This window comes from Lithobates pipiens, unplaced genomic scaffold, assembly GCF_037356315.1.
Source record: "Lithobates pipiens isolate NorthernLeopardFrog02 unplaced genomic scaffold, aLitPip1_a1.2 Scaffold_19, whole genome shotgun sequence".
In the NCBI taxonomy this organism is placed as follows: domain Eukaryota; kingdom Metazoa; phylum Chordata; class Amphibia; order Anura; family Ranidae; genus Lithobates; species Lithobates pipiens.
In genome coordinates, this window is record NW_027507764.1 from 228,382,465 (window position 1) to 228,454,553 (window position 72,089).

Below are 72,089 nucleotides of genomic sequence, written 5' to 3' on the forward strand. Positions count from 1 at the left end.
AGGCCTGGAAGTGCTGCATTCTGACAGCCCTCTGCGACGGCGGTAACATTTCCGCCATTTTGTGTTTGTACCGGGGGTCTAAGTACGTTGCCACCCAGTACTGGTCCTTGACCCTCATGCTTTTTATACGGGGGTCCCTATTAAAACACTGGAGCATGAAGGCCCCCATTTGCACTAAAGTGGAAGCGGTGTGGTGGCCTGGCTCCTGCTCATCATCCAGGATAATGTCGTCCTCTTCATTCTCCTCTCCCCATCCTCGCACAACAGGGATCCCAGAAAGGTTTAAAGCATGCTCTTCTTGCTCCTGCTCATCCGCCCCGGCACCATCCTCCTCTGACTCCTCATCAGACTCCTGTTGTTGACTTGTCTCAGATAGAGTAGCCCCCCCCTGGGAATTCATCCAGCATTGCGACTTCCTCATCTTCCCGCTCCTGCTCCTCCACAGCCTGATCAATGACACGACGCAATGCACGCTCCAGAAAGAAGGCATAAGGTACCATGTCACTGATGGCGCCATGGCTGCGACTGACCAGTTTGGTGATCTCCTCAAATGGCCGCAGAAGTCTGCATGTGTCGCGCATGAGCAGCCACTGGCGCGGTGAAAAAAAACCCAGCTCCCCAGAACCGTTTCTTTCGCAGAGTTCATACAGGTAGACGTTAACTGCACGTTTCTGCTGGAGCAGCCTATCAAGCATATAGAAGGTTGAGTTCCATCGCGTCGGGCAATCGCAAATAAGACGTCTGACCGGCAGATGGTGTCGCCGCTGAATGTCAGCAAGGCGAGCCATGGCCGTGTAAGATCTTCTGAAATGGGCCGAGATTTTCCTTGCCTGCCGCAAGATGTCCTGGACCCCAGGGTATTTGACAAGGAATCGCTGCACGACCAAGTTTAAGACGTGTGCCATGCACGGCACGTGCGTGATTTTGCCCTGTTTCAATGCGCTAAGCAGATTGGCACCGTTGTCACACACCACTTTACCAACTGTCAAATTGAGCGGTGTTAGCCACTCATCTGCCTGTGAACGCAAAGCTGAAAGGAGTGCCGGGCCAGTGTGGCTCTTTGCTTCCAGGCACAACAGACGCAGCACGGCATGGCAACGTCTCACCTGGCATGTGGAATAGGTTCTGGGGAGCTTGGGCGGTGCAGTGGAAGAGACGCTAGCAGCGGAAAAGGAGGAGGCAGCTGAGGAGGAGAGGGAGGAGGATGGAGTAGGAGGAGGAGAAGAAGAGTCAGGCCTGCATGCAATCCGTGGCGGTAAAACCAAATCTACACGGGTGCCACGGGTTACATGCTTGACGGCCGTCAGAAGGTTCACCCAGTGGGCAGTAAAACTGATATACCTTCCCTGCCCGTGTTTGCTAGACCACGTGTCTGTGGTCAGATGTATCTTGGCACCGACACTGTGTGCCAGAGATACATTCACTTGCCGCTGAACATGGCCATATAGCTCTGGGATGCCCTTCTCTGAGAAATACTTCCTTCCTGGGACCTTCCATTGTGGTGTTCCAATGGCCACAAATTTGCGAAAGGCCTCCGAGTCCACCAGTTTATATGGCAGTAGTTGGCGGGCTATGAGTTCTGACAAGCCAGCCGCCAACCGTTGGGCAAGAGGGTTATCCGGCGTCATCATTTTTTTACGCTCAAACATTAGGCCCACGGAAGCCTGCCTTTTTGCAGAAAAATGTGAGCTTGGCGTGATGGAAGGTGGAGTGGAGGACAATTGTGAGGAGAGAGGAGAAGGAGAAGTAGAAGACGAGGCTGGACGGTGAGAGCCTGCAGTGTGGCTTTGTGTGTTCCGTTGCTCCCACTGGGCTCGGTGATGGCTGCTCATGTGCCTTCTTAAGGCGGTCGTCCCTAGGTGAGTATTGGGCTTACCGCGACTAACGCGTTGACTGCAAAGATTGCAGATGGCAACGCTATTGTCAGCAGCGGACACGTTAAAAAAAGCCCACACTGCGGAGCCATGTGCCGGTGTCCTGGGAGCGCCAGATGTGACCGTACATGGTCGATGACTCGCTCCTGATACATTTGCAGTCTGCTTTGTCCCTGCTGTGCAATGTAAGTCATTGCTGCTTCTCCTCCCTATCTGCTGGTCCATATCTCCCTCTGAACTCCCCTCCTCTTCCTCTCTTGTGGGCACCCACGTGACATCACTAGACACGTCATCATCAACGTCACCTTCCCCACCGCTATAAGTAGAGATCTCGGAGTAGGCAGCAACACCGGGGACCAACCTCCTCCTTGGGCTGATCTGGGTACTGGCGTCAGACTGCTGAGTAGCGCTTGTTGCTACCTCCTCTTCCTGATCCAATACCAAGAGTGGCTGCGCATCAGAAATGTCCTCTTGATATGGATCGGAAAATAATTCCAGTGACTCAAGCGGAAGGTATGTGGTGGTGGTGGTGGTGGTCGTGTTGTTGGTGGTAGTGTCTTTGGGGGTGCACATAGCAGAGAGTGAAGAAGAGGGTGCAGATCGAGAGGATGAGGAGGGTGCAGAAGAGTAAGGCTGAGCGAGCCACTCAACCAAGTCTGGTGCATCCTTTAAAGTAATTGAACGCACCTTCTGCAACTTCCCACTTTGGCTCAAGCCTGTTGCTCCTGCCCTACCCCTACCACCCCTGCGGAAGGGCCTGCCTCTTCCTCTGCCTGTCATTTTTTAAATGACCCTGTGACAAAACTCTTAGTCCCTATACCGATGAAGGACTGCTGCAGTATAGGGCAGCGGTCAGCAGTGGTGCACGTCAACCCTATCTATTGTGGACCGATAGCGGTCCTTACAGAACAGCAGACTGTACCGCACTCAAGCCTATGTACCGTAGCACCCTATACCAAGTTACCAGTCCTTATAAGAACTTTTGTGGAACAAGCAGGTTGTGTGTTAGTGATTAGCAGACTGTACGTCAGTCCCTATACCGCTGAAGGACTGCTGCAGTATAGGTGAGCGGTCAGCAGTGGTGCACGTCAACCCTATCTATTGTGGACCTATAGCGGTCCTTACAGAACAGCAGACTGTACCGCACTCAAGCCTATGTACCGTAGCACCCTATACCAAGTTACCAGTCCTTATAAGAACTTTTGTGGACCAAGCAGGTTGTGTATTAGTGTTTAGCAGACTGTACGTCAGTCCCTATACCGCTGAAGGACTGCTGCAGTATAGGGCAGCGGTCAGCAGTGGTGCACGTCAACCCTATCTATTGTGGACCGATAGCGGTCCTTACAGAACAGCAGACTGTACCGCACTCAAGCCTATGTACCGTAGCACCCTATACCAAGTTACCAGTCCTTATAAGAACTTTTGTGGAACAAGCAGGTTGTGTGTTAGTGATTAGCAGACTGTACGTCAGTCCCTATACCGCTGAAGGACTGCTGCAGTATAGGTGAGCGGTCAGCAGTGGTGCACGTCAACCCTATCTATTGTGGACCTATAGCGGTCCTTACAGAACAGCAGACTGTACCGCACTCAAGCCTATGTACCGTAGCACCCTATACCAAGTTACCAGTCCTTATAAGAACTTTTGTGGACCAAGCAGGTTGTGTATTAGTGTTTAGCAGACTGTACGTCAGTCCCTATACCGCTGAAGGACTGCTGCAGTATAGGGCAGCGGTCAGCAGTGGTGCACGTCAACCCTATCTATTGTGGACCGATAGCGGTCCTTACAGAACAGCAGACTGTACCGCACTCAAGCCTATGTACCGTAGCACCCTATACCAAGTTACCAGTCCTTATAAGAACTTTTGTGGAACAAGCAGGTTGTGTGTTAGTGATTAGCAGACTGTACGTCAGTCCCTATACCGCTGAAGGACTGCTGCAGTATAGGTGAGCGGTCAGCAGTGGTGCACGTCAACCCTATCTATTGTGGACCTATAGCGGTCCTTACAGAACAGCAGACTGTACCGCACTCAAGCCTATGTACCGTAGCACCCTATACCAAGTTACCAGTCCTTATAAGAACTTTTGTGGACCAAGCAGGTTGTGTATTAGTGTTTAGCAGACTGTACGTCAGTCCCTATACCGCTGAAGGACTGCTGCAGTATAGGGCAGCGGTCAGCAGTGGTGCACGTCAACCCTATCTATTGTGGACCGATAGCGGTCCTTACAGAACAGCAGACTGTACCGCACTCAAGCCTATGTACCGTAGCACCCTATACCAAGTTACCAGTCCTTATAAGAACTTTTGTGGAACAAGCAGGTTGTGTGTTAGTGATTAGCAGACTGTACGTCAGTCCCTATACCGCTGAAGGACTGCTGCAGTATAGGTGAGCGGTCAGCAGTGGTGCACGTCAACCCTATCTATTGTGGACCGATAGCGGTCCTTACAGAACAGCAGACTGTACCGCACTCAAGCCTATGTACCGTAGCACCCTATACCAAGTTACCAGTCCTTATAAGAACTTTTGTGGAACAAGCAGGTTGTGTGTTAGTGATTAGCAGACTGTACGTCAGTCCCTATACCGCTGAAGGACTGCTGCAGTATAGGTGAGCGGTCAGCAGTGGTGCACGTCAACCCTATCTATTGTGGACCTATAGCGGTCCTTACAGAACAGCAGACTGTACCGCACTCAAGCCTATGTACCGTAGCACCCTATACCAAGTTACCAGTCCTTATAAGAACTTTTGTGGACCAAGCAGGTTGTGTATTAGTGTTTAGCAGACTGTACGTCAGTCCCTATACCGCTGAAGGACTGCTGCAGTATAGGGCAGCGGTCAGCAGTGGTGCACGTCAACCCTATCTATTGTGGACCGATAGCGGTCCTTACAGAACAGCAGACTGTACCGCACTCAAGCCTATGTACCGTAGCACCCTATACCAAGTTACCAGTCCTTATAAGAACTTTTGTGGACCAAGCAGGTTGTGTATTAGTGTTTAGCAGACTGTACGTCAGTCCCTATACCGCTGAAGGACTGCTGCAGTATAGGGCAGCGGTCAGCAGTGGTGCACGTCAACCCTATCTATTGTGGACCGATAGCGGTCCTTACAGAACAGCAGACTGTACCGCACTCAAGCCTATGTACCGTAGCACCCTATACCAAGTTACCAGTCCTTATAAGAACTTTTGTGGAACAAGCAGGTTGTGTGTTAGTGATTAGCAGACTGTACGTCAGTCCCTATACCGCTGAAGGACTGCTGCAGTATAGGTGAGCGGTCAGCAGTGGTGCACGTCAACCCTATCTATTGTGGACCTATAGCGGTCCTTACAGAACAGCAGACTGTACCGCACTCAAGCCTATGTACCGTAGCACCCTATACCAAGTTACCAGTCCTTATAAGAACTTTTGTGGACCAAGCAGGTTGTGTATTAGTGTTTAGCAGACTGTACGTCAGTCCCTATACCGCTGAAGGACTGCTGCAGTATAGGGCAGCGGTCAGCAGTGGTGCACGTCAACCCTATCTATTGTGGACCGATAGCGGTCCTTACAGAACAGCAGACTGTACCGCACTCAAGCCTATGTACCGTAGCACCCTATACCAAGTTACCAGTCCTTATAAGAACTTTTGTGGAACAAGCAGGTTGTGTGTTAGTGATTAGCAGACTGTACGTCAGTCCCTATACCGCTGAAGGACTGCTGCAGTATAGGGCAGCGGTCAGCAGTGGTGCACGTCAACCCTATCTATTGTGGACCGATAGCGGTCCTTACAGAACAGCAGACTGTACCGCACTCAAGCCTATGTACCGTAGCACCCTATACCAAGTTACCAGTCCTTATAAGAACTTTTGTGGAACAAGTGAGTTGTGAATGTTTAGCAGACTGCAGCAGAAGGGCAGCAGTCAAGTATAATATCCTTTCTATATTTGGAAGAAAGAATATTATACATGTACAAGCCTATTACTGTACCACTGATACCAGTCCTGAAAAGAACCTTTGTGGAACTAATAATAACAGCAAGTCTTTAAAATTACCCTCACTGCCTGACAACACTGCTTCCTTCCTGTCCCTATACAAATTGGCAAAAAAAGAGAACGATTAGTGGTTACTGGAACAGCTCTTTTGTGGACCTTGATAGTAACAGCTAATGATGATGATGATGATGATGATGATGAAAGACTAATCTGGCTGTCCCTGTAGCATACACCGTCCTTTCCCTTTCTCTAAACTAACAAAAGACACTCAGGCTGCTGCAAGAATCAGCAGCACAGCAAACCTATCAACACCTAACACCTATACCAGTCCTGAAAAGAACTTTTGTGTACCAAATAGCTAGTGGTTTATCTCTCCCTACTCCACACAGGAACCTGTCCCTATCGTAACAGAAGAAAGAATGTAAAATGGCCACCGGATCGGGTGTATTTATAGGTTAGGGGGAATGTCCAAGTGTCCATGTGCTGTCATGTCTCAATTGGCTGTCCTGTATCACATGATAAACGTGTCACCAAAGGTTAAAGTTCTTGTATACATTAAACACGTAAGTCCGCCGCGGCGAACGACGGAAAAAGGCGTTCGAACGTGCGGACCGCGAATGTCGGAAATTCGCCGCGAAACGACCGCCGGGCGAAACGTTCGTCCATCACTACCCACTGACAGCTGACAAATCATCAGTTGTTAAGGACACAATGCCCTGTTCCTTAACAACCCACTATTGATGTGAGAGGAGATATGGAGGGAAAAAGAAAGAACAGCTAGATTCGCATTGATGTAAACACAGGTCTGCAATTTCAAGCTGGACCTATAAAGTCTATGGCGTGAATTTGCACCGCACTGGATTAAACTCGTACATGACCCTTTTTTTAGCCACAACAGAATAACGCTGCATTGATGTGAACACTCTTCATTGAAAACAATTTTTTTTCAGATGACAAATGCGAATCTAAGCATTCAGAACAGATCAAAATCACATCAAAATTCTTGTAAACTGGGCCTTAATCAAAGACAGAGTTAATGTGTACTGCTCTGGCAGCTGCTGCAGTCAAACAAAAGTATGTTGATAGAGGAAAGCTACAAAAATAGTAATTTTTCTTTTGCATCTATTCTTTTGCATTCATCTGCAGATCAAGGGAATGATCTGTAGATGCCAGTTAAATCAACCTGACAAGTTAAAAAAAAAAAAAAGTTTAAATGTTCCTCTGTTTAGCTTCTTATTAACCATTAGTTTTTTCTAATCCGTCCTAATAACTAATTTTCTCCTTCACCATTCAAGTATTATTTGTTTCTACTTTATTTATTTATTTATATCAAAAATGTACAACAATACAAACGCACCTAGTCTGCCCGCACAGAGGCTACGACTGGCAACATAGAGAACATAAATGTACATACACAGCATAAGCAAAGTAGGATGGACCTCTTTTTGAAACAGGCATATCCAACTTAAAAAATATATATATAATTACCAAGTTGTTCAGGACCATTATGTCAAAACCTGCTTAATGGGCAGTCCTGACACCAATAGGCAGCCAAAGAGGGCTGAAAAATCCATCAAAAGAAGAAAACCAGAGCAGAGAGCAAGACAAGGGAGAGAGGGAAAAATAAAGAAGAAAAGAGAGAAGAGGGATAGAGACTGGGGGTCACCTGAGACATCAATTAGAGCTGACCAAATTTGTGCACATTTCAACTTTAAAAAAGTGCAAAAGAAAGAAACAAAACAATTATTTGTAAATACATTTGTGATTCATTGTACAACAATCATAATTTTAGCATCATTTTAAACAGGACATATTACAGAACAAAATGTACACTATATCTATAATAACGCTATTATTTTTAAACTAACACTGACCAAAAATAAAAATAATAAATAACAGAATAAATAAATTGCAGAATAAATGAGTCCATATCAGAATTTAAAAAATTGCTCTGGTCCATATGGGGAGAACTTTCTCTGCAATGATTTGGGGTGGGGGTTGGGCACCTACCAACGGTAATAGTCCTGAAACATAATTAAGGGAAATAGAAAACCCTCATTCACTCTTATGTTTATTCTACTCCTCTTCATGTTCAGCTGGTACCTACAGTATTTCCTGTCTTCATCCCCTGGCTCATACTCAAAGGATAGATTTGCTATCAACTTCTCCTTGCCTACCCTCAGTGCACATTAAGTTTCCCAAATGCAACACATTCTCCACCACCTGCAATGCCAAAAATGCCAGTTCTTTCAGTTTCATTGCTAATTTTTTTAATATTAACCTTCAGCCACACCTGCAAGTCACATCACTTTTGTAAGTGTTCACATATTATGCATTAACTTTGGAATCAGAAGGAAATATCCCTTAACAGCTCTGTAATGTTTGTATTCAAATTATTTTTGTTTTCTTGAGGGGTTATTTGAATGTAACTATCACATTAAATGCGATCGGTAAATTTAACATTATAAATAAATGTATATAGGCATCCGTTTTACGCTTTTCCTTATCTATACTATTTATTTTGAGCAATATATGCTATAAAAGTAATTACATCTTCAGACTTCTGCAAGTTGTTTAAAGAAATAGCAATAAAACAGCAATACAATTTATTCACATAGTTACCCAAAGAAAGTAGGATAAACAGAAATAACGTCATTACTAGTTTATGATAGTGGCAGCACCATTTCAAATTGTTTCCTCTAGTAGACTTTTATTCTTCAGATCAGTCAGTAAATGGCAAGATAAAAAGCAGGGTATGTATAAAGTTTTCAAAAACTTTATTTTGAAGTTAATGATAACTTTTTGGTAAACATGAAAGCACAATAAAGTAATGCTCTGAGCGATATATTAGAAAAGACACATTTCTTCAAACTAGAAAATGCAGAATTCAGATCCAGAAATAAAATCTTTAGTTCAGCAAAATGTTTTGATCATCAAACACAAGCCAGAAGGCAAGATCCAACTGCTCAATAATAACAATCTAAACTTGTTAACTGTCACTGCAATCAACTGTTTAAAGTATTCTACTAAAAACATCAGTAGGCAATGCACAGGGAAAAAAAATCCTTTAAAAAAATACAAAACAGATACAATCTATTTGAAAATAATTATATTTTTAATCTACCTGAAACTTGCAGTTTGAGTTACAACATTTTCAACTACACAATTCTGCAAAATTAAGCTCAAGTTTTCTTCTGGGATAGCATTTATTCACCCTACATTGTATTTCAAGCATATAACATGTACCAGTGTAGAATTTTAACAAGCCATTTGTTCATGTTAGGTGACCTACAAGCTGCATCAGTATGACAGGAGTTTAAATTGACTCCGACACTCTTATGGGACTTGACAGAATAAGCAGCCATCTGACAAATTATAAAATAATAAACATTGTCAGTTTGGCAAAGCTTAGGTACATTAGCACATTGACTCAAGGGCCATGTAGTTTTGTAATAAACATGGGTTCTACACAGTATTGAGAACAAGATTCAAGTGTACATTGGGTAGCTAAGAATGGTCACCCCTTCTAGCTATTTGCAATCAAGTTTAATATGTACTAGAGAAAGCAGCATTTGCCAGTAAATTAGTCTCCCTTCTAGAACTGATCAAAGCTAGTTGAGTTGACAAGAATGCACACTGTAGAGCTATTCTAATAAGTCAAACATTGCAGTTCACCTACTGCTTTACAAACTGAACATTTTTTATGAATATTTAAATTATTTATACGTTTATGTAAAAAAAAAGGTATTGCAAACAGAGACCCTTCCAGTTCACCTTTAATAAATGTAATACATTTAAAGCAATTTGACTAGTTACTATGCATTAATGCATACTGCTCTTTGCCCTCTTTAATAAAGCCCCTAATCTTTGTATAGTTATTGTGTAACTGTCATTTGACTAAGAGAATAAAGTGTATTTAAAGCCAAAACTTGGTTTCATTTTAGATAGAATAGGGAAGGGATACAACTCATTTCATATTATTTTTTCCCACCTGTGTCCCCTGGGAAATGTCCTGTCCTGGAGATGGAACAAAACAGGAAAAGATAGTCTCTCCAAAGTAAATGCAATTCCCATCTTAGAATGTTGTCACAGGAACATGCAACCCTATTTGAGAATTTTGCCTCACTCGCTCTAATGACAATTTTGGATTCCCCCTCAATTCGATTAGTTAATAATGTTGGATTAAGAGCCACATCCAGGTAGGACCTTAACCACTTGACCTCCAGAAGATTTACCAACTTCATGACCAGGCCACTTTGTGCGTTATGGCACTGCATTACTTTACCTGACAAATGCACGGTCATGCAACACTTTACCCAAATAAAATGTATGTAATTTTCCCACCCCACAAATAGAGCTTTCTTTTGGTGGTATTTGATCACCACTGTGGTTTTTTATTTTTTGCTCTATAAACAAAAAAAAACAACAACTTTGAAAAAAAAATGATATTTATTACTTTCTGCTAAACACATTCAATAAAAAAAATCAAATTTCTTCATAAATTTAGGCAATTATGTATTCTGCTACATGTTTTTTGGTAAAACAAAATCCCAATAAGCGTATATTGATTGGTTTACGCAAATGTTATAGCATCTACAAATGATGGGATATATACTGGATTTTTTATATACTAGTAATGACAGTGATCAGTGACTTATAGCAGGACTGCAATATTGCGGACATTAACTGACACTTTTGACACTTTGCAGGAACTAGTGACACTAAAACAGTGATCAGTGCTAAAAATATGCACTGTCACTGTACTAATGACACTGGCTGGGAAGGGGTTAAACATCTAGAGTGATCAAAGGGTTAACTGTGTGCCTATCCAGTGATTGTGTTTACTATTTGTACTGCTTTTACTATGGGAAGAGATGGATTTGATTCAGAAACACAGAATGCATCCATTTTCCCCTGTCAGACCGGTACTCTGCCTTGTTTACAATGATTGGCGGGTGCATGCAGACTTTGAGTGACCGGCATTCACAGATCGGCTTCTGCTGTAAATAATTACAGCAAAAGCGGTGCACCAGTGCGGGATGGTGTGTGTATATATGTGTGTAATTGTGTGTGTGTATATACCACCCTGTAGAAGTAAAACTGCTCTAGTTGGTCAGTAAGTGATTTAAAGAGATCGATTGACCTTCTCAGACAAAGAGATCGAGCAGTATGAGAGCATGCTGATGAGAATAAAAAATGACTCCAATGCTGAACTGATGATGAGGATTCTGTCTTACTCTGAGCTTTCTCTTTTATTCCTCAAAAAACTGCCTTAATCTAGGGTAGGGACCTTTACAGAGAGTGCAGTTTGTAATATTTACCCCTTGATTGGAGGGTAATATTACCGATTATCTATTTGTTTGCACAGTCAATAACTTAACTTGACCACCAGAGGGCCCTCTAAGACTATACATGCTTGTATTAGGTTTTCTGGGACTAAAAGGTGGATTTCTTTGATTCAATGTTATAGCGGATACAATTTTTTTTATCCCTAGATTGATATAAATGTCATTTTATTTAGAGGGTTTAGATATATTCCTGGTGTTTGTGGCATTATTTATGATTTTTTTTATCTTTGGTATAATAGGAACCTAAGCATGAAACCCTGGCTAAAAGAGGGGCAATGTTATCCAGCGATCCATGTTAAAATATTAATTATACTCCTTAACTGGTTCGGGACCAGCCGCCGTAGTTTTACTGTGGCAGGTTGGCCCAGCTGCGCGAAGCGTTGTAGCTATACATTGCGTCTGGGGCGAGCATGCCCCCTCGGCAGCCGTGAGGATTGGATTTGATTCAGAACCAATCAATCCCCAGGCCCAGGCCAATGGTACCCCCCAACAAAGGTTAAACCCATTGATCAGCCCCTGTCACCAGTGATCACTGTATTGGTGTCACCAGTGACGCTGGTTAGTTTTTTTTTTTTATAGCTTCAAGGCACCCACCGTATATTACTTAAATAAAGGTTTAACCCCCTGATCACCTGGCTGGTGATATCAGTTACGTTTTAGTGTCAGATAGGGTCTATGTCGCTTCAGGCAGCGTCAGATTAGTGCCAATAGCAATAACACCCACGCACGCACCATACACCTCTCTTATTAGTATAGTATCTGAACGGATCAATATCTGATCAGATCTAGACTAGTGTTCCTAGCAGTTTAGGGTTCCCAAAAATGCAGTGTTCATGGGATCTGCCCAGATACCTGCTAGCACCTGTATTTAGCCCCTCTGCCAAGCCCAGCCCAGCCCAGCCCACCCAAGTGCAGTATTAATCGATCATTGTCACTTACAAAAACACATAACTGCAGCGTTCGAGTCATGCCTGATCCCTTCGAACGCTAACAGTTTTTTGGTAGTGTTTGAAGCAGTCACTTACAGTCAGGAGCTCTTTTTTCTGTGTATCTCACTACTGTACCAGTCAATTTCAAATCGAAAGGTAAAGTAGTGAAGAGGCCTACACATTTCTGAGCATGACAGATAGTGAAGAGGAAGCCACTCATCTTTCAGATTCAGTCTCAGAATGCAAACCGGTAGACAGCAGTGGCACCCTGACAGATAGCTCTGACAACGTATTAGTGGTCCCTGCCAAGTTCAGGCATAACCGACCCTGTTCTTCTGCTGTCGTTGAGGTGCAAGAACTGCAGGGCTCTCATATGGAGCAGAGAACCAGTACTAGTGCCGCTCATCCTTCTGGTGAACTGGCAAGCACCAGTGGCCTAGTACTTCCTGGTGGTACATCCAGCACTGCAGTAACACTTGGTGATGTGGCGAGTCCTATAAGTGCAGTTCATGCTGGTGAGGTGGCTAGCACAAGTAGGGTCCTGCTGCCACCAAGAAGAAGACAAACACAGGCCCGTCAAGTCCATAGTGTCCTTCCTGCTGCATTTTCCAATCCTAATTGGGAGCCCACTACTTCTACAGCACCCGCATTTCCCCCTATTCACTGGCCAACCTGGAATTCAGGTGGAAACAGTTGATGTTACGTCACTTGATTTGTATTCGTTGTTTTTCACGGAAGATCTCTATAGATCTATTGTGGACCAAAGCAATTTGGATGTTGGTCAATTCATCATCGCTAATCCCCAGTTGACCCTTGCCAGAAATTGGAGATCTATTATGGTATCTGAATTTAAGAACTTCCTGGTCCTTTCCCTCGTCATGGGCATAACTAAAAAGAGTGACTTGCGGTCATATTGGTCCACTGACCAAATTCACCATATGCCAAGGTTCTCTGCCTCCATGACCAGGACACGATACAAGCAGATCTCACGGTTCATGCATTTCAATGACAATGAACTCTGTCATCCTCAGGGTGACCCTGGATTTGATCGGCTCTACAAAATTCGGCCCCTAGTAAACCACTTCAACCAACAGTTTGCCTTGGTTATGCCCGAGCAAGTTGTCTGCGTTGATGAGTCCCTGATGAAGTTTTATGGCCTCTTGTCTATCAAACAGTATCTTCCCAGCAAGCGTGCCATATACTGTATGGGGTCAAGATGTATAAGCTCTGTGACAGGGCAACAGGCTATACATATAGTTTTACAGTTTACAAGGGAAAAGATAGTCAGGCAGAGCCGGAGAACTGCCCAGATTACATAGGGAGTGCTGGTAAGATTGTGTGGGAAAGGGGTACCACTTGTACGTGGACAAATATTACAGGAGCGTGACACTTTTTAGTCACCTTTTTGATTAGGGAATTGGCGCATGTGGCATTGTGTGATCTAATCACTGGGGCTTCCCCCAATGGCTTGTAGAATCCCAACTTAGATGGGGAGAGAGCCTGCTTGCAGTGTAATAATTTGTTAGCAGTGAAGTGGAGGGATTCAAAGAATGTTTCTGTTTTGTCCTCCCTTCATGCAGATATGATAGTCCAAATTTCTACGGTGACTGGTGTTGTGGAGAAACCCCTCTGTGTCCATGAATACAAGCCTTCTGTTTCCAGATGGTGCTATGGCCCACCTTCCCAACGCAAATGCAGTGAGTCGGCTGCATGAGAGGCATTTTTCATATGTCCTCACTCCAAAGAAGATGTTGTGTCTGCAGAAAACGCAGATTTAGGCGTGACACCCACTCTTATTGTCCTTCCTGTCCTGACCAACCTGGTCTCTGCATTTGTGACTGTTTCAAATGCTACCACACACTAGTGGAGTATACGCATAGGGTACAGCACTACAGCACTACACAGTCCTAGGGCACACTAGAACACATGGTCTCGAAAGATGTGATGGCCATCACATTTTGAGACACCCTAATCTGCAACATTCAGTTTATAGTTTTTATAAAAGTGGAAAAATAAACACACACAAAAACACAAAAAAAACGAATAAAATAAAAAAGCCAAAAACAGTTGTCGTTTTATCTTTCTTCTCTTTCACTCTTATGGTTCGCTCTCTACTGTCCGCTCTATTGATCACTCACTATCGTTCTATATCTATTTGTTCTCTCTCTTTTATTTTTACTATGTTTTATTGTATTTGCTTTACATGTATGGTATGTCTTACTGTTACACTGTAATGTTACTTTGTTTTATTGTTAACCATCATTTGCTTAGCAGGTACGCCATTCAGCTGCAGCACAGGTTTATTTATCTTGACAGCAACAGCATTAGCTCCCACAATACGTAAAGCCGAGATTCTGTCAGAGCTGATTTCACCATCACTGGTAAAAAAAATATAAAATGGTGCATGTATTTCCATCATTAGAAGTGGGTGAATGAAGGGTGGTATTCTAATAGTGGGCATACCCTCCCTCGCATGAAAAAAAGAACATTACAATGTATGACCAACAAGGACCAGCGACATACTGGTATGTTGCTGGAATTTGAGTGGTTATGCCAGAATGATGCCTGCAGGTTTAGGTATCATCTTTTCAGCCAGTGGTCAGCTTTCATGTAAAAGCAATCCTAGCACCTAATTAGCCTCTAGACTGCTTTTACAAGCAGTGGGAGGTAACAACCCCCCCCCCCCCCCCACTGTCTTCTATGGTTTTCTCTGGCTCTTCTGTCCCAACAGGGAACCTGAGAATGCAGCCGGTGGTTCCGCCAGCTGACCATAGGGTTGATCAGAGACCAGAACGACTCCAATCATCTGTATGGCCTAAGAAACCGGAAGTTACGAGCATTTCCTGACTTAGGAACGAAAAAAAGGGAAAAAACTGCGCTACGGAATACAAATGGTATTGAACGGAAGCTGCAATTCAAAATGTACACCAAGAATACACCAAACAGAAATAGAAAAAAGAAGAAAGAACTGCGCTAACCACGAATACCCAAATGTGAGTAGGGTATGTATATGTGCCAGACCCACGATAAGGGTCTTAGTATCTTAATGTCTCCAAGTCCACCTCCAAAGTATAATGCAAACCATATACAAATAAGTGCAATTTAAATGCAAAAACAAACCATGAATACGTGTCAGGAGTGTGAGTTCCCCAAACACAATATGAGTAAATCAAACTCAGTGCATATACCTCTAAACAATAAAAAAATAGAATAGAATATGAAAAAAATATTTGCAATTTTTTACATAAATGAAATATCAAGAAAAAAGATTATATTTAGAGACACCCTATATAATGTCCATATAGTCATATGTCAAAAAATAATAAAATGTCCATATAGTAAACAAACACCAGTGAAGTAAAGCTTCAAGTGGAGTGCAGCAGTGAAGGACAAACTTCAAACAGCTGAATCATAAGTACACAAAATAAAATCTTCTCCAAAGATGTACTGTGCTTTTCCCAACACCGAATGAGTGAATTGGCTTCTTACCAGATCCAAGCGACCCCCCGTTACAGAGGGTCACCACAGGCGACAATAGTCAAAGGATATCCGGATAGCGATTCCTCCTCAAGCGATCCTGAATCTTTCACGCGATAGGGTTATGGCTGTTATTCCACATATCACTCCCAACTCAACGTGGTATCACATAGGGAAAAACATAGGCTCCAGATAGTGTAAAACCAAATGACTTTAATTTGCAAAAACGAACGTATACACTTACATAAAAGACTTTAAAAGCAGGTTCAAAACAGAAGCGTGCACCGGCCGGATGCAACGCAGAGACCGACCCGTCCTTCCTGGTCCAAAAAGCACGAACACGACTGGGGTGACGTCGACACGACTTAGGTTTTGCCAGATATAAACAGCGCCATTGGGAAATTGAGAAAGTATTTTATCACACTGATCTTGGTGTGGTCAGATGATTTAAGGTCAGAGGAGAGATCTAAGGTCTACTAGACCCAATTTTTTTTTTTTTAAAAGAGTACCTGTCACTAACTATTGCTATCAGAGGGGATATTTACATTCGCTGAGAAACCAATAAAAATGATTTAAAAAAAATGAAAGGAACAGTTTAAAAACTAAACACCATGCATGTTATCACTGCAAGGTCAGATTGAGGCAGTCATTTTTACAGTAGACCTCCTCTGTAAATCTAAAGTGGTAACCTGTAAAGGCTTTTAAAAATGTATGTACAGTAGTTTGCTGCTGCTGAACATTTGTGTGCAATTTTAAAGCATGTCGTGTTTGGCATCCATGTACTCGGCATAAGATCATCTTTTTTATTTCATCAAACATTTGGGCAATATAGTCCATTTTAGTACATTCAAATAAAATAAAAAAGTGTGTTTTTTCCCAAAAATAAAAATAAAATAAAAAATTGCTGCACAAATACTGTGAAAAAAAAATTGCAGCACCCATCATTTTAATCTGTAGGGCCTTTGCTTTAAAAAAATATATAATTTTTGGGGGTTCAAAGTAATTTTCTTGCAAAAAAAATAAAGAATTCATGTAAACAAAAAGTGTCAGAAGAAAGGGCTTTGTCTTCAAGTGGTTAAAATAATGGGTGATGTGTGACATAAGCTTCTAAATGTTGTGCATAAAATGCCAGGACAGTTTAATACCCCCCAAATGACCCCCTTTTGGAAAGTAGACACCCCAAGCTATTTGCTGATAGGCATGTTGAATCCATGGAATATATTATATTTTACCAGAATTTGTGGGAAAATTATTATTATTATTTTTTTTTTTTTTTGGAACAAAGTCGTCACTAAATGATATATTGCTCAAACATGCCATAGGCATATGTGAAATTACACCCCAAAATACATTCTGATGCTTCTCCTGAGTACAGGGATACCACATGTGTGAGACTTTTTGGGAGCCTAGCCATGCACAGGACCCCAAAATCCAAGCATCACCTCCAGGCTTTCTAAGGGTGTAAGATGGTGATTTCACTTCCTCCCATGAAATTTCAAGATAGCACAAACCCCCCTCCAAATGACCTCATTTTGGAAAGTAGAGATCCCCAAGCTATTTGCCGAGAGGCATATTTTGCAAATCTTGATTTTTGTCACAAAGTTTTGAAAATTTTAAAAAGAAAAAAAAATTAATTATTTTCTTTCTTCATTTCCAAAAGCAAATGAGAGCTGCAAAATACTCACCATGCCTCTTAGCAAATACCTTGGGGTATCTACTTTCCAAAATGGGGTCATGTTGGTGGTTTTGTGCTATCTGGACATTTCAGGAGCTCTGAAACTGTGATAGGTATTGAGAAGTAAAATCAAAATTTTATGCCCTTAGAAAGCCTGAAGGCGGTGATTGGATTTCAGGGTTCTGTATATAATTTAGTGACAACTTTTTGCAAAAAAAAAAAAAAGTTTGTCATATTCCCACAACCTGTGGCAAAATATAAAATATTCCATGGACTCAACATGCCTCTCAACAAATAGCTTGGGGTGTCTACTTTCCAAAATGGGGTCATTTGGGGTGGGGGGTTGTGCTATCTTGGGATTTTATGGCCTTCAAAACTGTGATAGGTAGTGAGAAGTGAAATAAAAAATTGACGCCCTTAGAAATCCTGAAGGCAGTGATTGGTTTTTAGGGTCCTGTACGCAGCTAGGCTCCCATCACTGTTAAAAAAAATATAAAATGGTGCATGTATTTCCATCATTAGAAGTGGGTGAATGAAGGGGGGGCAACAGTGGAACAGTGGAACATGGATCCTCAGGAACATGGAGGTGTTAGCCACCATAGTGAATTTGGGAGAGCTGCACCTGAACAGAAAACCAGATTAGTTCCAAAGTTGAAAGATAGTTTCCCCACATGTCCCAATGGAGGAAGAGGGGAGAGACAGGGAAAATTGGGTGGTCAACACCAACATAAGGGAAACCAGAGGAAGGGACATAAAGTGCAATACTCCTCTCCCTATAGAACATACATCAGCAGAACTATCAGTCACCTGGAAGAGGCCAAGTTGATTATACTGGGATTATTTCCGGAAGAGGCCCGGAAGTGATGTTGCATACACACAGTCGGACTAAGTTGTCGGAAAATCCGATTGTACATAACGTGATGACGTTATTTCATTACAACGGGACTAGGTTCAGGCTAGTAGCCAATAGCTTTGGTCTAGGAATTTGATCTGAGCATGCGTGGCACTTTGTCTGTTGGAGTAGGCTACACATGATCGGAGTATGTCCGATCGGAGCATTTTGTCGGAAAATTTTACCGGCAAGTTGGAAAAGTTGGTCCGTCGGATATTCCGACGGAAACAATCCAATGCAGACCACACACGGTCGGAATATCCGACAAAACGGTCTGATAGGACATATTCCGTCGGAATCACTGACCGTGTGTACAAGGGCTAAGAGCCAACAGGTGTTCACCAGAGCCTCTAGTGGTGAGGATGGACTGCGCTGCAGTCTGGCTCCAAGTCACGGCCCCCAGGGTCTCCCAGCTCACAGTAGACTACAGGAGAAGGAAGTAGCAGGCTGGAACAGCAAGGATAGTAAGAGATAAGGCAGAGGTCAGGGTGACTAGCAGACAGGAACAACAGAGTACACACCAAAGGTTCGGGGACACGCCAAAAGGTCAGGGTCAAAAGCAGACAGGAATAGTCGAGAACACACCAAGGTCTGTAAGGCCGCGTACACACGGGCGGACTGTTCGCCCAACCTTGTCCGCTGAACAGTGTTTGGGCGGACAGTCCGCTCGTGTGTGGGCTTTCAGCGGACAGTTTCAGCGGACAGTTGGACGGACAAAGTCTTTCGGAAATTCCGAAAAACTGTCCGCTGAAACTGTGTTTGAGCGAACAGTCCGCCCGTGTGTGGGCCTGTCCGCTGTACTTTCGAAATGAGCGGACTGTTCCCGCTCGGAAAGTCCGCCCATTTCGAGCGCGTGTACAGGTAGGCGGGGCCCGCGAAGGAGACGTCGCGGGCTCCGCCGCCTGGAATGGGCTTAAAGGGGAACCCCAACGCCGAAAAAAATCGGCGTGGGGGTTCCCCCAAAGTCCACACCAGACCCTTGTCCGAGCACGCTACCCGGCCGGCCAGGAAAGGGGTGCGAGCGAGCGCGCCCCCCCTCCTGAGCCGTACCAGGCCGCGTGCCCTCAACATGGGGGGGTGCCTTGGGGAAGGGGGGGCCGCGCGGCCCCCCCACCCCAAAGCACTTTGTCCCCATGTTGATGAGGACAAGGGCCTCTTCCCGACAACCCTGGCCGTTGGTTGTCGGGGTCTGCGGGCGGGGGGCTTATCGGAATCCGGGAGCCCCCTTTAAGAAGGGGGCCCCCGGATACCGGCCCCCCACCCTATGTGAATGAGTATGGGGTACAATGTACCCCTACCCATTCACCTGTGAAATAAAGTACAAAAAAAAAACACAACACAGGGGAAAAAATATTTTATTGCACAGCTCCGGGGGTCTTCCGTCTTCGGGGGTCTTCTCGCCGGACTCCTCCGCTATCTGTGTGTAGCTCTTTTACTAGCGGAGGAGTCCGGCTTTCTTCCTCCCCGCCGCCGGCCTCTTCTCCCGACTTCGGGGGTCTTGTCCCCCTCTTCGGTTCTTCTGCCGGGCCACCGAGCCTTCTTGTAGCTCTTTTGCAGGCGGTGGCCCGGTCTTCTGTCGCCGCTGCCTTCCGTTCTTCTGTCGCCGCCTTCGGTTCTTCTGCCGGGCCACCGCGCCTTCTTGTAGCTCTTTTACAGGCGGTGGCCCGGTCTTCTGTCGCCGCTGTCGCCGCCGACTTCCGTTCGTGTTCTTCTTCTTGTTCTTCTTGTTCTTCTCCAGGAGATGTTGACACGTCGCTCCCTCCGGCCGGAATGCCAGAGCCGCGCTGTGCGGTCACTTATATAGTGACAATGGGGCGGGGTCACATGGTATATGTCACATGGGTTGGTCACATGGTGACCCCGCCCCCTTACGATGTCATAGTCCCCATGTGACATCAACCCATGTGACCAACCCCCCGCCCGCAGACCCCGACAACCAACGGCCAGGGTTGTCGGGAAGAGGCCCTTGTCCTCATCAACATGGGGACAAGGTGCTTTGGGGTGGGGGCCTGGTACGGCTCAGGAGGGGGGGCGCGCTCGCTCGCCCCCCTTTCCTGGCCGGCCGGGTAGCGTGCTCGGACAAGGGTCTGGTGTGGACTTTGGGGGAACCCCCACGCCGATTTTTTTCGGCGTTGGGGTTCCCCTTTAAGCCCATTCCAGGCGGCGGAGCCCGCGACGTCTCCTTCGCGGGCCCCGCCTACCTGTACACGCGCTCGAAATGGGCGGATTTGCCTCCTCCTTACGTGGGCGAGTCCGTTCATTTCAAAAGTTGAGCCAACTGTTTGGCAAACAGTTCGCTGAAACAGTCCGCTCGTGTGTGGGCAAGTCCGCTCATGCAAATTTTGAGCGGACTGTTTGCCGAAACTGTTTGACGAACAAGGTTGGGCAAACAGTCCGCGCGTGTGTACGCGGCCTAACAGAGACAAACGAAGAGCACATGGCAAGCAGGAAACAGGAAGCCAAACACACAATGAATACACAATTAGAGATGGACGAACTTCCGACGGGACGTCTCATGAATGCCAACCGCGAACGCGGCCAAGAGTTTGCGAGCCGCAAAGTTCGCAGCGTGCCCCATTGACTTCAATGGCAGGCGAATTTTAAAAACCTACAGGTCATATTTTCAGCCACAAAATACTTACTAGCTGTGCACACATAGTCCCACCACATGGCCACTGACATAACAAATGTATGAAGTGAATCTGGGATCGACACGACAAGCATTCTTTTTTTATCTGTGAAATTTTGACAATTCAGGACTCAGGAGCGCATGAAGGCAATGGAGGAGAGGAAAGGTCAGGGTAGGTTATGAAGAGGGTGCAGGAGATGATCACCAGCACCGTGATAGAGAGCACTGACACCAGCACCGTGATAGAGAGCACTCCAGCACCGTGATAGAGAGCACTGACACCAGCACCGTGATAGAGTGCACTTACACCAGCACCGTGATAGAGAGCACTGACACCAGCACCGTGATATAGAGCACTGACACCAGCACTGTGATAGAGTGCACTGACACCAGCACCGTGATATAGAGCACTGGCACCAGCACCGAGATAGAGAGCACTGACACCAGCACCGTGATATAGAGCACTGACACCAGCACCGTGATATAGAGCACTGACACCAGCACCGTGATATAGAGCACTGACACCAGCACTGTGATAGAGTGCACTGACACCAGCACCGTGATATAGAGCACTGACACCAGCACTGTGATATAGAGCACTGACACCAGCACCGTGATATAGACCACTGGCACCAGCACCGTGATAAAGAGCACTGGCACCAGCACCGTGATAAAGAGCACTGACACCACACCAGCACCATGATAGAGAGCACTGAGACCACACCAGCACCGGGATAGAGAGCACTGACACCAGCACTGTGATATAGAGCACTGACACCAGCACCGTGATATAGAGCACTGACACCAGCACTGTGATAGAGTGCACTGACACCAGAACCGTGATATAGAGCACTGACACCAGCACCATGATAGAGAGCACTGACACTAGCACCGTGATAGAGTGCACTGACACCAGCACCATGATAGAGAGCACTGACACCACACCAGCACCGAGATAGAGAGCACTGACACCACACCAGCACTGTGATAGAGAGCACTGACACCACACCAGCACCGCGATAGAGAGCACTGACACCAGCACTGAGATCGAGAGCACTGACACCACACCAGCACCGAGATAGAGAGCACTGACACCAGCACCGAGATAGAGAGCACTGAAAGCAGCACTGATACCAGCAACTCACTGCTGGGCCCCAAAAATATGACACGGCTCAACCTCTTCAAACAGGAGGGTACGGGCATATAGTACGGTGTGCTTTTTTTGTACAAGTAAGTGAGCCAAAGGTAGAGATCCATGCCTCATTCATTTTTAGAAATATGAGGTAGTCAACACTATCATGAGCTAGGCGGGTGCGCTTATCAGTCATGATCCCCCCTGCTGCGCTGAACGTCCTTTTGGACAGGACACTGGACGAGGGGCAAGCCAACTGTTCCATTGCAAATTGGCAAAAAGATCGTCCACATCGGTCGTTAACCCGATGTAGTCAGACACCTGTCGGTCTAGGCTTTCCCTGATGCTGGATCCGGATAAGACCGGTCGGCTGAAAGAATGACCTCATATCAGAAGTCACCAACACATCTTCAAACCTCCCCCTTCTTACAGGTGCTGTTGGATTGGTACCCGCAACTCTTTCTCTGGGAGTGGTAATTCCTCCTCTGCCAGTGCACGCAAAAGCAGAATGCAGCATTTCTCGAAGCAAGGCCTGGAATTGCTCCATTCTGACAGCCCTCTGTGACGGTGGTAACATTTCTGCCATTTTGTGTTTGTAGCGGGGTCTAAGTACGTTGCCACCCAGTACTGTTCCTTGACCCTTATGCTTTTTATACGGGGGTCCCTGTTAAAACACTGGAGCATAAAGGCCCCCATTTTCACTAAACTGGAAGCGGTGTGGCGGCCTGGCTCCTGCTCATCATCCAGGATAATGTTGTCCTCCTCGTTCTCCTCTCCCCATCCACGCAGAACAACAGGGATCCCAGAAAGGTTTAAAGCATGCTCTTCTTGGTCCTCCTCATTGGCCCGGCACCATCCTCCTCTGACTCCTCTTCAGACTCCTGTTGTTGACTAGTCTCAGATAGAGTAGCCCTCCTGGGAATTCATCCAGCATTGCGACTTCCTCATCTTCCTGCTCCTGCTCCTCAACGGCTTGATTAATAACACGACGCAATGCACGCTCCATAAAGAAGGCATAAGATACCATGTCACTGATGGCGCCATGGCTGCGACTGACCAGTTTGGTGATCTCATCAAATGGCCGCAGAAGTCTGCATGCATCGCGCATGAGCAGCCACTCAAAAAAGTACAGGTAGACATTAGCTGCACGTTTCTGCTGGAGCAGCCTATCAAGCATATAGAAGGTTGAGTTTCATCGCATCGGGCAATTGCAAATAAGACGTCTGACCGGCAGATTGTGTCGCCACTGAATGTCAGCAAGGCGAGCCATGGCCGTGTAAGATCTTCTGAAATGGGCCGAGATTTTCCTTGCCTGCCGCAAGATGTCCTGGACTCCAGGGTATTGGACAACGAATCGCTGCACGACCAAGTTTAAGATGTGTGCCATGCATGGCACGTGCGTAATTTTGCCCCTTTTCAATGTGCTAAGCAGATTGGCACCATTATCACACACCACTTTACCAACTGTCAAATTAAGCAGTGTTAGCCACTGATCTGCCTGTTAACGCAAAGCTGAAAGGATTGCAGGGCCAGTGTGGCTCTTGGCTTCCAGGCACAACAGACGCAGCACAGCATGGCAACGTCTCACCTGGCATGTCGAATAGGTTCTGGGAAGCTTGGGCAACGCAGCGGAAAAGATGCTAGCAGCGGAAAAGAAGGAGTCAGCTGAGGAGGAGAGGGAGGAGGAGGGAGTAGGAGGAGGAGAAGAAGAGCCAGGCCTGCATGCAAGCCATGGCGGTAAAACCAAATCTACACGGGTGCCACGGGTTACATGCTTGACAGCCATCAGAAGGTTCACCCAGTGGGCAGGAAAAGTGATATACCTTCCCTGCCCGTGTTTGCTAGACCACGTGTCTATGGTCAGATGTATCTTGGCACCGACACTGTGTGCCAGAGATACATTCACTTGCTGAACATGGCCATATAGTTCTGGGATGCTCTTCTGTGAGAAATACTTCCTTCCTGGGACCTTCCATTGTGGTGTTCCATTGGCCACAAATTTTCGAAAGGCCTCCGAGTCCACCAGTTTATATGGTAGTAGTTGTCGGGCTATCAGTTCTGACAAGCCAGCCATCAACCGTTGGGCAAGAGGGTTATCCGGCGTCATCATTTTTTTACGCTCGAACATTTTGCCCACGGAAGCCTGCCTTTTTCCAGAAAAACGTGAGGATGGCATGATGATAGGTGGAGTGGAGGACAATTGTGAGGAGAGAGAGAAGGAGAAGTAGAAGACGAGGCTCAACGATGAGAGCCTGGAGTGTGGCTTTGTGTGTTCCGTTGCTCCCACTGGGCTCGGTGATGGCAGCTCATGTGCCTTCTTAAGGCGGTCGTCCCTAGGTGAGTGTTGGGCTTACCGCGACTTATGCGTTGACTGCAAAGATTGCAGATGGCAATACTATTGTCAGCAGCGGACACGTTAAAAAAAGCCCACACTGCGGAGCCATGTTCCAGCGTCCTGGAAGCGTCAGATGTGACCGTACATGGTTGATCACTCGCTCCTGATACATTAGCAGTCTGCTTTGTCCCTCCTGTGCAATGTAAGTTCTTTATGCTTCTCCTCCCTATCTGCTGGTCCATATCTCCCTCTGAACTCCCCTCCTCATCCTCTCTTTTGGGCACCCACGTGACATCACTAGACATGTCATCATCAATGTCACCTTCCCCACCGCTATAATTAGAGATCTTGGAGTAGGCAGCAACAGGGGGCTGATCTGGGTACTGTCGTCAGACTGCTGAGTGGCAGTTGTTGCTACCTCCTCTTCCTGATCCAATGCCAAGAGTGGCTGTGCATCGGAAATGTCTTCATATGGATTGGAAAATAATTCCTGTGACTCAAGTGGAAGGTATATGGTGGTGGTGGTGTTGGTGGTATTGTCTTTGGGGGTGCACATAGCAGAGAGTGAAGAAGAGTGTGCAGATCGAGAGGAGGAGGAGGGTGCAGAAGAGTAAGGCTGAGTGAGCCACTCAACCAAGTCTGGTGCGTCCTTTGACGTAATCGCACGCACCTTCTGCAATTTGTCACTTTGGCTCAAGCCTGTTGCTCCTGCCCTACCCCTACCACCCCTGCGGAAGGGCCTGCCTCTTCCTCTGCCTGTCATTTTTTAAATGACCCTGTGACAAAAGTCTCTAGAGAAGTGCAGTATGTATTTGGAAGAAGGTATATAACACCCTGCTTCAATCTGTCGTTTTTGGGGGCCACTGGTCTATCACACCAGTTATAATACTTTTTTTTATTGCGTTTTTCACTCTTTATAGTATCACTGCAGAACCGCTCAGCAGTCACAATTAGGGATGAGCCGAACACCCCCCGGTTCAGTTCGCACCAGAACTTTCGAACGGACCCCAAATTCGTATGAACTTTAGAACCCCATTGAAGTTTATGGGACTCGAACGTTCGAAATTAAAAGTGCTAATTTTAACAGCTAATATGCAAGATACTGTCCTAAAAAGGGTTTGGGGACCTGGCTCCTGCCCCAGGGGACATGGGTCAATGCCTAAAATGTTTTAAAAAATGGCCGTTTTGGCGGGAGCACTGATTTTAATGACGATTAAAGTGAAAAAAAAGTGAATTTTTCCTTTAAATATGGTGCCTGGGGGGTGTCTGTAGTATGCCTGTGAAGTGCCACGTGTTTCCTGTGTTTAGAACAGTCCCGGCACAAAATGACATTAAATGGAAATAACATCATTTAAAACTGCTTGTGGTTTTAATGTTATATCTGGTTCCTGCAATATGGTTGAAAATCATTGAGAAAAATGGCATGGGTAGCCCTCCCTGCCCATTACCAGCCCCTTTGGGTCTTGTACGCATATTAAGGGGAACCCAGTACCCATATTAAAAAAAGGAAATGCGTGTGGCCCCCAGGCCCTATATACTCAGAACAGCAGTATACAGGCGGTGCAAACAAGACAGGGACTGTGTAGGTTTGTTGTGTTAAGTTGAATCTGTTTGTAATTTTCAACTGGTACATTTTTAAAGTGTAGCTCCAGTCAAAAAAACTATTTTTAATCTTTTTGGAAAACATAGGGAAGGGTTATCACCCCTGTATAATTTGTTTTGTCGTACATCTTTTTTCATCTCACTTGCTGTTGTCTCCTTCCGTTTGCAAGTAGGAGATGTTTGTAAGTTGGATGTTTGAAAGTAGGGGCCTGCCCTATATGCTCTGCAGAAATGGCGGAACAAGGTGTTGGTTTTGCCACAACATTGTAAGCCCTGAAAGTGACTCTTGGTGGGCGCTGGAGCGCCCTGCTGTGAACGATTATATCAAGAATTGTAATTACATGCCATTGTTGAACAGTGGTAGAAAAATTGACCTTTGGTGGTTGTGGTGCTGGTGCCACAACACTATAAGTCCTCACAGTTACTCTGGGTGGGCACAGGAACGGGCCCTCCTGTGAAATATTATATCAAGAATTGTAATTACATGTCCCTGTTAAACAGGGGCAGAAAAATTGGGCCTTAGGCACTGTTGCTGGTGCCACCACACTGCAACATCTCCCATATACTCTTGTTTTATTGCAGGAATTAGCCCTGCTGCAAAGCATTGCATAAAAAATTGTAATTAAACGCCCCTGTTAAACAGGGGCAGAAAAATGGGGCCTTAGGCACTGGTGCTGGTGCCACCACACTGCAACCTCTCCCATATACTCTTGTTTTACTGCAGGAATTAGCCCTGCTGCAAAGCATTGCATCAAAAATTGTACTTAAACGCCCCTGTTAAACAGGGGCAGAAAAATTGGGCCTTAGGCACTGGTGCTGGTGCCACCACACTGCAACCTCTCCCATATACTCTAGTTTTATTGCAGGAATTAGCTTTGCTGCAAAGCATTGCATCAAAAATTGTAATTAAACGCCCCTGTTAAACAGGGGCAGAAAAATTGGGCTGATGGCATCACCCAGAACCAGAAATGTTCTTCCAACATATCAGCGGAGGAGGAAGAGGATAGACAATCAACATAACAGGACAGTCACTCAGCATCAGCATAGGCAGTCTTGAAGGGATGTGATATTTAAAAAAAAATTATTAGGTTACATCAGCTTCAGGTGCTTGGTAGCTGTGGGTGATCCAAGACTGATTCATCTTGATGAAGGTCAGTCGATCAACTGATTCGGTGGACAGGCACACCCTGTGATCGGTAACAAAGCCACCAGCAGCACTGAAGGTGCGTCCTGAAAGAACACTGGATGCAGGACAGGCCAGTAGCTCAATTGCATACTGTGCAAGCTCTGGCCAGTGATCCATCCTCAAGACCCAGTAAGCCAGAGGATTTTCGGTGGGAAAGGTGTCCAAGTCTGACCTTGCCCCTAGGTATTCATGCACCATGTAAATCAGACGCTGGTGATGGTTGCTGGAACCGATCATACCTTGGGGCTGCGGACTAAAAAATTGTCTGAAAGCATCAGTCAGACGGCCACCTTCTCCACCGCTCCTTCTGACCGATGCCTCAGCAACACGTTGTCCAGGACCAGGAGTTTGTAACCTCCCAGTCTCTGGGAACACGTTGCACAGACCTTTCTGCAAGGCCTCCCGGAGATGTCTCATCCTCTGCTCCCTCTGCGATGGCAAGATAAGGTCGGCAACCTTACCCTTGTACCGTGGATCAAGGAGAGTGGCTAGCCAGTAATGGTCCCTCTCCTTGATCTGAAGAATACGAGGATCCTTCCGCAGGCTTTGCAGGATCAGGGAGGCCATGCAGCGTAGGTTAGCTGAGGCATTCGGTCCAGAGTCCTCTGGGTCACTAAGGACAACATGATCCGCAGCTACCTCCTCCCAGCCACGTACAAGTCCACGTGTTTCTTGGGACTGTAAATCATCCCTACAAGACTGCTGCTGCTGATGCTGAGTGCCAGCATCCACCTCCATGCTGACACAATCATCCTCCTCCTCCTCTTCCTCCTCCTCATCCTCTTCCTGTGTGATGGGTGGCAGCAGGAACACTGTCTGGATAAAGGGAGCCTTGAGAGGCAAGGAAGTCCTCCTCTTTCTGCCTCTGTTCTGCCTTAAGTGCCCTGTCCATTATTCCACGCAGCGTATGCTCCAAGAGGTGGACAAGAGGTACAGTGTCACTGATGCATGCACTGTCACTGCTCACCATCCTTGTGGCCTCCTCAAACGGTGACAGGACAGTGCATGCATCCCTGATCATGCCCCACTGGCGTGGTGAGAAAAACCCGAGCTCCCCTGACCCTGTCCTGGTGCCGTAGTCGCACAGGTACTCATTGATGGCCCTCTGCTGCGTGTGCAGCCGCTGCAGCATGGCCAACGTTGAGTTCCACCTGGTGGGCATGTCACATATAAGGCGGTTCTTGGGCAGGTTCAACTCCTTTTGGAGCTCAGCCAGCCAAGCACAGGCATTAAATGATGGGCGGAAATGCACACAGACTTTCCTGGCCTGCTTCAGGACATCCTGTAAGCCCGGGTACCTGCCCAAGAACCGCTGCACCACCAGGTTAAGGACGTGAGCTACACAGGGCACATGGGTCAGTTGTCCCTGTCGGAGGGCTGAGAGGAGGTTGGTGCCATTGTCGCAAACCACCATTCCTGGCTTAAGCTGGCGTGGCGTCAACCACCTCTCGATCTGCCCCTGCAGAGCTGACAAAACATCCACCCCAGTGTGGCTCCTGTCCCCCAAACAAACCAGCGCAAGCATGGCATGGCATCGTTTTGCCTGCGTACTTGCGTAGCCCCTGGAACGCCTACAGAGCACCGCTGGTTCTGAGGACAGAGCACTGGAAGAGGCCATGGAGGAAGAAGAAGAGGAGGGGGTGGGGGAAAGAGGTGTGTCACAACCAATAGTAGCATTTTGGAGGCGTGGTGGCGGAACAATCTCCAACACTACTGCACCTTGTCCTGCATCCTTCCCAGCTGCCAGAAGAGTGACCCAATGGGCCGTGAAAGACAGGTAACTTCGCTGTCCATGCCTGCTGGACCATGAGTCAGCGGTAATATGCACCTTACCACTGACCGCCCTGTCCAGCGAGGCAAGGACATTGCCTTCCACATGCCGGTAGAGAGCCGGAATCGCCTTCCATGAGAAAAAGTGGCGTTTGGGGACCTGCCACTGAGGAACCGCACATTGTACAAACTCACAGAAGGAAGGGGGCAGAGTCTTCCAACTGAAAAGGCAGCAGTTGAAGTGCTAGCAATTTAGCCAAGCTCGCATTCAACCGCTGGGCATGTGGATGGCTGGGAGTGAACTTCTTTCGCCGGTCCAGCAGCTGGGGCAGGGACATTTGCCTGCTATATTCGGATGTGGGTGTACTGCTAGCAGAGTGCCCGGAAACACTTGGCTGTGACACACCTAATTTTACACCTTCATTCCTCTCAGAGCAGGTTTCAGAGAGGACTGAAGGTCTAGTGGGGTTGGAGATGCCAGCTGATGAGGAGCAAGGAGAGGTCCGCTTTGTTCTTTGGTGTGGTTCTTTGAGGTACGCTTGCCAACGAGCTGCATGGCAGGTCAACATATGTCTGGTCAAGCATGTGGTGCCCAAGCGGCTGATGTTTTGGCCACGCGAGATACGCTTGAGACATATGTTGCAAATAGCAGTGGTGTGATCTGATGCACTCGTCTCAAAAAAGGCCCACAACAAAGAACTTTTAGAATAACGCGCAGAGGCAGCGCCCTGCACAGGAGGAGCTCTGTGGTGTGATTCAGTCGGTGTGATGCCCCTAAGCTGGCCCCCGGAGGGGATCCTGCCTCGTTGGACATGTGCCTCCTCCTCCTCCTCCTCTCTCCTACCAGGCACCCACGTGGAGTCAGTGCCCTCATCATCCCCTCCCTCTTCATCGCTGTAGCAAACCTGGCAATATGCTGCAGCTTGTGGAACATGACTGCCAGATTGCTGTCCTTCTTGAGCATCCCCTCTCTCTGCATTCACGCTACTGCCTTCCTCTAGCTGAGTGTCATCATCAGAGGCTACAAAACACTGGGCATCCTCCTGGAGCATGTACCCAACACTGTGCTCAAAGAGTTCAGGAGACTCCTCAGGAGGACGTGGTGGGTCTAGGGAAGGAGTCACTGATGATGACATTGAGACGAGGGAAGACGGTGTGTTGGCAGCTGCTTTGCTAGTACCCTGAGACTGGGTGAGAGAGGATGAGGAGGATGAAGAGGGCTTGGTCATCCACTCTACCAAGTCATTGGCATCTTGCGGTTCAACATGTCCAGCTGCCAAAAAGAAGGACAAGCGTGTCACATGGCCACGTGCTGAGGACAATGCACTGCGTCCACGACCAGCACTGTTGTCTCTAGACACAGAGCCTGCTTGCCCTCTTTTATCGGCTCGCGCCTGTCTGCCTCTCCTTGCTGGCCTTCCAGACATGGTAATGGCCTGAAGGGAGTTGGGTAAAACAGCAGTTGGGTAGTGTATATTGTGCTGGAGGCACACAACACCCACTAACTCCTGCAGATGCTTTTATTATAGAACACCAGAGATAAAGGGGTATACTGTAATGGAGTCACACAACACCCACTAAGCCCTGCAGATGGCTCTATTAGAGAACAGCAATAAAGGGTAGATACAGGTGTATATTGTGCTGGAGGCACAAAACACCCACTAACTCCTGCAGATGCCTTTTTTATAGAACACCAGAGATAAAGGGGTATATACAGATGTATACTGTGCTGTGCTGGAGGCACACACAACTTCCAATAACTCCTGCAGATGGCATTTGGGCTCAAATAGAGAAGAGCTATGTAGGTGGATATAGCGGTGTGTACTGGGTACAGAGCACGCAGACAGCACGCACAAGCTCCTAACACTACTGACTGCAAGCTCTATTATAAAAGATAGATCACTAGCTATATAGGTGAGGTGAATATAGCGGTGTATACTGCAGTCAGGGCAAGCAGACAACAACCACTACAGAAGAGCAAGATCGAAAATCGGGCGATAACGATCGGTGTGTACTGTGTTGAAGGTACACAGAACACCCACTAACTGCTTCAGACGCCAACACACTACACAAGGCCGTCGCGCTGGCGGCCTTATATAGTGTGGGGCGTGTACTACACAGCTTGAGCTATGATTGGCCACAGGCATCCTGCCTGTGGCCAATCATGGCTCTCCTCGCTGCTGGCGCTGTGATTGGCCAAGCATGCGGGGTCACAGTGCATGCTTGGCCAATCATGAGCCAGCAATGCACTGCGATGACGCAGTGCATTGTGGGCCGTGAGCGCCACACGAATTTGGCGCGAACGGCCCATAATGTTCGGAATTCGCCGAACGGGCGAACAGCCGATGTTCGAGTCGAACGTATGTAAGACTCGAACACGAAGCTCATCCCTAGTCACAATGCTGCACAGTGGAAATGCACCATACCATGCTTTCTATATGTGCAAGTATTTTATACATATATTGCACACCTATATACTGCACACCAAATAGTACACCTATACCAGTCCTTAAAAGGACCTTTGTGGACCTAGTAGCTAGTGTTTTGCAGACTGTCCCTCAGTCTCTACACTGATAAAAGACTGCTGCAGAATAGGGCAGTAATCTGCAGCACAGCCCTGCACCAGCACCCTATATATTGTACACCTATACCAGTCCTTAAAAGGACCTTTGAGGATCTAGTAGCTAGTGATTTGCAGACTGTCCCTCAGTCCCTACACTGATAAAAGACTGCTGCAGAATAGGGCAGTAATCTGCAGCACAGCCCTGCACAAGCACCCTATATATTATATACCTATACAAGTCCTTTAAAGGACCTTTGTGGACCTAGTAGCTAGTGATTTGCAGACTGTCCCTCAGTCCCTGCACTGAAAAAAGACTGCTGCAGGATAGGGCAGTAATCTGCAGCACAGCCCTGCACCACCACCCTATATATTGTACACTTATACCAGTCCTTAAAAGGACCATTGTGGACCTAGTAGCTAGTGATTTGCAGACTGTCCCTCAGTCCCTACACTGATAAAAGACTGCTGCAGAATTGGGCAGTAATTTGCAGCACAGCCCTGCACCAGCACCCTATATATTGTACACCTATACCAGTCCTTAACCACTTCCCGACCAGCGCACGACAAAGTACGTCGACAGAATGGCACGGGCAGGCATATTGGCGTACAGGTACGTCCAATATTCGATTCCGCCCTGCCATCGGGAGCGCGCCGCCGGCGGCGCGCTCCCGCGCTGGTCGGGACCCCCGTGAGTCCGGTCGCAGGACTCGCAGACTCGATCGCATCGATCGATCGTCTCACGGAGCTGCCGAATGGAGGAAATGCTGTATAAACAACATTTCTCCATTCTGCCTAGCAACTAGTGACGCTGATCTCTGCTCCATGTGATTGGAGCAGAGATCAGTGTACACTAAATGAAAGCCCAACCCCCCCACAGTTAGTAACACACCCTTAGGAACACTTAACCCCTACACTGCCACCCACTGGTTAACCTTTTCACTGCCAGTGTCATTTACACAGGAATCACTGCATTTATATAGCAGTGATTACTGTATAAATGACAAATGGTCCCAAAAATGTGTCAAAAATGTCCGATGGGTCCCCCACAATGTCGCAGTCACAATAAAAATCGCAGATCGCCGCCATTACTAGTAAAAAAAAAATAATAAAAAATTATTAATAAAAATGCTATAAAACTATCCCTATTTTGTAAACGCTATAACTTTTGCGCAAACCAATTAATAATCGCTTATTGCGATTTTTTTTACCAAAAATATGTAGAAGAATACGTATCGGCCTAAACTGAGGGAAAAAAATGTTTTTTTATATATTTTTGGGGTATATGTATTATAACAAAAAGTAAAAAATAATGCGTTTTTTTCAAAATTGTCGCTCTATTTATGTTTATAGCGCAAAAAATAAAAATCGCAGAGGTGATCAAATACCACCAAAGAAAGCTCTATTTGTGGGAAAAAAAGGATGTCAATTTTGTTTGGGAGCCACGTCGCACGACCGCGCAATTGTCAGTTAAAGCGACGCAGTGCCGAATCGCAAAAAGTGGTCTGGTCTTTGACCAGCAAAATGGTCCGGTCTGCAAGTGGTTAAAAGGACCTTTGTGGACCTAGTAGCTAGTGATTTGCAGACTGTCTCTCAGTCTCTACACTGATAAAAGACTGCTGCAGAATAGGGCAGTAATCTGCAACACAGCCCTGCACCAGCACCCTATATATTGTACATCTATACCAGTCCTTAAAAGGACCTTTGCGGACCTAGTAGTAATATCTAGCTAGTGATTAACCCTTTCCCGCCGAGCGTACGCACATCTGCGTACTCGGCTTCCGAGGGTTATACCGGGATGATGCCCGCACCTGCAGGCATCATCCCGGTACCGTTTTTTACAGCAGGCGATTGGCTATCCAGGCATAACAACCGATGCGGCTAAAAGCCGCTCGGCTGTTATGCCGGAGGAGCGGGAGGGGACGTCCCCCCCTCCCGCCGCCTCTCGCCGCTGTTACCGGTGCTCCCGCTCGATCGGGAGCACCGATTTGCGATCCGTCGGCTCTGGCTGCTGGGGAGGAACTGGAACGAAGCCGTAATCGGCTTCGTTCCAGTCTCCTCATCGTAAACACGGAAGCGACGTCATGACGTCACTTCCCGTTTACTCGGCTGCCAATGGCGCCGGTTTTAAAAAAATATCCGGTATTCAGAATCGCCGTTTTCGGCGATCTGAATACATTGAAGTGTAAAGGAGGGGTGGGGGGTCTTTTAGACCCCCGATCCCTCCATAAAGAGTACCTGTCACCACCTATTACTGTCACAAGGGATGTTTACATTCCTTGTGACAGCAATAAAAGTGATCAAATTTTTTTTTTTTTTTTTTAAACAATTTAGTCATTTAAAAAAAAATAAAAAAAATAAAAAAATAAAAAAAAAAATTTCAAAGCGCCCGCCGTCCCCGCGAGCTCGCGAAGCAAAGAAAACGCATACGGAAGTCGCGCCCGCGTATGTAAACGGTGTTCAAATCACACATGTGAGGTATCGCCGCGATCGTCAGAGCGAGAGCAATAATTCTAGCAGTAGACCTCCTCTGTAACGCTAACCTGGTAACCGTAAAAAAATTTTAAAGCGTCGCCTATTGAGATTTTTAGGTACCGTACTTTGTCGTCAATCTACAAGTGCGCGCAATTATAAAGTGTGACATGTTTGGTATCTATTTACTCGGCGTAACATTATCTTTCACATTTCGCAAAAAAATTGGGCTAATTTTACTGTTTTGTTTTTTTTTTATTCATGAAAGTGTCCCTTTTCCCAAAAAGTTGCGTTTAAAACACCACTGCGCAAATACCGTGTGACATAAAATATTGCAACAATCGCCGTTTTATTCTCTAGAGCCTCTGCTAAAAAAATATATATAATGTTTGGGGGTTCCAAGTAATTTTCTAGCAAAAAATATGGATTTTAACTTGTAAACACCAAATTCCAAAAATAGGCTTAGTCATGAAAGGGTTAAATTGACTGTCCCTGCTCCACACAGAGTCCTGTCCCTACACTGACAAAAGACAGGCTGCTGCAGTCACCAGCACAGCAGTTCACTGAACCCTATATACTGTACTACACCTATACCAGTCCTTAAAAGGACTTTTGTGGACCTAATAGCTAGTGATTTGTGTCAATACAGTCTCTCCCTGCTCCACACAGCGTCCTGTCCCTACACTGACAAAAGACAGAATGTAAAATGGCCGCCAGATCAGGTCTATTTATAAGGTGAGGGGAATGTCCAATCGTCCATGTGCTGAAATGTCTCAATTGGCTGTCCTGTACCCCATTATGGATGTGTCATCATGGGTCAAAGTTCTTTCACACTGTAAACACATATGTCCACCGTGCGAACAACGGCAATAGTCCGCCTGATTGGCGACTCGCGAACACGCAAAATTTGCCGCAAACCAACCGCTGGGCGAACCGTTCGGCCATCTCTATACACAATGGTTGATCAGCTGGCTTGCAATGCACGGGTTAATATAGGGTTCCCTGATAGGGCCTGGGGTGGAGTCATGCTTAGAGGAGAGAGTGGCTGGCCTCTTAGTCTGAACACATGAGGAGAGGTGGGCTGACAAAGAAAAATTACTGCATAATCATTACAGTACCCCCCCTACAAGGCCTCCCCCTCCCCTGCCTGGGCCAAAGCTTAAAGGGAAACTCTAGATGAAACCTCATCAACAGACGAGGCACAAAGATCTCAGATGCAGTGATCCAAAACCTCTCCTCAGGTCCAAACCCTTTCCAGTATACGAGGTACCTCTACGGCGCCAGGAATCTAGAACTTGACTAACCTCATACTTTAGATTATCCTCAGAGACTGAAACCGAGGTAGGGAGAGGACGAGATGACTTATTGAGGACCATAGGCTTCTTAGGAATGGTTAAGGGCATGAGAAGACCATCAGGAGTCTGAGCAGGGTCTCCCAAACCATTAGAGATGAGCTGGACATCCAGCGCAGGATCATCAGACTGGGCAGAGGTCAATAGATTCCTGAGGCCAGGTTGTTTAGAAGGTGATGTGTCACAGGAGTTAAGCTGGATAGCTGAAACACAAGCAGAATGCAGAGAGTCCTGAAAAAAAGGGTTTAAAACCCCACCTGGCCGAATGGGGCAGTCTATCCAAAGGATGGGTTGAGCCTCTTGGACAGGTTTGAATGGACATAGTAGTAGTAGGGTGAGACCAGGTTACAGAAGGTCCTGAATAAGAAAAAGCAGGAAGCTCACTGGGCATGGGCTGGGCTGGCATAACTGGTGCAGAGGCCAATGGAATAGTATCAACAGGTGTAGCGACTATCTCAATCGCATCACAGGGCGTAGCGACTGTGGAACTTGCAGACAAGTTAGCCAGGCTGTGCGTCCAAGGAAGTTTATGGACAGGCAAGGGTAAATGGTTATGAAAACTGGAGTGAATGATTGGCTCAGGTTCATAGGTGGGCTCCTCATCCAGAGTGCCATATGATCTAGAGAGTGCATCAGTCTGACTATTGCAGGACACATCCCAGTAATCGCTATATACCACGGGAAGAGCAGAAGATACTGGGATGGTGGCAACAGGAAGTTTCTCTTTTGGGGTAACCTTGGGTCGGCAGGAAGAGGAACAGGAGGAACCCCAAGCCAGGATCTGTCCAGCAGTCCAGTCAACATGTGGAGAATGGAGCCGCAAACAAGGAAGACCTAATATGATAGGAGATGAAGCATTAGGTAAGACAAGGAAGGTTATCCACTCCTGGAGGAGAGTCCCTACTGACATCTTAACAGGGAGGGTCTCGAAGCAGATAGGGCCCCCTGGGAGAACAGTGCCATCAATTGCCAAGACCACCAATGGCGTTGTAAGGGGCAAAAGGGTAATTATCATGGAAGATGCAGTTTCCCAATCCATGAAATTACCAGTGGCTCCAGAATCCAGATGTGCTGAGACCGAACGAGAGGAAGCGATGACATGAAAGAATACAGAAAGGAGAAGACGATGCGAAGGTAAAGGTGATATTTCAGGGTCTAATACTGCGCCCTCCAGATGTATTAGCCCCAAGCGTTTTTGCGGATGAAGAGAACAAGCGTCACGAAAATTACCTTTGACCCCACAATAGAGGCACAGGCCCAGAGTTCTGCGCCTAGTGCGTTCTTTGGGAGATAACTTGGTTTGGCCCAGCTGCATAGGTTTCTCAGCAGGGAGGGGGTGCTCCTCGGATTGAAGAGAAGGGGCAGGGAGCTCAGGCTGCCTAAAGACTGGGAAATGCTGGCGTATTTTTTCCAGGGCCCTCTCTTGAAAGTGAATATTAATCTGGTTACACAAGGTGATGACACCGTCCAGATCAGCAAGGTAGGATCTTCCTTTCAATTGCATTCGTCTGAAAATCCAAAATAATTAAGGTCGAATCTGTCATTGAAAGCTTATGGCTTCTGTCAAATGTTCAAAGAAGATTTGACGGAGCAGCTAAACTGTATGACTCTGAATAGTTTAGCTGCTCTGTCGAATCTTCTTAGAACTTTCAACAGGCACCATAAGCCAAAGATTCAATGTTTGTATCTTTTTCATTGCTTTGTCAAATCTTTGTCATTCATGTTGAATGTATATAGTTCAAACAGAAAATGGACTGGTGATGGTGATCACTGATCAGACAGGAAACAAGATAGGGTATATAGAATCTATATAGAATCTCAATCTATAATAATAAATCCCCCCCACACCCCCACAACACGGGCAGCCTCTGAGGCTATCACAACACTAGCAACACTAGTATCACTATCAAGTTCACAACACTAACACAATAGCAGCAGATTATTATGAAAAAGTTAAGTTGAACTGTAGCTTGTTTCACTATTGTTCTGCTGCTGTGTTTATGCTTAACTGCTAAATAATTTAGGTTCTCTGACAAACGGACCAGCTAATGCCACGTACACACGAGCGGACTGTATGGCGTACTTAGTTCGTCATACAATCCGACGGACAGTCCGTCGTACTTTCGACTGAACGGACTTGACCACACACGGATGCACAAACAGTCCGTCGAAAGCTTGCGCGATGACGTGTACAGCACGTACGACGGGACTAGAAATAGGAAGTCCAAGACACAGCAAAGCACCCTTCCGCCGTGTAAATCCTTTCTGGGCATGCGCCATTCTTAGTCCGTCGAACTAGCATACTGACGAGCGGATTGTCCGCTGAAACCAAAGTACGACGGACAGAATTTCGAAAAATCCGAAATTCTTAGTACGCCGGACTGCACGCTGAAAAAGTCAGCTGAAGCCCACACACGAGTGCATTGTCCGCTGAAATGTGTTTTGACGGACTAAGTATGCCATACAGTCCGCTCGTGTGTACGAGGCATAAGATTGACTGTCTTCTGAAATGATTCGGTGTGTGTGTCTCTCTCTGCTAGCAATCGTAAGTGAAAGTAAGTTGGCTGTACGTGTGTACTTAGTTCTAGCTATTTTACTGCTCCTCCTCTTTGGTTACAATCAGCCAATAACATTCATCATCATCATTATTTTTATTTTACTTACCCCACCCAATTCCAGCAGTGATCTTTTCTCTCTATGTCGAATCTTTCCTCTCTATGTCAAATCTTTTCTCTCTGTCGAATATTTTCTCTCTATGTAGAATAATCTTGGACTAATAGAGTTAAGGTTAGGCACATTCGACCACAGGTTCGATAGACACAGATTGTTATTGTCAGTGTCATGTCAAATCTCCTATCTATATCGAACTGTTGTCACAACGAAAACGAAAATAAAGCATTTGTTTATGTCGGATCTTCACTTTTTCGGATTCTGCACTTTTGTTATCGTTTGTTAAAACGATAACGAAAATACCTGAAATTCGGATGAAAATGCATTCAGACAAAAACGAATGCACATGTCTAATGTGTAATATTCCTGCCAAGAACTGAGTTTTTCCTCCTGCTAGGATACAGTTTTTTAACCAATGTGTCTGGATCTTGTTATTTTTTCGGAATATATCATACATGCCCAGTAAGGATGAGCCGAACACCCCCCTGTTCGGTTCGCACCAGAACCTGCGAACAGACCTAAACTTTGTGTGAACTTTAGAACCCTATTAAAGTCTATGGGACTCGAACGTTCAAAATCTAAAGTGCTAATTTTAAAGGCTAATATGCAAGTTACTGTCCTAAAAAGTGTTTGGGGACCTGGGTCCTGCCCCAGGGGACATGGAACAATGCAAAAAAAGTTTTAAAAACTGAAGTTTTTTCAGGAGCAGTGAAAAGTGTAATATTCCTTTAAATTTCATACCTGGGGGGTGTCTATAGTATGCCTGTGAAGGGACATATGTTTCCCGTGCTTAGAACTGTCCCTGCACAGTGTCATTTCGCAAGGAAAAAAAGTCTTTTAAAATCACTTTGAATTGTCGGTTCCCGTAATACAGAGAACACTCAATGAGCCGACAATTCATTCATTGATAAAAAAAAAGCGTGGGGTTCCCCTAAATTCAATTACCAGGCCCTTCAGGTCTGGTATGGATATTAAGGGGAACCTTGTGTCACATTTAAAAAAAAATTTACATAGGGTCCCCCTAAATATCCATACCAGACCCTTTATCCAAGCACGCAACCTGGCAGGCTGCAGGAAAAGAGGGGGGACAAGAGAGCGCCCCCCTCCTCCTGAACTATTCCAGGCCACATGCCCTCAAAATTGGGAGGATGCTTTGAGGGTCTGTGACCCCTCAAAACACCATGTCCCCATGTTGATGGGGACAAGGGCCTCATCCCCACAACCCTGGCCGGTGGTTGTGGGGGTCTGCAGGGGGGCTTATCAGAATCTGGAAGCCCCCTTTAACAAGGGGACCGCCAGATCCCACCCCCCCTGTTTGAAATGGTAAGGGGGTACAAAAGTACCCCTACCATTTCACAAAGAAAGTGTAAAAAATAGTTAAATAAGACAAACACACTTTTGAAAAATTCCTTTATTAAAAAAATAAAAAATAAAAAAAAGATTCCAATGGTGGTAATCCACTCTTGCTATCCAGCGACGGACGATCATCTCTCCGGGGTCCAGCGATGGCTCATCTGAATCAGCGCAGCAAATCCATCCATCTTCTGTCTCCACGGAGGAGACACTGCGGGGATTCCGGCGGCCTGGCGTTTTTTATATGTGGAGGGTGGGGCCACCCGTCACCAGACCCCGCCCCCCTCTGATGCAAGGGGAAACCCGGGCTTCCCCGTGATGTATGGGTGACCTCGCACCCCTCTGATGTAACACAGGCAGGTTTCCGTTACATCAGAGGGGCGGGGTCACCCATATGTCACGGGGAAGCCCGTGTTTCCATTTGCCTCAGAGGGGGGCGGGGTCAGGTGACGGGTGGCCCCGCCCTCCGCATATAACAAACGTCACGCCGCCAGAATCCCCGCAGTGTCTCCTCCGTGGAGACAGAAGATGGATGGATTCGCTAAGTTGATTTTTTTTTTAATTTGACGCAGGGTTCCCCTTAATATCCATACCAGACCTGAAGGGCCTGGTAATTGAATTTGGGGGACCCCCATGCTTTTTATTTATTTATTTTTTTATCAATGACTTTCAATGAGTGTTCTCTGTATTACGGAGCCGACAATTCATAATAGCTGCGAGTGATTTTAAAGGACTTTTTTTCCTGCATAAATGATACTTTGTGCAGGGACAGTTCTAAGCACCAGAAACATGCGCCCCTTCACAGGCATACTGTAGACACCCCCCCCCCCCCCCTACGAAATTTAAAGGAATATTACACTTTTATTGTTTCACTTTAATCATTATTAAAATCACTGCTCCCGAAAAAACTGCCGTTTTTAAAACTTTTTTTTGCATTGATACATGTCCCCTGGGGCAGGACCCGGATCCCCAAACACTTTTTAGGACAGTAACTTGCATATTAGCCTTTAAAATTAGTACTTTAGATTTTGAACGTTGGAGTCCCATAGACCCATGCTATAGTATATACTAGCTCCGTCGAATCTTCTTTATACATTCGACAGACACCATAAGCCTTCAAAGACAGATTCGACCGTAATTCATGTGGATTTTCGGACGAATGCAATTTTGAACGAAAAACGAAATAAATAAAAACGAATTTTGGCCGTAACTAAATAAATAAATTTTTCGGACGAAAAATGAAATTCCGAAATGAAATATTTTACTCTGCACATGTCTAGGAACAACCTGGGCCTTCCATCCTGGAAGACGTGGATGCACCCAGCTGGAGACAGGTATGTTATTTGTAGACATATTTATTGTCCTAATATTAATGATGTCAAATAGATGTTGTAATTGATAACGAATTAATCATTTTAAACAAAGTGATTTACATATGAATAGACAGTAGTGGCCAAAATGTTTGGGACAAGAAAGAAAAATGCTGGGGTCAGAACGATAGTCTTTTCTATTTATTAACATTCAATTTGCAAGTCATGAGTTAAAAATTGTGTGTGATTGATAAAGTAAATCTAAAACTATGATTTTTTTTTTTATACACAGGATGAGCTCAGCCAGGAGAAGGGTCTGGAAAGTGTCAGGCAGGAGAAGGCCATGCTCAGTGACAGCCAGAAGGTGGCTGCGCCCAGTGACAGCCATGAGGTGGCTGGCCCCAGTAGGAGCCTCACCCAATCCCAGGTACCTTCTGCCTTCAAACAAAAAGGCCCAGGAAGGGAGCAATCATGGAGGAGGCAGCACTGGGCCTAATTAGGGAAGCGAGTGATGTGCTCAGAGGCCCCCCAACACTGAAGAGGCCTATGGTTGCTATTTACCCACAAGATTATTGAAATTGGAGGAGGGCCAACACATACTCTGTGAGCAAATTATTTTTGATGGCCTTCAGAAGGGGTTGAGGGGCCAGCTGACAGAGAACAGCCATACAGAATATCTGCACTTGCCCATCCTCCTCCACCTGCCACAAGTCCACCACCAGAGGCACAGCCTCCAAGGGTGCAGGGAAGGGTGCAGGGAAGGGTGCAGGGAAGGCTGCAGCGAACAGAAGAAAGTAATGGCCTGGCTTCAGTCTGGTCTGACAGAAGACGCAGGCTGGTGTAGTACCACAGCCTGGGGAAATATATGTCTTCTGGTGCTGGTCCTGATCTCTGGGAGTCCTGGACCAGTTTGGGCTCAAAATTATGTGGACTCCTCAAGATAACAATTTGATGTGTGCCCTGGGGCCAAAAGGCTTTGCAAATTCCAAAAGTTTATCCAGCCTTGCCTTCCTCTTTATTTTGTTAACCAAAATAAATGGATATTTAATTTTGAGAAAATACTTGCCTATATGTATTTTTATAAAAATTGGACAGATTGTGGGGGCGTGGCTTGGCACGCGACGGAGATGGCCGCCTGAAAGAGGAGCTCCGTGCAGCCTGAAGCCCTAAGCACCTCTCTGCCCAGCACCCAGCGAGGATGAACAAGCAATTTCGCGGATCACAGCACTCACGATCCCGCCGATCGACTGCGGTATCTGCTAGCAGAAATATCTCTGACATATTTCAGAAACAGGCGATGGCACAGGGGGCCCCGGAACGAGGCAAGATGGCGCCGGTTCCCACTGACGGCGATCTCAGCGAGGACTCCCAATCCGCTACGGAGGATAACGGTAGGAGAATGGCTCGACCTGACCATCCCCTCACATATGCAGACATGTCAGGTTTTGCTGCTGACATCAAGGCATCATTTTCAGCGGCCATTACAGACTTGAAAACTAACCTGCTTGTGCTCACTGAAAAGATGGCTACCGCCGAAACAGCAGGGAAGCTCCGGGACAAAGCAATACTCCGCTTAGACAATGTCACCTCCACACATGCTCAGCACTTTATTGAGTTGAACAGGCACATGGAGGACCTCGACAACAGAGGAAGGAGGAACAACATAAGAGTCAGGGGGGTGCCAGAATCAGTGACCGCTGAGCAGATAGTACCAGCGCTCCAAAGGGTCTTTAATAGTGTACTGGAGAGGCCAGAAGATTCTGCTATTGAATTCGTCCGGGCCCACAGGGCTCTCCGAGCTAGAGGCCCTGATACCTTGCCTCCGCGTGACATAATATGCTGCTTGCAGAACTTTTCCCTAAAGGAGGAAATCATGCTTAAGGCTCGTAGAAACAAACTGATCGTGTTTAACGGCGAGAACATTAAGCTGTTTCAAGATCTCTCGCAAATAACCCTTAAAAATCGCAGAGCCCTGCGCCCTTTGCTGGAGATACTGCGGGCCAGAGACCTACGTTACACGTGGCGCTTCCCCTTCGCCCTCCTGGTGTCTCACAATGGCAAGCAATACACGCTCCGCACGCCGAATGATCTCCCAGAATTTTGCAACGCTTTGCACCTAGATCCTGTGGACTTACCGGACTGGTACCAGGAGTATGCACTGCCACCCAGGGAGAGAAGTCCGCCCCATTCCCCCGTGTCAACACCCGACAAGCGCCATCCCAAAAAACAACGTTCGGCCTGGCTGGAGAGCCCTGGTGCGGGCACGCCTCGCAGAAGAGCACACTCCTCGCGGTCCCAGCCTGAGGACTAGAGTTTGACATGTTGGATCACTACGCACAAGTTTCTAGTTTTTGTGGTTCGCCCTCACCGCTTCTTTCCTGGGCAAACAATTGCTACCGTTCCTGCGCTTTCAGTATCACTGTGGATGTTCTAAGACATTTTTGACCTTAGAGACTAGTGCCTTTCCTAGTTTGCTGTGCAATGCTGTCTCATCATTTGACCCCTCAGGTTTAGTGTTTTTGGGGGCGCTGTGAGGGTTGTAACAGTCTATTGCCCTATAACCGCAGGACCCTGCAGACATTTGTATTACTTGAGCAGCTACGGGTTCTAAGATGGTTTGGGGTGGGCCATGGGGTATTCCACAGCGTACCTGTGAGGGGGGTGGTGTGTGGTGGTGGAGGGGGGAGGTTGCCCGTTCTTCCTGCCCGCACCTCTGTCGGCGGCACCCCCTGATGCTGGCTTTAATATTTAGCAGGTTTGATTCTCAGTTCTTATGCCCGGATTTAGTTTAATATGTTCACCCGTTTAAGAGTTAAGTTTTATACATCTCCTCTTATGGCAGAGAGGATTCTATAGTTAGTTATGTACGCTACAAGGGCTGGGGCTCGGCTCCCTCTGATTTATTGTGGGGTTTTTTTTTTCCCTCCTTTGCTGGTGTACCCTTTGCGCTTTGGCATTTTCAACTTTTTGCTTATGTCATTGCGCACAGGGTAGTGACCGCGGCTCCGTTTGGGTGCCTCCCTTGTCCCCACAAACAGTTGGGGGTCTGTGCGGTGCTTCTGTTGCCGCCCGGGCTCCAGATTTTTTGTCCTGCTTGGACGACTTATTAGTCCAGGTGGGTCGTTACCTCTACCTCCTACTCTACATCTGACTCTCTTTTGCCTTCTTTCTTTCTCTGTTTCCTTTCCCCATTCTCTATCTGTTTCTCTTGGCCTTCTTATTGGTGGAATCGGTGGGGGTGGAATAATTTCTAAGTTTGTAATTTTTGTTCTCCACAGGTGGGGCTTTTGGGCACAGCTCGACATCTCTCTCTGACCTGGACCGATGGCTTACTCGGCACTGGGCACTGCGCCTACGCTGGTGTCCCACAATGTGAAAGGGTTAAACATCCCTGAGAAGCGCTCAACCTTGTTGAGGGAGTTGAAAAAAGGTAGGCCTAAGATCGTCTTCCTACAGGAGACTCATTTTAGAACGGGCCAGGTCCCTAGGCTCACCGACTCCTACTTCACAGAAGCACACCACTCAACTAATGATGTCTCTAAGTCGAAAGGGGTTTCCATCCTACTGAGTAAGGGGGCAAACTTTGAGCTTTCTGACAAACTAGTGGACCCAGACGGGAGATTTATCTTCTTAAAGGGGACCTTGGCGGGAATACCTACTACATTGGCGAATGTATATTTCCCTAATACCTCCCATCTAGCCTTCTGTAGGGGAATGATAAAAGAACTTGAGAGCTTTGGGTCGGGATGCTTGGTCCTAGGTGGGGATTTTAATATCCCACTCAACCCCTTACTGGACACTTCTACTGGGAAGACTTTCGTCTCCTTTCAGACTTTGAAAACAATAAAAACTCTTCTCCACACTTTAGACTTGATAGACACATGGCGTTATTTACACCCAGCTGACAAAGACTTTTCATTTTATTCTATCCCGCACGACAGACACTCGCGGATCGACTACCTATTTGTTTCCCAAAGAGACCTACACTTAGTACATGCGGCTCATATAGGAATTCAAACTATTTCTGACCATGCCCCGGTGTCGCTCAGTATCGACTTGGTGCCTACCAATAAAACGTCCCCCATGTGGAGACTGAACTCCTCACTCCTGACGGATCCTTCACTGTTTCCAAAAATTGAAGCTGCCGTAAAAGATTTTTTTGAGCATAACGTAACCCCTGATATTGACCCTTTAGTGCTCTGGGAAGCCCATAAATGCACCGTTAGGGGGACTCTGATGGCGATGGGAGCTCAAAGGAAGAGGGAAAAAGAGGAAGAAATTCGACGACTGACTCACACCATTCGTCGTTTAGAAACACTCCATAAGCAGTCTCTGTCCGAACGCTCTGCTGCAACATTACTAGAGACGCGACTGACCCTTAAACAGCTCTTTGATTCAAAAACCAAGCGGCTTCTGTTTCTTCGGAAAAAGATGTATTATGAACAGGGAGACAAGGCTGGACGTTTGCTCGCTAGAGCCCTGAGGGACCTCACAAATAATACCAACATACCAGGTATTCGCAACAAAGACGGTCACGTTGACAGGACGACTGACAAAATAGCCCAACACTTCCACAATTTTTATACTAAGCTTTATAACCTCCCGCCCCAACATAAACCCCCAGACATACAGAGTGTTAGAACACATGCGATATGGGAATACCTACATGACTCGGGACTCCCCGCACTTACACAGGAAGACTCTACTGCTCTTGACGCCCCCATAACCCTAGCAGAACTCAATTTGGCAATCAAGGAACTTAAGACAGGCAAAAGCCCGGGCCCGGACGGATACACAGCCATATACTACAAGACATTCCGTGACATACTGACCCCACACTTTCTGGCCGCTTTGAATTCTTTGACGGAGGGAGGGCAGGTCCCACCGGATTTTCTGTCTGCTCACATTGCAGTTATCTTAAAACCGGACAAGGACCCAGTAAACTGCGCTAGTTATAGGCCGATCTCGCTGTTAAACCTAGATGCCAAACTGCTAGCGAAGATTATAGCTACGAGACTGTTACCTTTTCTTCCCAAACTGATAGGCCCGAGTCAGGCGGGTTTTATGCCTGGAAAGGAGGCCAGAGATAACGTTACTAAGGCCCTGGACCTGATACATGCGGCCCGTGAGCGAAAGATCGAGGGCCTTCTCCTGTCAACCGATGCGGAGAAGGCCTTCGATAGAGTAGCTTGGGATTACATGTTTGAGACTTGTAGATATGTGGGACTGGGACCCGGCATGCTGAACTTGATAGCATCCCTGTACCAGGATCCCTCAGCTAGGTTAAAAATTAACGGTGTGCTGTCTAACAGAGTAAGCATAAGGAATGGCACCCGACAGGGTTGTCCCCTGTCCCCTTTGCTATTCATCCTTACACTTGAACCTTTCATTAGAAAGATCATGACTAACAGGTCGGTGAGAGGTTTCGAGGTCGGAGAGAGGGAGTTTAAGGTGGCCGGTTACGCCGACGATCTATTTTTTGTCACCGAACCACACATAACACTGCCATCCCTTTTAAAGGAATTCACAACGTATGGTTACATATCTAACCTTAAAATAAACTACTCCAAGTCGGAAGCGATGAACATATCATTGCCGGCACAGAAATTGCAACAACTCATGGACAATAGTACCTTCAGATGGGTCACGCATGCCATTAAATATCTGGGGGTTTGGTTAACTCCCAAGGTTGACTCTATTTTCACACATAACTTTGTGCCCCTCCTCCGGTCAATTGAGAAGGACTTGCAAAATTGGCATGCCAAGCTCTTCTCGTGGTTTGGTAGGGCTGCTATTTGTAAAATGAATGTCCTGCCTAGGGTACTATACCTAATTCGCGCCCTCCCTGTCAGGATTCCCCAAAGTTTCTTTAGGTCCATACAGGCATTGCTGCTGAAATTCTTGTGGGCGCAGAAAACGCCTCGTATTAGATTCGCTCTCTTAATGAGACCTAAACATCTGGGAGGGTTGGGGGTGCCAAATTTCAAGACCTACTACCATGCCTCCCACATCGCCCGCATTATTGACTGGCACTGTCATGCCAATACAAAGGAGTGGGTGGTGCTGGAAAAGGAGTCTGCCCCAATACCCCTGCTCTTTTCCCCCTGGATCCCGAGATCCGTGTACCCTTCGCGCCTAAAAAAACATCCCTTAATAGGGACAACATTGGACGTTTTCCACTTACTATCTAAACAAGACAGATTTACCACACCCTTAGGTCCCCTCACGCCCTTACAAAACAATCCAGAATTCACCCCAGGATTAGGGAACCAATTGTTAAGATCCAAAAACAAACAACACCCCCTCCTTGCACTTCACTGTTTCAATGAGGGAGTTATGAAGGACTTTTCAGACCTGAAAACTGACAACGATATACCCGACATGCCCCTGTGGACGTATTTCCAAATACGCTCTTATGTTAATCGACAGTCTAGTAAGCATTTTTTTGCTAGAGACCTCACGGAGTTGGAGTCGGTGTGCCTCAAGGGGGGCAGGGTTCTAAAAACAACCTCTACAGCCTACGAGTGGCTACAGCACCTAAAAGCAACAACGAGCGACCGGTTCAGAGAGAGATGGTCGGAAGACCTGAATGTAAACATTTCTGATGTCCAATGGGAGAGGGCTTGCTCACTGGCTCATAAGTGTTCCATCAGTACAAGGATGCAGGAGACAGCGTACAAGGTACTTACCCGCTGGTATGCTACACCCGACAGAATACACAAGTGGTATCCTCTGTCGAGCGACTTATGCTGGCGTTGTCAAAAGGATAAGGGTACTATATTACATATTTGGTGGACGTGCGAAAAGATAAAGCCATACTGGGATGCAGTGATTGGGCAGGTGCGTCGAATCACGGAGACCAGGCTTACTTTAGATGCTGCGTGCTGTTTACTCAACATTACCAACTTCTCTATGAAGAAGTACAAAAACTCCTTATCTAGACACTTAATCAATGCGGCTCGGTCACTTGTTCCGCTACACTGGAAGACCACTCGCACTCCCTCCCTGAAAGAATGGTTACTCAAAATTTCTTACATTGGGGAGCTGGAAGACACCAAAGCACAATCGGAGGAAAACATTGAACGCTACCATAAGACCTGGTCTCCCTGGTTCGAGTACCGGCTCTCGCCGGAATTCAAGTCTTTGGTCGGGTGACCTGGAGTTTGACCTGGCAGAAATACAAAGTTACCGTGGTCTGGATTGATGACCCTCCACTATGATACTTATTACATGCTGTATACAATGTCCTTAGTCCACCGGATCCCCCACCGTTATTCCTGCTGACTCAACTTTCTCTTTCCTTTTTGTTCTCCTTTTTTCCTGTTTCTTCTTATTCTTCTTTATCTCACAAAGTATAGATATGTTGCGCTGCTCATTGTTAGCCACAATCTGTATGGCCAATTAGCTGTGCTGCTAACCCTGGTTTACAGTCCTGTTCAGATTTGAGCTGATAGATAATTCTTGTTTTGGACATAACCTGATACACTTATTGATTGGTAATTTGTATTCTTATGCCTTATTTTTGTCTAACTCCACTCCGAGTCTGTACTTTACCCCTGTACTGTTTCTACCTTTCAATAAATATATTTCTTGAATGTAAAAAAAAAAAATTGGACAGATTGTTTGTGATTTTGCAGGTACATTTCAAAAAGACAAAGTCAACTTACCAAGGGACACAACCAGCCTCCTTGAGGTTTCAAAATACAAGATAATAATGCTATTGTGGTAACTTGACACACCATAAAAAATTTTAATATGGAGATCACCTGAAAATAATTTTGCTAGAATCAAAAAAAAAGGATATCTTGATGAAAAAATAAATTAAAAAAAAGATGACTCTAAAAAAATTATTCTCCACATTATTCTTGATATCTGGCTTTTAAATAATAAAAGATTATTCATGAGATCACGAAAAGTTTGTGAGAACTCTGTGTGAATATCAGCAGCAAAACAAGTTAATTCTTCTAGCATTATAAAGCACAAAAGAATGTGCTGCATTAATCAATCACAGAATTTGCAGCGTGAGGAATGGGCTATGTCCATTCCGAATGCTAGTTTTACCAGACCGCTTCTGTCTCGTACTTGCTTCTGAGCATGCGTAGTTTTTGGTACATCGGAACAGCATACAGACGAGCGTTTCCCAATAGTAATTAGTTCCATCGGGAAAATGTAAATCATGTTCACTATCTAAGTCCGTCCGTCGGAATATACGATGAAAAGCTCCCGTTGGACTTTGTCTGACGGACATTCCGCTCGTGTGTACGCTACATTAGATTACAAAACACAAGGGGGGCTTTTTTACATGACTTTCACCCAGCGCAAGAACAATCCAACTCAGGTAAGTAAAAGGGGTGCTCTGGGTGGCTGGTGAACTATAAAAGGTTTTTCACCTCAATGCATAGAATGCATTGAGGTGAAAAACCTCAAGGGATTACAACCCCTTTAATTATGACTGATTCCTTTTGTATATCAGTATGCACATCAGCAAGTTCAAAGCTCCCTGGGGTTGCACACACTTTCAGGCACAGTTACCAGTCCAGCGAGGTAGTGACAAACAGTGCTGTGTTTATTTACAAGACTAGTTACAGGTACTGTACATTATTCCACAAAGTAACATGGCAAAAACTTAAAAACCAAAGATCTAGCTGTGTCCCAGCACTAACTACACAAACACTAATCCTGACTGTCAGGCTGAGCAAGCCTAGTGGTTGTCAGTCTCCACAGATGCAGTTTTACAGATTACACAAACCTTTCAGCTCTCCCAGACATGACTTGCCTGTTCCCTAGGTTTGAGGTAACAGGTGAGTGTAAATTGCCCCAGGGGAGAAGAGCAAAACCAGAACTGGACTAAGGATCAGATATCTCTAAATGTGTATGAGAGGACCCTGGGAGACATGTAAACCCTGAACAAGACTTTTCAAGCCCCCCCCCCCCCCTTCACACTCTCTACTACAAAAAAAAAAAAAAAAAAAAATATATATATATACACACATACAGCATATTAAAACAGTGATGCCCCTTGTATAGTCTTTTCCAAAAGTGACTCAAAAAGTATGAACTATTTTGTCTTTTAAAATATTGAAAAGTTAAATTCACTTCTTTAATTATAAGACACATAGAGAGGTTCTAGAATGTTGACTGTTGGCTTTGGTTTGCTTTTGGATTTTTCAAGAAGGAACAATATAGGGTCTCTGTCAATGATCGGCACATAATGCATGTCAACTGGGTACACTTACAGGTACTTTGTTTCTTTACAAAAGTAACACTTATAAGTTCTGAAGACCTTGTAAAAATAGAAGAGTCATTTTAATGGAGAGCTTGTTTTCTGTAATCATAAAACTGGCGAGTTCTTAATGCCTCGCAGACATAAGACAGTTTCAGGTCAAAATTAGTTTTGATCAGGTCTTGTCTGTTTATGTACAAAAGTTATCCTATTGTCCATGGATTAACGGTGCCCTTGCAACTAATTGCTCTGTACACAGACTTCATTTGTATAAAAAACTGTTCAGGTTTTTGTCACTTGGTGACAAGTAAACGTTTATGTGGCACATTAGAAATTTTTGTCCTACTTCAAGTCTTGCAGTTTCTCTCAATACCATGTTTCATAATTCAAAATCATACAAACCATATATCTGTAAGGGCTGGGCTCAGCCCTCCTTTCTCAGTGCTTAGGTTGCTCAGCTGTTGGTTTATTGCCATCACTCATCATTCCACAGCGGCTCACCTGGTGATCATTTCCTGCTCATCAGCCAGCCTTTTCTGGCTATTTAAACTGCCTGGTTCATTCCTTCCATGCCTTCACCTTGGTCAAACATATCTGGAGATTCTCTGCTGTGTCCCTGTTGAAGACGTCCCTTCTGGTTCCTGATCCTGTCTGCTGCCTCAGGCTATGCTAACCTCTGGCTTCTTGATTTACTGGCTTGGCTACCGTAGCCTGGCTATGTTTTGACTACATTTCCTGATTTGTACCATTTTTACAATTATATTAAAAGGTGTTATTTTTTCTGCATTTTCTGTCTCCAACTGACTCATGGTTCTTGTCATTAGGCAAAGGCCATAAATTAGGAAGATGCATACAATCCACCTAGTGGTAATACTTTTTTACAGATTAAATGAGCAGGACCACCTCATGGATCCATTTGCCATAGCATTACAGATGCTCCTGATTCACCTACTCACCTGGATCCTCCCACTGTGGCTGTTCCGGTACAACCTGTGTTGCAGGTCATCTGTGCTGCTGCTCAAGTCTCTGTGCAGCACCTGCTTCATATATACATATACCTCGGTAAGAGGTATGTCTGTTTCTGCTCCGCTTCCCCAGCAATTTGGGGGTGATCCAGTTCAATGCAGAGGGTTTCCCAACTAGGTTGGGGTATACTTTGAGATGCTGCCCCAGGCGTTCCCCACGTACAGAATCAAAGTAGGCTTCGTTATTTCTTTGCTTTATGATAGAGCCTTGGCCTTGGCAAACCCTCTATGGGAGATGCAAAGACCAATTGTCCTGAGTTACCCTGAGTTTATGGCTTCCTTTAAAAGGGTATTTGACGTTCCCGCATGCTCCACTTCTTGCTGCCAAGAGTCTCAGTTCCATCAAACAGAGTACAATAACTGTTGCCAATTACACCATTGCCTTACATATTCTGGCAGCAGAGGTCACTTGGAACAAGGAGAGCAGCCCAAGACACAACTACAGATATGGAGAGATTGACCACGTTTGCCATTCTCATTAAATTCAAACTCTGAGAGAGACCTTCCTTTAAAAAGGAACTGCAGTCTGCACACATAATTTGTAATAAAAACATCTTTGCCATTCTTAAGTTTCCCTCCAACCACTTTGCATATTAGTTTATATGAACTGTGATCCTGAACTTCCCAAATATGTTGCAAAAATCTCCCTCCACTGAGTCTGGCTGCAGCCATTTTAACTGTGGGCAGCTAGTTCACTTTCTGGATTTACACAAAGGCACACCTCCAGCTATGCAGTCATGCAGCTCTCATTGGCCCTCTTATGACTCATCCCCCCTCCCTTCCTGGCAAACTCTCACAAGAGTGAGAGAGAGAGAAAGCTGTGCATAATGTCATAAGCCTAGGCTAATGACCAGACGAGAAACAGGAAGTGGGCTGTATAGCTCATTTACTGGCAGAAAAAAAATGTTTTACTATCTAAAGTTAAAACAACAAAGGCAGAAGATTTAATAGATGGAAAGTTGAAAAAATGACTGAAGTTCCACTTTAAAGAGCGCTTGTAAAGCCTCCTGTACATTTGGCTCTGGTCTATGCAGTCCCACCTTTGCCTCCCTCACCTCCCATGCCTCCTGGTACCGAGTCCCCCAGTGAAGTAGAACCCATGCAGTTGGGCTTTGCACATCTCTATGCGGAGGAGAGGGCCTTTAGGAGCAGGGAGAGATTGTGCCTTTATTGTGGCCAGGGAGGTCACTTTTTAAAGTCCTGTCCTACCCGTCCGGGAAATGCTTGCATCCGGGGTCCTGTAGGGGACAGACCTTAGGTGGCATTGTTATGTCTCCAGTTGTCCTGAAGGATAAGCCTCTAGTTTTGGTTACCCTTTCATTGTCTGAGTCCTCCATTGATACACAGGCTCTAATCAACTCTGGGACTGCAGGCCTGTTCATAGTGCCTTTCTGTCTAAGCACTCGATTCTGCTGCAGCTTCATGCCATCCCACTTGCCATTCAGGCTTTTGATAGGAGACCTCTACAGCCTGCCCATGTAACTCATGAGACTGCTCCATTGACCATGACCGTAGGGGCTCTTCACCCTGAGATAATTCAATTTCAAGTCATTTCCTCACCTCATTACCCGGTGGTTATTGTTTAACCTTGGTTACAGAGGTACAACCCCTCTTTTGATTGGCTTCATGCTGAGGTTCTTTCCTGGTCGCCACAATGCAGTAAAACGTGTTTTCAGAAAGTGGCTAAGTCTTGTGCACCTCTTCAATCTCCCCCTTGCCAGAGGAGTACCGCAAATTTAGCAATGTCTTTGACAAAGGTCAAGCCGGTAGTTTCCCCCCCCCCAATGGTCGTATGATTGCGCAATTGACCTTCAGTCTGGTTCCATGCACCCTCATGGCTGGATTTACCCTTTATCTGTCTCGGAGGATAAAGCCATGGAGGACTATGTTGTCAACACACTTTCTTGAAGGTTCATCCGAAAATCCTCATCTCCTGCTGGTACTGAATTCTTCTTTGTGAAAAAGAAGAGTGGTGAACTGAGACCTTGTATTGATTACAGGGGTCTCAATCACTTCGCGATTAAGAACGTGTAGCCAATTCAGTTGTTTATGGAATTATTTGAACACCTCAAGGGAGCAACAGATTTCACAAAGCTCGATCTGAGAGGGGCATACAATCTTGTGAGTATCAAGGAGGGCAGCCAATGGAAAACTGCGTTTGGTCTTTGCAATGCTCCTGCAGTTTTTCATGAATTCATCAACGATGTCCTCCGGATGTCCTCCGAGATATATTGCAGCAACACATGGTGGTTGATCTCAACAATATTCTCATATATAATAAATCCCTAGAGAGCCACCACATATCCTAGCTATGTTCTGACTACTTCTACTGATTTGCACTATTTTTACCATTATATTAAAAGGGTTTTTAACTGCATTTTCTGTCTCCATCTGATTCATGGTTCCTGACAATATCACTATTTTAATTCATAGCGGCTCTGACAAACAACTAAACTGGTTTCCAAAATGATTGCATCAGGGTGATATATTCAATATTAAATTTATTCAGAGCTGATGTTTTAGTTTTGATTGGTTGCTATCCAATTCAGTCACAGGTAGTTTCTTACATCTATAGGGTACCCCAGTAATGAAGCAGCCCTACCAAAATCGATTGCTTTCCTGTGTTTATTGTAAACTCCAATGTTTCTCCAGTCTCTACAAAGTATAAAATAAAAGTTGAAGGATTCAGCTGCAAGTGTGAAATCATGCAATAAATAGGTGGTAGTTACCTGGATCACCATATCATTTTTAATTATACTTAATAGAAACAATTTCAGAATCGCTAGTTTGTATACAAGTCTCATCCATGAATCCCCATGGGACACAGTTCTGGTTGCCCTATTGGCATATAACAAAAAATAAGAGAATAAAGTTCTCTTAAGAGGGCAAAATCAGAACACTATGAATGATACAAACAAGCTTTATTAGTTTAGAAAATCACAACAAATAGTTAGAAAAAAGGCAGATTGACTGTGTTGCACAGACTTATTAAAAATAAGACAACGTTGTCAAATAATTAAAAACAAGAGGAACTGCAGCTGCGTATCACACATACACACCACAATCACCACTCCCAAGCACTACTGATAGTGCGGCAAGTATGTTTGAGGCCAGAATCAAAGCTAGAAAGTTCTAATTCACATACAATAGTGCAGTCTATTTAGAGGGGAACTCCTATTTCATAGTTGAACTTGATCATATGGCATACGTGGAATATGCTGTGTGCGTGAGTGAATGAATTGATGTCCTGACCATAGCTGAGGAAGTTAAATCAGAGTAAAAGTCCTTCAGAGATAGTTTCAAAAACCCTCAGAATGTCAGATTGATGACCGGACAACATTACACTAAGTGAACCAGATAGTAAAATGAAGCATGGCTGGGTGTTGCACTAAGAAGAAGCACTAAGGTTACTTGGTAATGAATCCACTTATAAAAAACTCACTCAGACCCCATTCCCCGCCCTTGTTAACAAGCTAAATACTAAACTTAATCTTGGTATGAAAATGGGTCTCCTCGCTAAAAAAGAATATCAGTTCCTTAAAGCCGAGGATATTACTATTCCAATGTTTTACATAATACCCAAATTACATAAATAACTAACTTGTCCCAACGGAAGGCCGATTGTTTCAGCCATAAAAGGCCCCTTGGAAAAAGTAGGGAAATATGTAGATTCCAGGATATTTAAAAAAAATATATTTTGAAGAGTAAACAAAAACACTTGTGAATTACAATCGACACATCAAGTCTCACAAGGAATGCAAGTAAGATAAGAGAATACAGCAGTTTAGTTATGTACTATAGTTCTTCTGGACAGGGAGACAAAAAATGCAGCCTGGAGAATGATCTTGTATTGGAGAGACAACAGATAAAGGTCAAATGGTCAGCCTCACCCCAAGAACCCCTGTTGGAAACTTACCGTGCCCAGGGGGAGGAGAACCATCAATGGAGATGGGAAGAGACTGGAAGAGGTGACTGCATACCATTGAATACTAATTTGTCCAGTTGAAACATTCTGGGTGAACCATATGAAGAAGTTGATTGTTACCAATCAAAATAGCTGCACGGGATGAAGAAGAGAGGAGCAGGAGGGGGGAATAGAAATAAGTGAACAGTTGGAGAGGGATGTAGAGAAGAGAGGGAAGGGGTATCAGGGTAGATTCCATGATAAAGGACCTTGTGAATACACTGCCTTCTTTTGTTAGAGACAGTAGAGATGTACTCTTCAAACTACTGCACATTTCCCTTCCTGAAGGTGCCCTTTTAGTGGAGATCGATGTGGAAAGTTTATATACATCGATCCCTCACCATTGAGGAATTGCAACCACTGTGTTTTTCTTGGATCAACATTATCCCCTGATGGGAGCGCAAAATGAATTTGTTGTTGAGCTACTGGAGCTCACGCTGAACAACAATTTCTTTCCATTTCTGGGGAAACATTACCAGCAACTGAGAGGCATAAGTATGGAACATCATGGGCTCCATCTTACGTGTGCCTTCACCTGGGCCTCTGGGAAAAGGAGGTGGTGTACAAATCCTCGATGTACCTCAGCCAATGTCGTCTGTGGATGAGGTATATCGATGATGATGATGATGTCCTCATGGTATGGGTGGGTTCAGCAGAACAACTTGTGGACTTTGTGTCCCAACTCAATATTAATGAAAGGAACATAAGACTGACCTACTCATTCCATGGGGAGACACTACCTGTCATGAAAAGGTCCATCCGTTGGTGGCGCTGTTGATCTTTTGGATTGCAGTACCAGTGTCCACCAGCGGGTGTCTTCTAACACCCAGGGCCTGTAATAAGAGGACCTACCTCCTGGTGGCACTATTGGATCCCTGGACTGTAGTACCAGCGCCCACCAACGGGTGTACTCCGGCAGTGTGGAGCAGACAGCACCTGCTGCGATCAGCTGTTACGTGAGGGTAATCAGTAGTCATATAAATACCCAGCAAGCCCTAACATGCTTGTCTCAGTATCACACTCTCTCCTTTGAACCTGAACCTTTGAACCTGAACCTTTGAACCTGAACCTTTGAACCTGAACCTTTGAACCTGAACCTTTGAACCGGAACCTGAACCTGGACTTTGTATTTACCTGACCTGTTCCTTCCTGATTCTGAGCCCATCCTGGACCTGTCCCTCTTGTCTCCTGCTACCTTGATCCCTGCTCTGCAGCCCATCCATCCGTCCTTACACTTCTACTGATTCCCCGGTGTTTGACCTTGGCCTGGCTTTCGTTGACGTCTTTGGTAGTTCCCATTTATTATATATATATATTACTTGTTGTGGTTGGTAGTGCACTGTTTGTTTTCATTTTCCTTTTTATTTATAATAAACACGTTGTTATTTCATTCACATGCGTTTGGGTTCCCTCTGTGCAGTCCACACAGTCTGGTCTAATCATTCCCTGACAGTATACTGAGACTATCCCTGACCAGACGTGGCTGCATTGAGGAACCATCCTGACCTGTTAGTCTGCCAATATGGATTTCAATGAAATAATGTATTATTCTCTGCTGGCAGAAGAGGATGGTGAATATTGTCGCCAGCTTCTAAAAAGGTGGTCTAGTGACCGGCTGATGGAGACCATCCGATCAGCTCATTCCCTGGGGGATCAGGGCTACATGTCATTTGGGGATGTTCAGCCCTTAATCCAATTATGTGCAGAGCTAGCCCTGACATGTAAATCCAAAGTAAGTGGTGATTTTTCTCCCCCCTTTAATTTGAGCCAAGTTGTATTTTTGTTATGGTTGTTAGAGGATGATCCAGCCTATTTCATGGAATGTTATTCCTCTTGTCCACAGCAGGTGTTGTCTAATTGCATCCATTCAGTGCAATCTCTGGTTAGTCAGGCTGTGTGTGAATCAGTGTTTGTTCAACCTGTGCTACAGGCATGGTCAGGTCTCCTGCATTTAGCTAAGCCACAACCTTCCAGCCCCGTCATTGATCACCTGCCTTCCCAAGTATCTATCTCCCCATTGCCTATGGCAACCTCAGTTACAGCCCAGTCTACTCCACTTCCTACCAAATACTACTATCCTGTCACCAAGTGTAGCACCTATCCTGCTTGCAACCCACCTGCCTCTTCTCCTCCACCTGTAACAGTCCCACAAAACCCTCCTCGTGCCACTGTTCCTTGGTCTTCCTTTTGCCCAGACACTTTGTTTTCTCACAGCCCTGCATCTACATACAAAGCTGCAGCGGCTAAGTCAAAAAAGAAACAAAAATTCTTTCCGACCCGCACAATCCTGCCAGTAACCCAACCCGCCTCCGCACCAACCAACCCGGTCCAGCCTGCATGCATGCCAGTTGTATCCGGTGGCCCACCTAAGCCTGATGTTCCAGCTTGCCAGCTTGTTGTTCCAGCTTGCCAGCTTGTTGTTCCAGCTTGCCAGCCTATTGTTCCAGCTTGCCAGCCTATTGTTCCAGCTTGCCAGCCTGCTGTTCCAGCTTGCCAGCCTGTTGTTCCAGCTTGCCAGCCTGATGTTCCAGCTTGCCAGCCTGATGTTCCAGCTTGCCAGCCTGATGCTCCAGCTGGCCAGCCTGATGTTCCAGCTTGCCAGCCTGCTGTTCCAGCTTGCCAGCCTGTTGTTCCAGCTTGCTAGCCTGGAGTTCCAGTTTCCCAGCCTGGAGTTCCAGTTTCCCAGCCTGGAGTTCCAGTTTCCCAGCCTGGAGTTCCAGTTTCCCAGCCAGATGTTTCAGTTTCCCAGCCGGATGTTTCAGTTTCCCAGCCGGATGTTTCAGTTTCCCAGCCGGATGTTTCAGTTTCCCAGCCGGATGTTTCAGTTTCCCAGCCGGATGTTCCAGTTTCCCAGCCTGAAGTTCCAGTTTCCCAGCCTGAAGTTCCAGTTTCCCAGCCTGATGTCTCTGCCACCCAGTCTGCGGAGTCGGGGCCCGCTACCCAGTCTGCGGAGTCGGAGCCCGCTACCCAGTCTGCGGAGTCGGGGCCCGCTACCCAGTCTGCGGAGTCGGGGCCCGCTACCCAGTCTGCGGAGTCGGGGCCCGCTACCCAGTCTGCGGAGTCAGTGTCCATTAATTGGCCTGTTAAGCTTGTGCCCGTTATTTGGCTTGCCGGACCAGTGCCTGGTGTCCAGCTCGCTGAGCCGGGGCCCGTCACCCAGCCTGCTGGGCCGGGGCCCATTACTCAGCTTGCTGAGCCAGTGCCTGTGATCCAGCTTGCCCTTGCAGTACTTGCTGTTCGGCCTAAGGACCCAGAGATTGCTGCCCAGCTCGACGATCCGGTAATTGCTGCCCAGCTCAAAGACCCAGAGCCTGTGCCCACTGTCTGCCCGGATGTGCCCGCTGTCTGCCCTGATGTGCCCTGTACCCAGCTTGACGTGCCCTCATCCATGGTGTGGTTTGAGGCCATTAACTGTGGACAACTACACCTAGCTGGAGCATCCGGAGGCTGCTCCTTTGAGGGGGGGTACTGTCATGAAAAGGTCCATCCGTTGGTGGCGCTGTTGATCTTTTGGATTGCAGTACCAGTGTCCACCAGCGGGTGTCTTCTAACACCCAGGGCCTGTAATAAGAGGACCTACCTCCTGGTGGCACTATTGGATCCCTGGACTGTAGTACCAGCGCCCACCAACGGGTGTACTCCGGCAGTGTGGAGCAGACAGCACCTGCTGCGATCAGCTGTTACGTGAGGGTAATCAGTAGTCTTATAAATACCCAGCAAGCCCTAACATGCTTGTCTCAGTATCACACTCTCTCCTTTGAACCTGAACCTTTGAACCTGAACCTTTGAACCTGAACCTTTGAACCTGAACCTTTGAACCTGAACCTTTGAACCTGAACCTTTAAACCGGAACCTGAACCTGGACTTTGTATTTACCTGATCTGTTCCTTCCTGATTCTGAGCCCATCCTGGACCTGTCCCTCTTGTCTCCTGCTACCTTGATCCCTGCTCTGCAGCCCATCCATCCGTCCTTACACTTCTACTGATTCCCCGGTGTTTGACCTTGGCCTGGCTTTCGTTGACGTCTTTGGTAGTTCCCATTTATTATATATATATATTACTTGTTGTGGTTGGTAGTGCACTGTTTGTTTTCATTTTCCTTTTTATTTATAATAAACACGTTGTTATTTCATTCACATGCGTTTGGGTTCCCTCTGTGCAGTCCACACAGTCTGGTCCAATCATTCCCTGACACTACCGTTCCTAGATTTACAAATTACGAAATCAGAGGATAGGATAAATACTTGCACCTTCCACAAAGAAACGCCAGCAAATACTCCCCTCCTTGCCCAAAGCCACCATCCTAAACACCTTATCAATGGGATACCTACAGGACAGAAATTGTTCTGAAGATGAGCAATTTCTAAAAGAGACAGGAGACATGTATCAGCGGTTCAGAGAAAAGGGGTATTCACACTCTCCCCTCAAAAAAGCAAAGGATAAGGCCTTAAAAAGTAAACGTGAAGACCTTCTAGCAATTCAGTAAAAATCCCAACAGAAGTTAGAAAACATATAGGTAGCCTACGATCATTACTAGATTCGGTTCCCAATGGATCGAAGTCCATAGTATTCTGGAGAAACACTGGCATATTCTGAGATCTGTTCCTTTAATTGCCAATATTGAAAGCCCAAGGCCTTTGCTTACGGCTAAGAGGGCACGCAATCTCGGTAATACCCTAGTCCATTCTGAATATATATGGACAACAAATGAAAACTGGCTTACTAGGTTCAAACCCCCCAGGTATGCATACCTGTGGGCACTGCAGCATTTGTAAGTATATACATAAAACGAATGTGTTCGGCCAATTCATGTGGAGGTAAAAATTACAAAATACAACCGTTTATAAACTGTTAGCCCTTGTACACATGGTCCGACATTCTGCCAACCAAATTCGTTGGATTTTGTCCGACGGATTGTGTCCGAAACTGTTGCATACACACGGTCGGACCAAGTTGTCGGAATTTGCGGTTGCCAAGAACGCGGTGACGTAAGCCGTGTACGGCGGTACTAGAAAAGTGAAGTTCAGCACCACGTCTGGAACCCTTTGGGCTCCTTCTGCTGATTCGCGCTTTTCAGATTTGTGATTCAGATCGCTACTGCTCTTCGGTTTGTGCTTGTCTTTGCGTATCTGATAATCAGTGCGTGCAGTCATTAGGTATTTGTTGATCATTGTGGACTATATCTTGGTATAGTACGCTTTGAAAGGCATTTTTTATTGTCTGCTTGCTTCTGCTATTCAGGTCGTTCTTTCACGCCTTGCTGTTTATCGGTGCTTTCTGGTGTCCGTTCTGACGAGCCGACTGTTTTCAAACCATGTTTCGTCTACGTACTCGTCGTAGAGTTTGTGCTGTGCAGGGGCTTCATGTTGGGGTTCTTACTTTGACACAAGCCCGGTCCATGAACAGGGAGGGGAGGCGTTTGTGGACCAAGAATTGGTTGCGCCAGCGTGACCAGTTCTCACACATGCCTTTGCTCCATGAGATCCACGAGAATAATCCTGATGATTTCAGGAATTATCTCCGGATGACGGACCCCGTTTTTCACCATCTGCTGGCTTTGCTGACCCCTTATATCAGCAGACAGGATACCTGCATGCGGCAAGCCATCACTCCGGAGCAGAGGCTCATCGTCATGTTGCGCTACTTGGCGACTGGGAGAAGCCTTCAGGACCTCAAGTTCTCTACAGGCATCTCCCCCCAGGCTCTGGGGATCATTATTCCAGAGACCTGTTCTGCCATCATTCAGGTCCTGCAGAAGGACTATATGAAGCTAAGTTTTATCCTTAAACATCACATTCTATGTATTTCATGATTGCTAATGTCTTGCATTTCTTTCCTCATTCCCTAATTACCATCATTGCAATATGCTCTAATTCATATGCTCTGCCCCTTTGTCCTCATGCAGATTTGCCTCACTAACTTCCCCACCATGCTCTTCTTGGCCCATAAAACTATAGTCTAGTCACTTACCAATGTTTTTTGTCAGCTCCATAGTATTGCTTTCCCCTAAACACTCCCTAAAATGTCTACAAATGTGATGTGTGTGCTTCAATTCATGCAGAGTGACTTTTTTGAAATTTTTGGGATTGTGCCAAACTCATTAGTAAACCCCCTCCCCCCAACTGCTAACTCAGCTGATAGCAATCCTCTATCTGATGACTTTACCAAACCCAATACAAACTATACTTATCTTTTTGATGATCACATTTATGGACAAGTTCACCTAAGCATGTAGTGTAAGGGCCTGCCTCAATACTTCAAAATGCAATTTTTTTTTAACATATTAATTATCTTGATATGTAATAGCAGAATGTCAAAATGTGCTTCCATTTTGTTTTCATTTTGTTATTATGACACTTCTTACCTGTCCCATGGGCTGCCAATAGTGTAAGTAAGGAGGGGCTTCCCAAAGTATCACACATTATTTAGGCATTCAGCTCTCAATCAAGTGGAGAGGGTTACCTGTCCTAAACATCCCCCCTCATTTTTTAGCAAGGGCACATCAGATGGGGGGGGGGGATGGGGGCGTGATACTTTAGGCTTTACATACTCATTTCCCAAAATGTTATACTAATTTTGACCAAAAATGTGGGTGTCTAATCTGCTTGCAATGTTGATTTGTCAAATTACTCTTTTTTGTTCTTGTTTCACTACACAGTGTCCTTCAACGCCACAGGAATGTCAGACTGTGGCCTCCCACTTTGCCAGTTTTTTTCAAGTTGTGCCTTTTTCACCAACAGTGCAAAACCAAGTTCAGAGCGAGATGAGGGGACAATCTCTTCTTCAGATAATGTTATTATGTTGTGGGTCTGCTACACACACACCTTGTTTTTGTAACTAATGTATGTATGTAGTGCATTACTGACCAAAATCGTGCTCATTTTCAGCACCATGGCAAGAAAATGGCATGGTTGTCCAAATTTACACCTCACTGTGGTTGCTTTTTACTAAAGGCACATCCACTATGCACTATAAGTGCACTGCAAAAGTACAACTGAAACTGCACTTGGAGAGCAAAGTGGAGTTGCCTTTATTAAATCACACTCCTTCTCAGCACAAACTAAAATTGTGCTAAAAATACATTTTTGGCGCAATGAAAAAGGAAGCCACACATTGTTGATAATTAAACTTTTTTTTGTTTACAAACGATTTTTATTATTTGTAAGGTCAGAGTATAAAACAGTTAAGCGAAGGTACAGGTATAAAAGTATATGATAATAACAATAAATGTAGTACAGGAATATAACAAGGATTATGGTTAAATGAATAATAGAAAAGAATCTGTAAATTTGCACATTGTTGTATTGTTGGCTATATATAAGTGGTAGAGGTGGGAAGGGTTATATAGCGATTGATACTTAAATGTTGCGGCGGGGGGGTGGAAGATAGTAAAAAGCTGAGCCTAGGTTCCTCTTTTCTCACCCTATATCTCCCATTCTCTCTTAAATTAAAAGAGAGGTATCCCATGGCATCCACTTCTTTTGGTAAAGGGGCATTGAGTCGTATAGCATGTGGTGAATACTTTCTGAAAGTTTGATGTTCATCATGCGGTTAAGGATTTGTGGCCAAGGTACCGTAGTGGAGCGCCAATTAAAAGCTATGGCCCAATGTATTGTGCTTAGGAATGTATGGATTAGGGTAATGTTGTTCTTTGGGATATCTTGTAAAGGGAAGAATAGGAGACATATTTGGGGCGTAAGAGAGAGCTTTTTACCGGCTATTTTTTCTATAACTTTGCTGGCCTTATGCCAAATGTTTTTTATGTGAGGGCAATCCCAATAGATATGTAATAGGGATCCCTGGGAGGGGCAACCCCTAAAGCAGAGAGGAGAAATTGAGGGATAGAAAGTGTTAAGTTTGGCAGGGGTAAGGTACCATCTATGTAACAATTTGATGGAAGATTCTCTAATTGAGGTTGTTTTTGTGCATTTATGTAGGTTTGTAAGGATAGAGTCCCACTGCTCAGAAGTATATGTGGTATTTAGATCAGATTCCCACTGTAGCATGGGGAGTGTTTTTTTCAGGCATATTGGACTCGTTTAAGCACTTATAAATCTTGGAGATTATGCCCCTATCTCGAGGGAAGGAAATGCAAATTTGCTCGAATTGTGTGTAAGGGGGGTGGAGTGTGAGTGAATAAAATTTCTGATAGAAGTGTTTTATATTGGTATAGTTCTCTAATTCCGAGGGTGGGAGATCATATCTTATTTGTAGACTAGTGAAGGTGAGAAATGAGTTATTGTGAGAGAGTGATTTTAGGTGCGTTAGATTACGTTGCTTCCAATGCGATAGAGAATTATGATCATGAGCTCTTTCTGGGGGGGAAAAGCAAGGGTCGCCTAGAAAGGAAGCTAGACTCCCTACAAAGGGACATCAATAAATTTATTTGGCTTAACAAAAAAAATAGATTTAGCAATTCTCTTATGTTTAGACCCCAAATAAAGGGAGGTCTAGGTATCCCCAACCTCTGGCAATATTATCTTTCGGCCAGATTCACCCAATTAGCTCAATGGTATGCACATTCACCTCATATCCCTTGGCTCCGCTTTGAGGAAGAATCTATCCTACCCTATAATCTACAAGGACTCCTCTGGTCCAAATCTATTCCTCCACAGAAACTAAGGCATTTAAACTCTATCGTCACTCACACTCTTCAACTATGGAATAAACAGGTCACTAAATTTAAATTATCCTCTGATACTCCCCCCCTTGCTTCCTTTCTAGGCGATAATTAAACTTTTTAATACAAGCAGATTCACATGTGCGTTTCAAAAAGGTTTTTACAACAAACCAAGAAATTGTGTGTATCCAAAACAAAGTTTAATCAGAATTTTGTTTACTTGTTGTTTTGGTGTAAACAGGCATGTATCAAACCATAAAATACAGAACACAGGAACTTACAAAGTTGAACTTTGAAAAGTGAAGACAATATCAGACATGAGTATGTACAAACTGGGCTGATATTGCCTTCATCATATGGGGTGTGACCCCTGAAAAACCCAAATTTGGAAGATGCACAGAGTGTGTCACCATGTGCTATCTCCCATCATGGGGTATCAATGTACATGCTTTGAGGCTGCAACCCCTTCATCTCAGACACTTTACACAAAACACGTACATTGATCCCCCATGATGGGAGATAGCGCATGTTGACACACTCTGTGCATCTTCCAAATTTGTAATTTCGATAAATACAACATTTTGTTTTTAAAATATCAAAAATAAAACCCTATCTAGTTTTTTGTGTTTCACACTCTCCCCAAAACATCAATGATGTTCTTCATTTTATTTTTAACATCATTGATGTTTTGCTGTATATTTTCCAAATCCTTATTGCACCCCATTATCTCCCCAATCAGGACCTCGGCACTTTCACTGGTAAAACGGGAATCTTCTTCCACATCACCTACAAAACAAAGAAAAAAAAAACACCATGTAATAAAAATATGGTGATATACATTGCTGAGCTTACCGGAAGCTGTGTTCTCCAACACTCACCTGTTGTGGTGACAATTTGCCCAACCTCCACGATCTCTCCTTCCTCCTCCTCCTCCTGCTCCTGCTCCTCTGTTTGTGCTTTTGGAAGTTGGGCTTCTTTGGGAGGGGTGTGGTCCCTGGTGTCCTCATACTTGCCGAGCCTTCTCTCCTCTATGAGAATGTAAACAAAGAATAATTAACACACAAAGGGCAGAAATAGGAATCTGAAACATTGCTTGGAAGTATTGTACAATTGTGTTTTTTGGCCGAGTTCCAAGGTGAGAACATTATTGGGGACACTTTGTTAAGCTGGAATACTTCCCTGCAGAACGATGTTTCTTACGAACGAATGAAACAATGAACTTGAAAGTGGCCATTTTAAAATGCACAACATGAAATCAAAGCACATGGAGCAGTATGCAAGCAAGAATGATCATATGAACACACGACAACTTCTTACTTTTTTAAGAACACACTTGATCCTTAGGTACTGCTCATACTCCCTCAGTTTCAGGTCTGACCAGCGTTTTCTCAGTTGATCCTTGGATCGGCACACCCCAAAATTCTTATGAAGACTCTTCACAACTTTAGACATGATCTTGGCCTTTCTGATATTTGGGTTTGGGTAAGGTCCATACTTCCCATCTCCAACATCTCTCCAAAATACATATTTGAGGCCTTAAATCTTGTCTTCCTGGATCGGGACGTTTCAGGCTCCGGGCTTTCCTCACCCTCCTCCTCGTTAGTGGAACTACTATTAATGCGCACCTGCGTTCTCTCCGCCATGTGCTCTCCCCACTGAGCCGGAAGCGAAGGGGCGGGGAATAGTCTAGAAAGAACGTCAGGGGCGGGCGTAGTTTCACGCATGCGCACTGTATATAAAACGCAACATGCGTGTATCGTCCGTACGATCTGGGAAGAGAGTGAGGCGCGGACGCGACGAACGTGCAAACGAAGGTAACATTTTTAACTTGGTGCTTCACTAGACTAGACTGCTTCTATATAGGCCGATGTTGGGACAAGATTAGGAGGGTTTTTAATGGCATTATTAGTATTTGAGGGTTTGTCTTGTGTTGTGTCTTGCACACAATATGGATCCATTCCAAAACCCAAATTTTATGGGGCTATTCCTAGAACTCTACAAGGAGATGCCCTGCCTGTGGCAGTTCCACAATGAGTTTTATGCCGACATAACAAAGAGGAACGCAGTGCTGGAGAAACTGCTTTCTTTGGTGCGGATCATGGTCCCCATGGCAGACATGGCCTATCTGAATAGGAAAATTGGGGCCATGAGGATTACATATTTCAGGGAGAGAAAGAAGCACCTGGAGTCCTTGAGAGCAGGAGATACAGATGCCGTTTATTACCCCAGGATGTTTCACTTTGACAGGCTGCATTTTCTGGTAGACCAGGGGGTACCCTGGCCACCACTCAGGCCACCACTCCCCAGTCTTCCTTCAAGGCATCCTTCACCCCCAGCTGAGGCTTCCAATGTCCAACCTGGGTCTTCCAGGCAGCAACATGTGGTGGGGCCCAGCTTGAGACAGGTATTGCATTGTTAAACATATTTCTTGTGTTACATTGAATGATGTTAAATAGATCAGTAAGTTGTGATTTATCAAAGTGGTTTACATCTCAAGAGACAGTAGTGACCAAACATGATTGGGACGGGAAAGAAAAATGCTGGGCTCAGAATGATAGTCTGTTCCATTTGGTAACATTCAATTATCAAAAGCCAGGAACACAAAATGGTGTGATTGATGATCAAAAAACTAAAACTATGTCCCCTTTTCATACACAGGAAGACCTCAGTCGGGGGGAGGCTGTGGCAAGTGGCAGCCAGGAGGTCGACCAACACCCTCCTCCTCCTGCCCCAACTACAGGAGCCCAGCCACAGCCTTGAAGGATGCCTGGTGGGAAGTGCCCAAGGAAGACGAGTGAGTGATGGCCTGGGTTCAGTCTGGTCTGCCAGAAGAGGTAGCCTCTTGAAGATCCACATCCTGGGGACATAAATGGCATCTGAATTTCCTGTTCTCTAGGACTTCGGGACCAGACTTCTCTCCCTGAGATATGTACTCCTCAGGCCACCAATTTTTTATATTCTAATTTGTTCATGTCTGCCCTGGGGGCCAAAGGCTGCACCAAAGTAACAAGTTTCTTCAGCGCTGTGTTCCTCTTTTTAGTTTATTGCGACCAAAATAAAGTTTTTTTTGTTTGATGAAATACTTGTGTATGTGTTTTCCTTCCAAAAGGCCAATTTATTTGTGAGCAGGCAGGTACATTTCCAAAAAGATAAGTGAAATGAATAACAAGGGGTACCAACACTAAACAACCTCCTGTAGATTAAAAAATAAAAACAAAATATCAAAAATACAATAATGTTGTGGTAAGTTTACACACACAAAACACCCCAAAAAAAAGGAGAAATTAGCAAACTGTCTTTAAAGGAGATTTTTAGGGAATCCAAAAAAAAAAAAACATCCAAAAAAGAATAAACAAAATCTAAAATTGTGTAGATGTGACGCAAACTAAAATTGTATTGCTGAAATGGTTAAAAAAGAGTAATGAAATACGTTCGGGAGAAGTGTGTGTGACTATGAGCATCAAAAGAAGTTCGTTCTTGCAGCATTGTAAAGAATAAGAGAATGTGCTTCAGGAAAGAATTTTTAACATTGCAGCGTGACGAATATGCTATATCGGTTACGAGCAGTAGTTTTACCTGAACGAGTGCTTCCGTGTCGGAATTTGAATGTGAGCATGCGTGGCACTTTGTCCATCGGAGTAGGCTACACATGATTGGAGTATGTCCGATTGGACCAGTTTGTCGGAAAATATTTCCAGCAAGTTGAAAAATTTGGTCCGACGGATATTCCGACGGAAACAGTCCGATGCATACCACACACAGTCGGACTATCCGACAAAACGGTCCGATAGGACACATTACGTCAGAATCTCCGATCGTGTGTACAAGGGCTTAGACTACACGAGTCATTTATATGCTTGCATGCCCATGTAACAAAATATATGAAGGTAAAACTAAATGCCAACTCTGCATTAGAATTGGCAAACACATCTGCAGTATCAAAAATAAAAAGAAGGATGATGATTGTCCGATTCCCTTACATTTTGCTAAGTTCCATAAAGGTGACCCCAATGGTCTGACAGTTAAGGGGATATATGTACTGAACTTGCCCCCAAGAAGGGGGGACTTCAACACCATACTCCTCCAGAAAGAGAAGATGTGGACATACAATTTAGAATCCATCGTCCCGAGAGGGTTAGACACCGAATGTAGTCTACAGTCCTTTCTAGAGAAATAAAATCCCTGTTAAATATCTACAGAATAAGACTATGAAGTCTCTTTTCTTTTCCCCTGGTCTCTTGCCCCCCGGCATTCCTCTTGTCCATAGCCTCCCCATCCAATGGTTCTGTCTGGTCTAATTATCAATTCTTAATTTTAAGGTAATATGTCCTCTGAGCAAACTTTCTTGACCAGCTGGATATACTGGTCTCTATTTATTTATTAGATTTGATTGAACAAAATTAATCTTATTTTATTTTATTTCACTTAGTAACTTCCTGGGGCTGTTACCCTCAATGACAGGGATACCTCCCTTTTTGCAGGAAAAGTATCTTTCAATGATACTAGTATGCCAGTGCACTCACTAAAATATCCCTTAGTGAATGTTATGAGAAGATATTCGGATGACACCTAATGGTATAGGATATAAAATACAGGACTATGTCTATTTAAACTGCCTCATCTTATTCCTCCCTGCTCTGAAGAAACCTGCACCCATTGGCTGGTGAAACTCATCAGCGTGATGTCAGTACGTCACTGGGGAACCACTTGCTAGCTGCTAGAGTGAACTGCACAGAATATTTTAAGCTGTTCATTGTCTCCAGCTGTAATCGGAATCGCTGTACGGCAGTAACTATATGAGCGAGGAGTCTCATTCTTGTCTACAGAGCCCAGCTAATACTGAGGGTGGGTCTTAGTCAAAGATATGTGGGGTAGAGAGTAATCAGAAGGACGACCCCAACCGCTACTTTGGTGAGAGTATCTTTAATCCACCCTCTATATATATGTACATGGATGAGCCCAGTTTGTTCATGTATTGTCTCTCCTGCAGACACTTCTAGGAGACATACCTGCACGGCTGCATTCTTATGCTAATTACTCGGAAATTACCAACACCCAGCCATGCTTCATTTTACTGTCTGTTTCACTTAGTGTAATGTTGTCCGGCCACCAATCTGACATTCTGAGGATTTTTGAAATTATCTCTGAAGGACTTTTACTCTGATTTAACTTCCTCAGTTATGGTCAGGACAGCAATTCATTCACTCACGCATTCACTCACGCACCCAGCAAATTCCACATATGCCATATGATCAAGTTCAACCATGAAAAAGAATTTCCCTTCTAAATAGACTGCACTATTTTATGTGAATTAGAACTTTCTAGCTTTGATTCTGGCCTCAAACATACTTGCCGCACTATCAATAGTGCTTGGGAGTGGTGATTGTGGTGTTTATGTGTGATACGCAGCTGCGCATCCCCTTGTTTTTAATTATTTGACAATGTTTTCTTATGTTCACTAAGTCATAATGAAGGACTGAACAAACTAGTTTCAATTTTGTCCCCGAAGGAGCTAGACAGGACCTCAGGGTGACTCCTTTTTTTTTTTTTTTTTAAATCCTGGGGAGGAAAAAGGCAACAGGGGAGAACATGAGGGGAAGAAATCAAAAAACTAATGAACCAAAAGAGAGTCTTAACTCGAGTACGATCCAGAAGTATCTCAAGGAAACAAGTTTAAAAAGCCCCGGAATAGAAAAAAAAAGCAGCAGGGGTAAAGGAGAAGAAGAGAGAGGTAACCAAGTCAACAGGGGTTTTGGGAGATGTCTCAGGGGAGGAGCTGGACTCAGATTCGGAAGGTAAAATGAGGGAGCGGAGAGAGATCGCTCAAATCCCCACAAAAGGCGAAATGTTGGAAATGTTCGCTAAACTAGAAAATACTATTAAAGCAGAGATCTCAAACGTTAGGACGGACATGGGCCACTTACTGAGGAGAGTGGAAGAGGCCAAGGAATTAACAGGAAAACAGGCCCAGGAAATACTAGATTTGAAAATGCAAGTAAGGAAAATGCAAACGGACCATAGGGACATTTTATATACAGTAAGCTCGAAGAACAAGAAAACCAAAACAGACGTCAAAACTTGAGGATCAGAGCATTGCCAGAGCAACAGGGGGAGGATTTAGGGGTAAAGATGGGAAAATATTTAACCCTATATTAGGAAGAGGGGAAGGAGAAGAATTAAAGATCGATCGGGTACATAGGGTGAGGAAACCCCCAGGTTTGAGGGAAGAGGTCCAGAGAGACATAATCATAAAATGTCACCTCTTTGAAGATAAAGCCAAGATCTGGAGCAGGCTCAGAGGTTTGTCCCTTGTACAACATGAGGGAGCAACTCTTCACGTTTTTTCAGATCTATCGGCAGGAACCCTGGCCCGGAGAAGACACCTGGTCTGGGGCTACATGAGTGCTGCTGGCACTGGGGAGCTACAGTTCATTGAGGGAACCATGAATGCCAACATGTACTGTGACATATTGAAGCAGAGCATGATCCCCCCTCCCTTTGGAGACTGAGCCGCAGGCCAGTATTCCAACATGATAACAACCACAAACACACCTCCAAGATGATCACCTGCCTTGCTAAAGAAGCTGAGGGTAAAGGTGATGGACTGGTCAAGCATGTCTCCAGACCTAAACCCTATTGAGCACCTGTGGGGCATCCAAAACGTAAGGTGGAGGAGTGCAAGGTCTCTAACATCCACTAGCTCTCTGATGTCATCATGGAGGAGTGGAAGAGGACTCTAGTGGCAACCTGTGAAGCTCTGGTGACTTTTTATTGAGCACCTGTGGGGCATCCAAAACGTAAGGTGGAGGAGTGCAAGGTCTCTAACATCCACTAGCTCTCTGATGTCATCATGGAGGAGTGGAAGAGGACTCTAGTGGCAACCTGTGAAGCTCTGGTGAACTTTATGCCGAAGAAGGTTAAGGCAGTGCTGCAAAATAATGATGGCCACACAAAATATTGACACTTTGGGCCCAATTTGGAAATTTTCACTTAAGGGGTGTACTCACTTTTGTTGGCAGCGTATTAGACATTAATGGCAGTGTGTGAGTTATTTTGAGGGGACAGCAAATTGACACTGGTATACAAGCTGTACACTCACTACTTTACATAGTAGCAAAGTGTCATTTCTTCAGTGTTGTCACATGAAAAGATATAATAAAATATTTACAAAAAAGTGAGGAGTGTACTCCCTTTTGTGAGATACTGTACATATATATGTATGTATATATACACACATATAGATAGATAGATAGATAGATAGATAGATAGATAGATAGATAGATAGATAGATAGATAGATAGATAGATAGATAGATCGATAGATAGGTAGAATTACACTCACAACACACTACTATTTGGGTTCACTAAATTTCAACAAAGTAGATTAGCAAAACAGTTTTACTCTGGAGTGACATTAAGTACATAATTATTTGGCTATTTTCCACCATTGCTTTTTTTCCTGAACCACACAGGTTCACAGGTTGGAATGGGACAAGCCTTTGGTTTTTGAATTGCACAAGAAAAAGCTAACCTTGAATTTGATATTTTTTTTCACAGTGTCTAGCCAGTAAATTACCTTTAATATGTAAAGGGCTATTTTAGAGCGTAGATCAAAATAACTTCCACGTACTAGCAGGATACCTTGCTTGCTGACATACAATTAAAATTCTAAAATAGGTAATCTGTTCAAAAGGTTCAAGTGAAGTATGAAAGGTTTTAAAAGAGATACTTCAAAAGTGCATAACACCAAGATCTATTCTGATAGCAATGATCTATATTAAATTCTGTCTACTTCCATCTAGAACAATTTAAATTGGATTAGAACAAATATCAAATGGTATAATTCTTTTTTTTTCAACTGCAATACTACCACCGGTAAACACATTGCATTCTTTTAATTGCATTGATTTCTTTAAAGTCTTTAGTAAAGATTTTTTTTTGGGGATAATTAATTAATGATAAATTGGCTGTCTCTCATATTCTCTCATATTCTAAAAGTATTGTGCTATCTTTTACAATCTTTTTTATCTATTTAAGGTGGTTTAGTAATGTAAAACCTTTTTACCTAATTACAAACAGGAAAAAAAGAGAATATTAAATAGCTTCTGAATTTAAAAATCTATTTTAAAAGGATATACAGTATTGTGCTGATTTTGGTTTACCTGTGTTTTTATTAGGTCTATTAAAAATAGTTTAACTAGCAAATTGTACATTCTTCTATGAAGGTTTCATTGTTAAACATATTAAGGTTTTTAAAGTGCAGATAACCAACAGGCAGGGGCAGACTTACAACTCATGGGGCCCCCGGGCAATAGGAGATTATGGGGCCCCTGGGCAATAGAAGATTATGGGGCCCCCAGACAATAGATTATGGGGCCACACAGTATACACACCAACACAATATACAAACACAGAATACACATACACACACGAAAAAGGTACTGGAGAGGCGGGGCAGCTATAATCCAGGGATTTTTTTTAAAACACAGATTTTTACATACTGTCCCTGGTTTTATTGAGGCTGGCAACCCTGATGGGGCCCCTTAGTGGCATGGGGCCCTCGGGCAGTGCCCGAGTACCCGAATGGTCAGTCTGCCCCTGCCAACAGGGATGAGGTTTGGATTTGTAACATGGTGTAATTATCCTGACTGAATTTTAAAGGACCTATAATGCTCTTTTTAACCTTTGAACTGTGGTCATCAGTGTTAAAATGGCCAGTAAAGG